The 70,286-nt window shown below is 53.9% G+C and overlaps 1 protein-coding gene across 1 annotated transcript; it reads left to right on the top strand.

Annotated features, from left to right (window-relative positions):
- The first annotated feature begins 12,854 nt into the window (after window positions 1–12,854).
- On the top strand, window positions 12,855–54,388 carry TRIM62 (tripartite motif containing 62). The gene is made up of 5 exons (XM_039508632.1): window positions 12,855–13,960; window positions 33,208–33,303; window positions 47,929–48,185; window positions 49,466–49,581; window positions 53,119–54,388. The coding sequence occupies exons 1-5, from the start codon at window positions 13,553–13,555 to the stop codon at window positions 53,667–53,669; spliced, it is 1,428 nt and encodes a 475-aa protein (XP_039364566.1). The 5' UTR covers window positions 12,855–13,552; the 3' UTR covers window positions 53,670–54,388.
- The last annotated feature ends 15,898 nt before the right edge of the window (window positions 54,389–70,286 follow it).

The following is a 70,286-nucleotide window of genomic DNA, read 5'->3' as shown; positions in this document are numbered from 1 at the left end:
CTTTGCCTTCGTGGGGGTCACGTTTTCAAACTCTTCTGTGCAACCAGGCGGGCTAGAAACTTACTTTTTAAAGAAACGAAAGCTGAGATCCTCATACCTACACCTAACTGCAGGAGTGGGATTCCCAGCAAAACACCAAGTATTGCAAGACGTGTGACAAAATCACAACACTGGGTTACATGGAAATGTTTGAAAATGTTTTGTTTCCTGATTTTTCCTCAAGAATAAAACTGAAAAATTGCCGGCATTTGGGGTCTCTGCCTTTCCTTGGTTTTCTCTTTTTCAGTGGCAAAGCTGAAAAAGGGGGGGAAAGAGGGAGAGAAAGGGGAAGAAAACAACGCACACAGATACAAAACAAAAAATAAAACAAAATGGAAAAATAACAATTTTTAGTGGTCATATTTTTGTCGGCAAATTGGAAAATTTTGAAAAATCCCCCCAAAAGTGTTTCCTTTCAGCAAAAGGCCATTGAGAAAGAATTTGGAATGAAAAAGTTCAACTGACTCCACCACAGGCCCAAATCTTGTGTCCCAGGGAGAATCTCAAAGCCTCTTTGACGCTGTCTGTGCTGGGGCTAGAAGTTCTGTTTCCAGATCAGGTAGAAATACCTGCTTGAGCTAGTGCACTTCTGGCGCAGGAGGCCAGCCAGGCTAACCAGCCTTAGGGTGAGCTGATGTCCCATTTTAAAGGGACAGTCATGTTTTCTGGGACTTTTTCTTATATAGGCGCCTATTACCCTCTACCCCGTCCCGTTTTTTCACAGTTGCTATCTGGTCACCCTAGCCAGCCTGAGTATGTACCAAGGGTTGCGGATGGGATTGGGTTTCATGGAAGCAGAGATATATTGTACCCAGGGCCGGTGCAACCATTTAGGCGACCTAGGCGGTCACCTAGGGCACTAGGATTTGTGGGGCGGCATTTTCTTTGGCAGTGACTGCGGCAGTCGGATCTTCAACCGCCCTGGTCGCCACTGGCATTTAGGCGGAGGGAGCTGGGGCAGGGGGGCGCGGGGAGGGCCGCCTGCAGCAAGTAAGGGGGGGTGGCATGCAGGGGAACTCCCCGCCCCAGCTCACCCCTGCCCCACCTCCTCCCCGAGCCACCGTGGCTGTTTCACTTCTCCCGCCTCCCAGGCTTGCGGTGCCTAAGCTGATTGGCGCTGCAAGCCTGGGAGGCGGGAGAAGTGAAGCAGCGACGGCGTGCTCGGGGTGGAGGCGGAGTAGGGGTGAGCTGAGGCGTGGAGGGGTGCCTCAGCGTGGGGAGCTGCAGCAGGGGGGGCGCTTCAGGGCGGAGCAGGGGAGCTTGCCGTGGGAGGGGTGCCTCAGAGCGGGGGCTCGGGGACGGGGGAGGATGCAAGGTAGAAGTTTCGCCTAGGGCACGAAACATCCTTGCACCAGCCCTGATTGTACCAGGCTTCAGTGAGATCCCAGCGCCAGGCCCTCAGAGCGAGTTGTCGGGGCGGAAGCTGGGCTGGTGGGTTGAGACTCTGAGAGAAGAAATCTGCAGCCTTTCTGAATCCATTTTCTAAAAGAAGAATTGCAGCTGATATTGACACAGGGATATTTTCTTCCCAACCTCTTTTGATCCGCAGATGAAAGGCCCTCTGTGCACAATATGATGATTTGTTTTTCTCTGCATCATGTGCAAACGCTGCTTCATAATTGTAGGGTGGCTGGCAGGCACTGGCCTGGGCACACTGTCTTGTTATTGCGGGGACCTCCCTAATTAATATAGAGCTGCACAGGCTTGTTTGTTATTGTAGGGTTGCTGATGAGCGCTGGGCCATACACACAGGTTTGTTATTGTAGGGTTGCTGATGAGCGCTGGGCCGTACACACTGGTTTGTTATTGTAGGGTTGCTGATGAGCGCTGGGCCGTACACACACGTTTGTTATTGTAGGGTTGCTGATGAGCGCTGGGCTGTACACACAGGTTTGTTATTGTAGGGTTGCACACAGTGACAAAAGGGCTGCTGACTGATTTTTTTAAAAGCAGAAAAGAGCACAGAAATATTTGCTTTGATAAAAAACCACAATATGAAGAACAGCCTGAAACTTGCGAATTTTGGATCAGACAGCGGAGGGGGGCGGAGGGGGAGGGATTTTGAACTAATCCCCACCCCTAGCACTCCTCCAGCACCCACATGACTAGTGAGAAGTGATACGTGCTCCGGGAGCTGCCACTCACCCAGCCAGCAGCCTGTGCAGCGCAGATATATGACACCCCACCTTCAATATGAGCAAATTCCATCTTTCTGATACGATGGCTCAAGCGCTCATTGCCAAACTAAACACACGGGAGGTTGGCTGCTGGCCAGGGCTGTGAGGGCCCCACAAAGAGCCCCAGGGGGAGTTTCTGTGCAGTGCTGTATGGCTCTGCCAGGAATGTGCTGCTCCCTGGCCTCACAATGCTGCCTCACAGCTCGCTGGGGCAGCTCCAGCGCCATGTTTGCAGTCCAGGCTGTATGGCACTGCGGGTTCTGCAGGGTGGCCTAAGCCCAGAGGAGCGCACCCCATTCTCCCTGCCCCGAATGCCCTGGGGCAGCAGCAGCAGGTGCCCAGCTACGAAACCCTCGGACTGAATCCCAAGGAGAATCCAAAACAGAGTCCACCTCATCCAGCATCCTGCCTGCGAGCAACCAGCACCTCTCAGACCAAGGTGCGAGAAACCCCTTAGTGGAGCACTAAGGAATAACCTGCCCATAGGTTTCAGCCTAATCCAGTTAGGGTGAATCACGGCCCCAGCTGAGAGCAATTTTAGCCCTTCTAAGAATGTATATTTCCTATCTATGGGGAGTTCTCATTAGCCTTTTAAATGTCCACTCCCTATTTTAACCCTGCTGAGCTCCTCACCTATCTATGGTGTGGAGGATGGTGTGGACTGCACCCTTAGCAAGTTTGCAGAAGACACTAAACTGGGAGGAGTGGTTGATACGCTGGAGGGTAGGGATAGGATACAAAGGGACCTAGACAAATTAGAGGATTGGGCCAAAAGAAATATGATGAGGTTCAACAAGGACAAGTGCAGAGTCCTGCACTTAGGACGGAAGAATCCCATGCACTGCTACAGACTAGGGACCGAATGGCTGGGCAGCAGTTCTGCAGAAAGGTACCTAGGGGTTACGGTGGACGAAAAGCTGAATATGAGTCAACAGTGTGCCCTTGTTGCCAAGAAGGCTAATGGCATTTGGGGTTGTATAAGTAGGGGCATTTCCAGCAGATCAAGGGATGTGATCATTCCCCTCCACTCAGCACTGGTGAGGCCTCATTTGGAGTACTGTGTCCAGTTTTGGGCCCCACACTACAAGAAGGATGTGGATAAATTGGAGAGAGTCCAGCAGAGGGCAACAAAAATGATTAGGGGGCTGGAGCACATGACTTATGAGGAGAGGCTGAGGGAACTGGGATTGTTTAGCCTGCAGAAGAGAAGAACGAGGGGGGATTTGATAGCTGCTTTCAACTACCTGAAAGGGGGTTCCAAAGAGGATGGATCTAGACTGTTCTCAGTGGTAGAAGATGACAGAACAAGGAGCAATGGTCTCAAGTTGCAGAGGGGGAGGTTTAGGTTGGACATTAGGAAAAACTTTTTCACTAGGAGGGTGGTGAAGCACTGGAATGGGTTCCCTAGGGAGGTGGTGGAATCTCCATCCTTAGAGGTTTTTAAGGTCAGGCTTGACAAAGCCCTGGCTGGGATGATTTAGTTGGGTTTGGTCCTGCTTTGAGCAGGGGGTTGGACTAGATACCTCCTGAGGTCCCTTCCAACCCTGAGATTCTATCATAGGTATTTCCTGGCTTTGATAACTTCCCAATCTTTAGTGTATTTATCCTCACAACAGTTATGGAGGGGCTATTCTCCCCATGGGAAAATGAGACTCACAGAAGCTAAACTAACACGTCTAAGGTCACACAGGAAGTCTATAGGGAGCAGAGAATTGAAGCCAGGTCTCCCAAGTGGCTGGGCTACTGCCCTGATCATCCTCCCTCTCTCCAAGATATCTTCTGGCAGCGAGTTCCACAGGTTAAGTATGTAGTTTGTAAAACAATGATTCCTTTTTCTGTGTTCATTGCCAATGTGTTGGTTTTGTATTATGAGAAACGGTAAATGAGAGAATCTGGGCCATTCAATATCTCCCTGCTTATTCATCTTCTCTCTAAACTAAACAGTCCCAATCTTTGTGTAGAAGTCTCACTAGGCCTCTAACCATTTTCAGTGCCCATCTCTGAACCTGCTCTAGCTTGCTGAGAAGGGGTCTGCACACACTGTGCCTAGCGGATGTATAGAATGGCATTATAACATTTGCTGTGTTATTCTCTATCCCACTCTTTTGGCATCCCAATATCATGTTTCCATTTCTGACTGTCGCTGTGCAAAGGATCTGAAAACATTTTACAAACATTTGCCCAACATTTTCGGACGCAGCCCTGAAATTACGGGTGCCTCAGTTCTGGAGGGATCACGCTGAGACACCCCAATAATGAGGCATCCAAACCTCAATGGCCACTTTTGAAAATGTTGGTCTAGATCTGTAGGGATGACTTCACCCACCACTGGAATGCAGCCACCTCTGGGATGCTGCAGCTGTTTAACAGCGTAGAGCAATGTTACATAACAGTTTAGGACAAGTGAAGGAGAATATCATATCTTCTTGAAATACAGGGGAATTTAAGGATACTGAATGTAATGAACTGCACTGGAATTTGCCCTGGATGTGTATACTAACAATTTGGCAGAACTTGCCACAGCATCTAAATGGCTGGGTTTATGAACCATTCTATAACAGGGTTATATACAATATACAAATTACAGAGTTGCCGAAGGAGAGAGATTAAGAGACAAAGGAGAAAACAGATTTGAAAGGTGATGAGGAGTGGTTAAGAGGAAACGCTGCAGACAGGCTGTTCCAAGAGGGTGACTCTTGCACCAGTAGTGACTGTACTGGGGAGAGCCCTTCTCAAATGTGCTTTTCAATCTGACAGTTGAAAGCTACATCAGATAGTTTGGGTTTCAAAATGGGAAGGAGCTGATGTTCTTACTCCACATAGTGACTGCTCCTGGGGCTGGGGCATAAGCAGGGTGGCTTTGTCTGCACTAGGAAAAGTGGTTGAGTTTAGGTTTGGTTTGTCTTAGCTAACACAAGCTAGCTCAGCCCAGGTGACAACTCAGCCTGCTAAAATGTATCTACCCTACATCTTGTGGCAGAGCTCTGACCTTGCTCCCGTGGGTCCTGCGCTTCTAGGCGGTTTATGCTTAGCCTCAGTGGCTCACTGTGACCCTCCACGTAGCCCTTCTCTCTCTAGGGCCAGGGTTACAGTCTACTGAGCCCTTTTCATCATAGGCTGCAAGGAGGTTGGTGAGAGAACTCCCACAGTCTCTGTTCAGCCTCCTGTCCTGACAGGGACCTGACTTCCCCTTCCAGGAGATGGTCCTGTAGTGGTGGGTTGGGGGGAACCCGGGCCCACCCTCTACTCCAGGTTCCAGCCCAGGGACCCTAATGGTAGCAGTTGTTGGCAGCCAACCTCTCACTGCCAGAGTTGCTACATTTCCCTGGGCCACTTCCCCACAGCTCTCCTGCTTCTCCCTTACCTTAGGCTCTTTTAACGATGGTTTGAGGGTGTCTTCAGTAACCAGCGCTTCAGCCGCACTTCCTCTCCTCTGGCTTCCCGGCTCCCCTCTGCCTGACTGGAGTGAGCCCTTTGTATAGTAACAGCAGGGCCTTAATTAGAGTCAGGTGGTCACATTAACTGAATGGCCTCACCTGACTCTTTACAGGTTAATTAGAGTCAGGTGTTCTCATTAGCCTGGAGCAGCCCCTGCTCTGGTCAGTCAGGGAACAGAAAACTGTTAATCCAGTGGCCAGTATATCTGCCTTCAGCTATTCTGCTGTACCCAACTGGCCTGAGTCTATCACAATCTACACTAGGAAGGAAAAGTGCTCGAGTTTAGATCAAGGTTAGCTAGGTCATGTTAGCTGTCCCAAACTAAACTCAACCCCTTTTCCTAGTGAAGATAAGGCCTGTGAATACCCAGGCTCCAAAGGTCTCTATTATTATCATCATTGCTCCTCTATCCAGCAGCTGATGGGAGGGACCTTGCAGGTTAGCTACCCAGTAGCGGAGAAATTGCTGACATGGAGTCTAGGTATATTCGAAGGGTTTATCTGTACAGGGATGCTCAGGAAAATTAATCCAAATTAACTAAAGGTGTGAATTAAAAGTGGATTAGCTGAACTGTATTAACCCCCTGTGTGGACATTCTCATTCATAATTAAAATGGCCTTAATTCAGTTTGTGAATTAAACTAACCTGAATTAAGGCCACATTAATTCTGAGAGTGTCCACACAGGCATATAAAGAGCCCTCTCCCCTGTGACTAGGTAAAGGAAGGGCAGAGCAGAGGTGGGTTCATGCTCCATGAGGCTCAATAACCTAGTTTTGAGGCTCCAGAAAAGTCAGGCTCCCTAAAGAGGTTTATGCCTTCCCAGACTTTCACTCTGTGGGCTCCCCCTCCAGCTGGAGGACTCTTGTATTCCTCCCAGATCTGAGTCCTTCCTCTTTAGAGCCAGAGGGAAATTGTTGTCTAAAACTTTTTTCAGACAAAAATGCAGATTCAGGTAAACAGAAATATTTTGTGATTTCAGATCAGGTTTGGCAAATTGTTTCGGTCGGGGGAAAAAACTAAAAAAAAATTCTGAAAAAGTCAAAACATTTGGTTCTGACGTTTTCGTTAGAATGCGTTGACTTTTCAATTCAAAATGTCTTTTTGTTTAGAAATTACCTTGGAATTTAACTTTTTTTAATGTAAAAAATGAAAAAGCTCAACACTGAAAGGAAACAAAACATTTTGTCTGACTCAAAATTAATTTTTTCCCCAATTTTTCAATTCACCAAAAATTTCAAAACCAATTGTTTCCAGTTTGTCACAAAACTATTTTGTTGTTGTTTTGGAATGGCCAGTGAACCGACCCATCTGTTACTCACACAGAGCTCTTCATCTCCCTCCCAAGTGGCTCAGCCCAGCCAAGGTGGAGTCTGTCCAACCAGCAGCAACCTTCTGTGCCCTGCACTGCCAGTTGCTGTGCCCCAAGGCTGCAACCAGGCTCCCTCTGATCACTGGGCCCAGATCCCATTGACCCTACGCCGCGGATGGTGGGAAGGGTTAGAGAAGGCAAAGGTGGGGAAGGTGGATATGCACCTGGGGGGATGAAGAAAGGAGGCAGCCAACCTATCCAGTTGCTTATGTAGCTTGGGGCAGGGACTGTGCCCTCCTGGATGTTTGATGCCAGGCTGAGCATGATGCTAGTGCTCAACAAATATTGATAATCACAATCAGCTCTGACTGCCTGTGAGCAGTGGCCATCACCCTGGGCTCCAACAGCCTTGGGGAATTTCCACGCCTCCCAGTGTGCAGTCTCAAGAACTATTGGCACCAGGGCAGTATTTTCGTGCTGGTGACCTGATACCATCACTGGACTCTGAGCAGCAGCAGGGTAATTGTAGGACCAGTTGGTCTTGGAGGAGCAATCAAGGGGAGTATGTGAGAGAGAAGCATATCATGGGCCTGGAGCAATGAGCTTGTTTCCTTTGCCTCCCCGGGATCAGCTCTGAAATGGCTTTGCCCCGCAGCAATCCCCTCAACTCAGTGCTGCTCATCTAGCCTGGGCAATAAAACTCATCACCTACAGGGACTGAATGCATGACCTGGGGATCTAGTGCCGGAGCTCAAGGACAAGGGCCCTGGAGGCAGCAGCAGCCTCTGTGAACATGGGGTACGTCAGGCACATGTGGGTTGCTGCACAGTTGCTCATAGGAAGTGCTCCAGGTGTGGGGGCAGCACAGAGTGTGCCCAATCAGCACACGGGCATCGCTGCCAGTAGAAGGTGCTTACCCAGTGGGTAGTGCTAGGGCAAGCCAGGGTGGGAGACGGCAGGGAAGAACTGGGAAAGGGAGGGGAGGAGGGAATGCTGTGGAAAGGGATGGGTGGGCAGAGAGTGAGGGAGATGGACCAACAGCCCCTTCCATCTGAACACCTCATTTTGCAGATGTGAAGGAATTTAGTCTCACAGCCTGAGAGGTGAGGGGTTGTCTACAAGTCTTTGGGGCCAGAAATCCCTTGGCAGCCCCGGTAGCAGTGTGACGGACTGTCCTCTCATGAAAGCCGTGTCACGGAAGGCTGAGATGAAGCAGGCCTGTCACGACCTGATCTGATTTAAAGGTGGACGTAAAGAAACCATCCTTCTCATCCATCCAGCTGAGCCCTAAACCTGCTCTGGGCTAGTCCCTGCACCAGTAACTCCCATAGTGCAGAAAGCGAGAGCCAGCCTTTGGATTCTCACTTGACTCCGCGCTTCCCCAAGCTCCTGTGGGTGCTGTGGACACAACAATCAGGTCCAATCAGGGAGTCTGAGCCAGACAGCTTCTGATTTACCTCTCACAAGCTATCATCACTCAGCTCCACTCACTGTCATGGTTTCCATCAATGTCGTTATCCTCACTGGAGCTTGAAAGGCCTGTGATTGATGTTTCCCCCGAAGGGGAGGCCAGCTGGGCTCCAGCTCTCTAGGGAGCTGCTGAAGGAGACGGGGGCCTGCCAGCATTCAGAAAGGGCACAGCCTTCCCAGCTGTGAACTCAGTGGCTTTCCTCCCAGAGGACCAGCCTCTCTCATTCACACAGCTGCACTCTCAGCAGCTCTTCTCACGTCTCTGGCTCAGAAGTCACAGCTCCCTTTCAGACTTTGTGTCCCTGGTGCCGTCCGTGGGGAAACAATGTCTTAGGATGTGCTGCAGACTTCCCATCCTCCGCACACAGGCTACATGCTGAGCATCCTCATCTGGAGTCCGAGACGCATCCAGTGCCTGTTAGCTGATTCTGGTCTGATTACACTGTCACTAGGCTTGGATATTGGTAATACGCTGTTTGGATTTGGATTTCCAGCCTTATAATTACTCAGCGTTTGTTGTTGTAATAAGAATGTGGCATCTGTCAAGTAAGGAACAACAGTCTCTTTGTGGATGCAAATCGATGTGAGATTTCAAGCTGCAAAGTGAGGGGATAGGTGAGGGGGGCTGGAAGAGGGGCCAGACAGATGTGAGGGAGGAAGATAAATAGACAGATAATTAGATTCACAACGGCACTATACATATACTGTACAAAGTAATAGCTAGACCAGGACAAAGAGGTGAGGCTGAAATACCCGAGTCAGATTAGATAGATAGTGGGCTGTATAGGGACAGATAGACCGATGTGAGGGGCTTGAAATAAAGCATGTGGTAGAGAAGCAAAGATACAATGTGGGAAATGATTTCACGGGATCGGGATAAAACAAAGGACAACACTGTATTTTTTAATCAAGTATAACATTAAATACTGCCCCCTCCTACCCACTGAAATGTCCCTCCGTTACGGCTCTAAATCCAGCTTCAGGCTGTGGTCTCATGCTCTGTAGTATCACCAGACACACACGCTGTGTGGTGTACAGACTGGGCTCTAGTCGTTAAAGCGGGGAACTAGAAGTCAGGACTCCTGGGTTCTGCTCCCAGTTGTGGGAAGGACTGTGATCTAGGTTCATGCCCTGGTTCCACCACTGCTATTGGGCAAGTCATCTCAGTAGCTGAGTAGCCCTGCTGATGAAATTGGGACAATGACAGTTATCTTGGGAGACTGGGGGAGGCTTTAAACTAAAGCTTAGAAGGACAATTTAAAAATCACTCCTTGGTCTGAAAATGTATTCGCTGTTACAAGTAACATATAAGGTGACAAACTACCAGAGAGGAGATTGGTCTTTTCCAAAGCAACTGATTGATTTAGGAGCACAAACCCCATTGTCAGTGGGACATATACTGTTGATTGTAATGGGAATTAGGAGCCTAAATACCTTTACGGATCTGCCCTTAGTGCTTTCATGCAGGGGCGGCTCCAGGCGTCAGCACGCCAAGCGCGTGCCTGGGGCGGCAAGCCACGGGGGGCACTCTGCCGGTCACCGCAACGGGGCAGGCAGGCTGCCTCCGACGGTTTGCCTGCGGAGGGTCCGCTGGTCCCGTGGCTTCGGTGGACCTCCCGCATGCGTGCCGCCGAGTCCACGGGACTGGGGACCTCCCGCATGCATGCCGCCGAATCCACGGGACCGGGGACCTCCCGCAGGCAAGCCGCCGAATCCACGGGACCGGGGATCTCCTGCAGGCAAGCCGCCGAATCCACGGGACCGGGGACCTCCCGCAGGCAAGCCGCCGAGTCCACGGGACCGGGGACCTCCCGCAGGCAAGCCGCCGAGTCCACGGGACCGGGGACCTCCCGCAGGCAAGCCGCCGAATCCACGGGACCGGGGACCTCCCGCAGGCAAGCCGCCGAGTCCACGGGACCGGGAATCTCCCGCAGGCAAGCCGCCGAATCCACGGGACAGGGGACCTCCCGCAGGCAAGCCACCGAATCCACAGGACAGGGGACCTCCCGCACGTGTGCCGCCGAATCCACGGGACCGGGGACCTCCCACAGGCAAGCCGCCGAGTCCACGGGACCGGGGACCTCCCGCAGGCAAGCCGCCGAGTCCACGGGACCGGGGACCTCCCGCAGGCAAGCCGCCGAGTCCACGGGACCGGGGACCTCCCGCAGGCAAGCCGCCGAGTCCACGGGACCGGGGACCTCCCGCAGGCAAGCCGCCGAGTCCATGGGACCGGGGCCCTCCCGCAGGCAAGCCGCCGAGTCCACGGGACCGGGGACCTCCCGCACGCGTGCCGCCGAATCCACGGGACCGGGGACCTCCTGCAGGCAAGCCGCCGAATCCACGGGACCGGGGACCTCCCGCACGCGTGCCGCCGAAGGCTTGGGGCGGCAAAATACCTAGAGCCGCCCCTGCTTTCAGGACCCCACCAGTGTTTGAGCCAAGGCAGTTTGCTGCTTTCCCTGTTTATGGGGACCTCAGGCCCAGTGACAGGCCGGGACAGCAGGTACAAATGCCTACTCTCTAGTTGCAGGGATGTTGACCTTTGCTGGAGCAAATCATTTACAGCAGAAGCTTCAGCCCTAAGGGATTTCCAGCCCCGCCAGGGGGAAACCCCTGTGTTCCCCATCCTCCCTGGAAAAGCAACCCCTCCGAGCTGCTGCAGGATGCATGCGGCACTCTCCCCCCTCCCCTCAGGAGCCCGAGGAGTTTGGGGTATGGGAGGAGGGAGAGGAGCAGCCCTGCCTTCCCTAGAGAGGGGGGTGAAGAGCCCTGGAGCTGCCCTCACCCAGGTGTGGGAAGAGGGAGAGGAGGAACCCACGGTGGCTACTGCCCTAGACCTGGAGGAGGGCTCAAGAGCCCCACAGTTGCAGGTGGGGCAGAGCTGGGAATGGGACTGGGAGTGTGATGTAACTGGGACCTGACTGTCCTCACGTCCAATGGGGGAAGGGGGGCTGGCAGAGCTGTAACTGCCCCAGCACTGTGTGTGGGGGGGGCAGCAGAGCTGTAACTGCCCCAGCACTGTGTGTGGGGGGGCAGCAGAGCTGTAACTGCCCCAGCACTGTGTGTGTGGGGGGCGGCAGAGCTGTAACTGTCCCAGCTCTGTGTGTGGGGCTGGCAGAGCTGTAACTGCCCCAGCTCTGTGTGTGGGGGGGGCTGGCAGAGCTGTAACTGCCCCAGCACTGTGTGTGGGGGGAGGGGGGGCTGGCAGAGCTGTAACTTCCCCAGCACTGTGTGGGGGGGGGGGGCGGCTGGCAGAGCTGTAACTGCCCCAGCACTGTGTGTGTGTGGGGGGGGCGGCTGGCAGAGCTGTAACTGCCCCAGCACTGTGTGTGTGTGGGGGGGGCGGCTGGCAGAGCTGTAACTGCCCCAGCACTGTGTGTGGGGGGCGGCAGAGCTGTAACTGCCCCAGCTCTGTGTGTGGGGGCTGGCAGAGTTGTAACTGCCCCAGCACTGTGTGTGGGGAGGGGGCTGGCAGAGCTGTAACTGCCCCAGCACTGTGTGGGGGGGCTGGCAGAGCTGTAACTGCCCCAGCACTGTGTGTGGGGCGGCAGAGCTGTAACTGCCCCAGCTCTGTGTGGGGTGGGGGCTGGCAGAGCTGTAACTGCCCCAGCACTGTGTGTGTGGGGGGCTGGCAGAGCCGTAACTGCCCCAGCACTGTGGGAGGGCTGGCAGAGCTGTAACTCTGTGTGTGGTGGGGGGGGGGGGTTGGGGAGTGTGGAAAAAAACAATCATCGTATTAAAACCCCCCTATGATTGGGGGCTCTGAGACATGAGTTTTGAACTTTTAGGGTTGGCAGCAGGGCGGCTGCGCCCACCCAGCCCCAGGCAGCGGCAGGGTCTCAGGCCGGGGAAGCCCCTGAAACGGGGAACTAGAGCTGGACTCGGTCCTTCCCTGGGGGGGCGGGGTCCTTAGGTCAGACTGTGGTTTGGGTCCGATTTGGACCCAGGCCCCGAAGTTCTAAATTCTCCGGGGGGAGGGGCGGAGCCCCAGCTGCAGGGCAGCACCCAGCGCCCTGCCCCGCGGGCTGCCAGGACCCGGGGGGGAACCGGCCTGATTTCTGCGAGTCTGGGCGGAATGGAACCAGCCCCAAGACTTCGCCAAATCAGCAAATTCCAACCCAACATTTTCCTCTTGGACCCCCCCCCCCCCCAGCTCTCGAGGGAGTCCGGACGCGTGTGGGTTGTGCTGAGCTTGGGGGCTGCGGGGCACATGTAGGGGACACCGACCCGCGCTGGGCACAGCCTGCCCCTCCTCCCGAGCTGCGTGCTGCGGCCGGGGGTAACTCCGCGCTCCCGGGGGCTGCGCACTGCAGGCTTCCCAGGGCGGGGGCGCAGCAGGCGCCACACACGTGCAGGGGGGCGGCGGCTGCTTCACGTGTTGTTCTGCGGCCAGTGCCTCTTGCGGGCTCCGCGTATCGGGCTCGGCTGCAGCCCGCTCCCAGCCCTACCGAGCCCGCCGCAGCATGTCAGCGGGAGGAGCGGCCCCAGCCCGCCCCCGGCTCCCGGGATCCCTGCGCCCTTAGCCCCCGCCCAGCCGCTGCGCAGCGCGAGGAGGAAATTCCCTGGCCGCCGCCGCCGAGCGGGGAGAGCAGGTGCGGGGGACACGGCGCGGAGCCCTGCGGTCTCCCTTTGTCCTGGCAGCTGGGCTGCGCGGGCGGGGCGAGATACCCCCCCCCCCACCCCCTGCTCCTGCCAGCGAGCCGGGCCGGGCTTGTTCCGTGCTAGCTGCTGCCGGCGCTGCTCCGCTGCTTCCCGAGCTGGAGCCGTGGGAGAGTCCGGAGGCCGCTGCGCCCAGGGACACGGCGGGCCCGAGCCCCCAGGCAGCGCCCCCAGCTCGGATCGGCCCCCGGGGGCAGCTCGCCAAGGCGGGTGTGGACACGAAGTGCCGGTGGCCGGCTGGCTCCGCGGAAGCCGGGACACAGGGGCTGGGCGTGTGCGCGCTGCGGGGGCGGCTCCGCTCCCCGAGCCGGGGCCAGCAGCACCGAGGTGCCGCGGCTGAAGCCCGCCGGGGGAGGCGCGAGGAGCCAGGGCCGGGGGCAGAGCCGCCCCCTGCGGCTTCCCGGCTTTAGGGCCCCGCGGGGCAGCCCCGCTTGGAGAGGGGCCCGGCCCTGGGGCGCCATGGCCTGCAGCCTGAAAGACGAGCTGCTCTGCTCCATCTGCCTGAGCATCTACCAGGACCCGGTGAGCTTCGGCTGCGAGCACTACTTCTGCCGGAAATGCATCACGGAGCACTGGGTCCGGCAGGAGCAGCAGGGCGCCCGCGACTGCCCCGAGTGCCGCCGCACCTTCGCCGAGCCCACGCTGGCGCCGAGCCTCAAGCTCGCCAACATCGTGGAGCGCTACGCGGCCTTCCCGCTGGACGCCATCCTGAGCGCGCGGCGCAGCCCCGCGCCCTGCAAGGACCACGAGAAGGTGAAGCTCTTCTGCCTCACGGACCGCGCCGTGGTCTGCTTCTTCTGCGACGAGCCCGCCGTGCACGAGCAGCACCAGGTCACCAACGTGGACGACGCCTTCGAGGAGCTGCAGGTGGGCGCTGCCCCCGGCCGAGCCGCCCGGCCCTGGGGGCGGGTGCTGGGGGCGCAGTGCTGCCGGGCCGGGCCGGGCCGGGCCGAGCCTCGACCCTTCTGGCCCTGGCAGGGCTAGAGACAACGAGGAGTCCGGCGGCACTTCAAAGACTAACAGGTTCATTTGGTCTTTGAAGGGCCAGCGGACTCCCGGTTGTTTGTGTGGCCACCGACGAGCAGGGCTCCCCCTCTGATACTCCAGTTGTGAATGTAAAAAACCCGCTTGTGCCCAGGGCCGGCTCCAGTCCCCAGCCCGCCAAGCGCGTGCTTGGGGTGACACGCCGCGGGGGGCGCTCTGCCGGCGCCGGGAGGGCAGCAGGTGGCTCCGGCGGACCTCCCGCAGACGTGCCTGTGGAGGGTCCGCTGGTCCCACGGCTCCGGCGGACCTCCCGCAGACGTGCCTGTGGAGGGTCCGCTGGTCCCGCGGCTTCGGTGGAGCATCCGCAGGCATGTCGCCGGGAGGTCCACCGGAGCTGCGGGACTGGCGACCGGCAGAGCGCCCCCTGCAGCGTGCTGCCCTGCTTGGGGTGGCGAAATGGCTAGCGCCACCTCTGCTTGTGCCCTGGCACCTCTTTCATTACACACTGAGCGCTGCCAAAGAGGTGCCTGTGAGCTAAAACCCTGCGCTCAGCCTGGCTGCCTAGCTGCTGCTCTGCACTCCCAGTCCCCTTGCAGGGCAGTGCCTGCCCCCAGCCTGGCTCTGGACCCCTCCAGAGCCCTCAGCCTGCTTGGCTCAGGCAGGAGCTGTCTCCTGGGGCAGCTGACAAGAGCCCCTGCCCTGTGCCAGGGGAGGGAGCGCTGTGTGGCAGGACCAGCTCTATGCTGGGCTCCTCCTGGAGAGAGCTTCTGCTGAGGGCACAGATGGTGCCACACGCCCCCCTTCTGTCCCTTCCCCGGTGGGGGCTGCCTCGTCTCATCCTACCCTCCCCTTGTTTCATTAACCACAATTCTTGTTATCGGGGTTTCTAACTGGAGCCAGCCCCCAGGAGGACCTGTTTCCCCAGGCAGGGCCTGCTGTGCTCCAGCTGCTTCACAAGGAGGGGTGGTGAACCCCTCATTTAACAAAAGGAGCAGCCAGCTCCTTTCTGAGATATATTTAGCAGGGATCATGCCCCGAAACAACCCTTAGCAAACTGGGCCGCCTCTTGACTCCCATCCCCCCCCCCCCTTTCTCTTCTCCCCCCCCCCCCCCCATCCTGCCTGCTTTGCTGCACTGTGCATCCGTCTGAGCATGTATCTCGGCATCTCAGCTCCCTTGGGTACCATCCAGTGAGTCAAACGGTACTTGACTTGAGTAACATTGTAAGTGAAATGGACTGGCCGTATACTAGCTCCCAGGATCCTGTGGTCCACAGAACTACAAATACCCACTAGGAAGATGCCAAAGACCAAATGGTGCAGAAAGACCGATAGCCCTGTGGAATGAATCCACTTCCTCTGCTGGGGAGTGATATGGCGTTCCTTCTATCCTGAGTGCTGCTGAAAGGGGTGACAAGGTAAACAGCTTTCTCTCCAGTCTGCAGTGTACCATGCCTTGGGGGTGAGCAACAGAGGTTGAGATTTAAGATAGGGATGATTGAATGCCATGCTTCAGGGCATTCAATGATCACTTTGCAGGGGTCAGGAAGGAACTGTGTCCCTCCTGTTCAGCAATGCACAATTGGCCTGGGACATCTTGGGGCTTTTCTTTCCCCTTCCTCTCGGAGCCTCAGGTGTCAGGATACAGGACATGATGGACCTCCTCTGTGTGACACCTTGCTGCGGAGGTTTATTTGGGTAGATGTGAGTGGTCTGCGTTTACATCTCTCTCTGCTCTCAGTGACAAAGCTTGCTTGCCTCCAGGGAAAGAGATGAGCTGAGCTTCCCAAACTTGAGACATCTGTGAGCCTATCTTCTGCATTTCCAGTGGGTCACGTAGCCAGGCACAGTGCAGTGGATGATTTACAACGCACACTCTGTCAGTATCATTGGAGGTGTCGTGTTGGGCAGGAAGCTGGAGAGCACATATTTGTTTTAATCTTTGGGTTAATAATCTAGAAAGAGGCCTCAGTCTCCTGCTGCTTAGTACCCTTTGGGATTTTTAAAGCCAATGTCCTCTTCTGTATGAATTGGACTTTAACCAGGGGAGCTGTTTTTTATGGCTATGAAGTGAAACTGGCTAAGATCTCTGCCAGAGACCACTGACTCATCACTTCCCAGTTGATAGCAGCACTTATTGCCTTATTAAGGATCCATCTGGCTGGGATCAGGGCAGCATGCAGCCTGAGATCTCAGTGATAGGGCGCAGTTATTACCCTCCCCCTCCAGAGTGGGATCGGCGCTGGCTTTAGGATCTTTGGGTCCCTGAACTACTGTTGGGGAAGGGGCTAGGGATGGTAGTGTGCTGGTGAAGAAAAAAGGGGTAGCCTGTGAATTGCCCAAAAAATCACAGGTCCTGAAAGAGTTGTGTGTGCTTTGGATTGTCCTAGGATGCCTGTGGGGTGGGAGATGTATCTATAAGGGGGGGTTTAGGAGGGGTTCTCCAGTGGGAACAGCTGATTATTTGGGAGTGGCCAAAGCACCCCTAGCATGAAGTTCCTGGGCTCATTCATGATTCAAAATTGTTCCCAAGTCCTCCTGCAAATTATTCTCGCCCTATGGGTGGTTCGCCCCACTGAGTTTGGTTAGCAGTAGAAGTCACATGGTATTGTTCCTGCTTCCTGATTGGGTGATTTATGTAACTAACCAGCAACTGCCATGGATTTTGAAATCATTTCAGAGATCAAATTTGAAAATTCCCCTAGTGCTGGTTCTGCTTTGCACTGAGGGACCCCAGACTGAAAAGTCTCTTAGGAAGACGGACATTGCCAGGCCAAATCAGAACAGAGACCTATCTAGCCTGGTATCCTGGCTCTGACATGACCAGCACCAATTGCTTCAGAGGAAGGTGCTAAGAGACTTCAGTTATGGAGTAATCTGCCCACAAGGAACGTTTATACCTAATCACTGTCAGTCTGTGGTTGGCTGATGCATGGAGCAGGAGGATTTATAGCCCTCATCCATATAAACCTCTCATCCTTTTTGTTTAGGTCTCCTAATAAGTTCTTGAACTATGTGATATCTTGTGGTAGTGAGTTCCACAGGTTAATAGTGCACTGTGTAGAGAAATATTTGTTAGGAACCGTTTTAGGTTCTTCTGCCATCCAGTTTTATGAGCTGCCACCCTGTTCTTCGAAAGGGTGACTGGAGCTCCTCTTTCCAGGGAATTGAATGCGAGAGGATCACAAGGTGTTCACTCTGGCATTGGTGTACGCTGCTTTGCACTGCGCACTCTGCTCAGCCAGTGACAGGCAGGTCGGCCTGATTTCAAAAGATGTGTATTTTGCAAACATAAGTAGCTTCTGTCACTCAGTCAATCTCTAATGAGCTGGTCATCATGGCAACAACTCCATGACTGGTGACTGTGACCTGACCTCAGGCTCTATCTTGCTGCATTTGAAAGCTGTTGGTATTTGGTAGCAGGTCTGGAGTTAGGGCTTTTGGTTGGGAAGGGGGGGTCCTCTGGGAGACTGTGGGAATCCGAGGTTGATTGGGGGCTGATTGGAGCTGGGAGGGGTTTGCCAGTCTTGCTGATCCTCTCCGAATCCGGTTGCCTTACTCTTTGCTAGGTCAGGAATCTTGTGCCATCCCAGCACATGATGGTAGCTGTGCCTGGTTGAGCAGCTTCTTCCACTGCCTACAGTAGATTGAGCGGTTGCTTTGCATGGCTAGCAACGGCGACTGCTCCTGCTTGGAGAATCCAGATGGGGCTCCGGCCGTGTCTCCTCTTGCCATAGTGGTGCGTTGGCACTAGTCACATTAGCTGTGAAATGGCTGCGGTGCTCGGCTGCTCAGAGCTCATATCGTATTTTAGGATTTTATCCTGCCATTCATCCAGATAATATCTGGACACCTTCAGTGCAAAATCAGTAGCAATAGTGAAGTCCCTAGTAGAGGTCTCTGGCACGTCTCCATTTTCAGGACCCAGACTCTGGCTGGGGTAGGTTTTTCTTTTTTTGCTGGTAGGGGCTTGTAGAGGGGATGCCGTGCTGTGTGTGTCATTCTTGTGGTGGAAAGGGCTTCTCAGAAAGGAAAGTTTTGCAGCGTTTCCTAAAGATGGCCCGATTCAGGATTTCCCCCATTCTGCTTGGAAGATTGCTTTGTCCCCTGCCCAGTCCTACGTGCTTTGTCCTGGGCTTAGCGCTTCACGTTGTCCCTGAAAAGCACAGCTGTTACAGTAGTTCATGGATCAGAATTCAGTCACTGATGTAGCTGGGGGTAGGGCTATACATTGCTTTTAAAATTCGGAACAAGGTGTTAAATTGGCATTGAAAGCGACTGGGAGCCAGTGGAGACACTGGCCCACGGTGTGCAGCTGTGTTCTGTTCCAGCAGGGGTCACTGACGGCCCCAAGAGGAAGCTGCATGTGTCTGTAGCAGCAGCTGTTGCAGAAGAGCCTTTGGAGTAAAGCTGGTAGCAGAGCTGCCCACCTCTCTGCTTCGCGTGTATCTGCCTCCAGACTCACTCGAGTGCCCCCCAGTGTGTACACCCGCGCTGCCCACCCAGTGCGAGATGCAGCACTGCCATTGGCTAGTGACCCCCTGATGCAGTAGCTCACATCTAGCGTATGTGCTGCAAGGCCAGGTAGCAGAGTTAGTCTTTGTTACTTGCATCGCATGGGAATTGTGCATGGCACGATGTGAATGCAGTCATGCCAGGGCCCTGCCCCAAAGAGCTTGCTGGTGCCATATAGACAGTGAAGGGTGGCAACAGTGAGATCAGGGCTCTAACAGTGGGATCTAATGAGAGATTTAATTGGGAAGAGGGAGGCTGCTAAGGGATCTATATGGTATTTGCAGGAGGAAATGATCATTTTTCCATCAGAAATTGTCCCCTTCTTTCACCCAGGTGGTCCAGGTACAGTCAGGGGAAAGCGTTTCATTCTCCTTGTGTAGCAGAGAGCGCGGTGCCATCACCTGGGGGGGAGGATGTCCTCTGCCTGGCCCCAGAAGCAGCTCCTCGGCCGCCCTGCTCGGCAGCCTGCTGCTCCTCTGATTGCTGTGAGCTTGAGCTGAAAGGCTCTCGTTCCTTTTCAATAAGGGCCCTTCCTGTGTCTGCATAGGACTGTACAGACCGGTGCATCTCAACCTGTGACTCATGCCTGTAGGTTCAGTATGTGGAGGGCTGGGAGTGGGCTGGGGCTGCTGGAATAAGAAGGTTGGCTATAGGTCAGGAGGGCCCAGCCTAGGGCTGCACTGGTACCTTCCCCAGAGACATGCGTAGTGCCACCGACTGCAGCCAGTCTCCCTTGTGGTGGTGGTATAGTCCCAGAGGCCTCCCAGCCTGCAGTGTGGCTTGGCTGCTTGGGTCAAGGTGGGTTTGATTTAGTTGGGTTTGGTCCTGCTTTGAGCAGGGGGTTGGACTAGATACCTCCTGAGGTCCCTTCCAACCCTGAGATTCTATGATTCTATGAAGGTGGATTGTCGCATGCTGACATCCACTGAACTTCGGGCCTGCCAGCTGCGTTGGCCGTGGCCCGTCTGCAGGCAACCTGGGAGATGTAGCCATCTGATGGGATTAGGCAGGTGGCCTCTATCTCTGCCCAGTTGTCTTCCTGAAGCCCCCTCTTAGGCTGCTGAGCAGAGTTCACCTTGGGGAGCTGCAGCTCTGCCCCTCGGTCCCAGGTTTACTCACCCCCTGCAGCACTTACATCTCAGCCATTGCAGCAGGGTGCTAGAGGATAACCCAGAGGGAAATGCGTTTGCATGCAGAGTGTGATCAGGAGCCCGGGTTGGGGAACGCCAGCTGCAGAGCGTGACCCTGCGAGCAGGTTGCCCAGCCTGCCAGGCCGGGCCTGGGGGTGGGGAGGAGCCAGAGTGGGGTTGGCACTGGCTGTTGGAACACAGGCGGGGAATTTCTCTCTCTCTCTCGACGTGGGGATTAGGGATGGCTTAGTGCCTCTGCTGAGCGCCAGCGGCCAGCTCCCCAGCCTTGCTGTCGGGTAATAATCTGCCTGACAATTAGCAGAATCCCGCAGAGGCCAGCGCTAAAGGGAGGTGGCTACGGCCTGTGCTCTGCTACCAATGGGGCACGTTAACGGAGGGGTGCTTCCTTTGTTTGGGGGGAGAGGGGGTGTCAGTGTGCTGGGAATAGCTCCCTGTCCCTTGAGGGGGGGTCTGTGCTTTAGCCTGGCACAGTGCAGAATCAGCCTAATAGTGCCCTCCTGGGGGCTGTCCTAGCCCGTGTTTGGGGCCTCATCTGCCCTGGCTTGGAAGCTGAGCCCCCCATTCCTGGCTCTGCTGTGGCTCCTTTGTAGCCACTCAGCTGCTGTCAGGGGGCCACAGAGCCGGCTTAACCCGCCTCCAGGGACTAGCCCCAGCCCAGGGGAGGTATTGAGCTGGCATACCTGGCTCTTCCGCAACCCCCATCATGCAGCTGCTCACCGGAGTCCTGCTGGCTGCTCTGCCTTACGGAGCAACCCATTGGGGGCTGTGGAAGCTGTTATGAATTAGAGCAAGGCTTGGGGCTGCTCTGACCTACACCACAGCCCCCGCCCCCCTCAGCCCCTTCTCCCTAACCTCTAGGAGGTGCAGCACTGAACCTCGACTGGCAATGAGCCCCACTCTGGTCCCACCGAAACCCAGGCGCGTGCTGCCATTGCCTGCCTGGGAAGCAGATCCCTGCCTAGCGCTCTTTAAACCTCGCTTGTCTCTGCAGCGCTGACCGGCCTTGGAGACCAGCACGGCGAAACCGCATTCAGTGCAGGCCAGGCCTGTGGTTAGCTTGGCTCTGGGCTGGAGGCTGGCTGGGAGCATGAGGCCTGAAAGCACTTTGCCTGGAGAGTTTAATGCTGTGAAGGGGAGCTGAGCCAGAGGCCTAGCAAACTCAGCACTGTGTGAGTGCCCAGCAGTGGGCAGTCACTGATGGAGTCGCAGAGACCAGCGCTCAGGAACTCTTGGGCTTATCGTCTTCACTCAAATGCAGAGACTCATGGTGGGAGCTGGGTGAGGCTCTGGCCCGACTGAATTAACCAGGATGAGTGGGAGTCTTGAAAGTGGCCAGTGAGAAGTGTCCCTGCAGCAGCTGGGGCCTGCCGCTTCCTCCATAGAGACCCTTGTCTCGCAGCAGCAGGAGCGATCCCTCCCCTGCAGCGCCCCGTCCCACCGCCACCGATCCCCTGGGTGCTGCTGGGGGGAATGAGCATCCTTCAGGTGCGGTGGCTTTGTGCGAGAGCAGTGCTGCTGGCACAGCAACAAGCTGTCTGCTTCCTGGCTCTCAGCTGACATGGTACCTGCAGGAAGACAGGATGATGTGTCATTAGCAGATGGCTGGGGGGTCCTGATTGCCCACCCCAGCAAACCCCCTTCTGCTGGGCCAGATTCAGCCTCCTCCCCTTTGCCCCGGGGAGGGTTGGTGGGGCTCACTAATCAGCTGCCTCTCACTGATCTGCTGTGGAGGCAGAGCACTCCCTGCACAGCCCTCACTGAGCTGCCAGGAGGATCAGACGTTGATTGGCCTCGCTCCGCAGCTGGTGTTAACGGGGATGCTGGCATGTGTCGGCAGCGCTTGAGGCAGGGAGATGGAGTGTGGCGCCAGAACAAAAGGGCTTGTTGCTCCTGCACGCCTTGATGGGAACACAACAGCGAGCAGCGCGAACACGCACGGGGGAGGTGGTGCCAGGAGCCTGTTGCTTGCTCAGCGAGATTCAGCCCCGTGGCAAGTGACCGCACTGCTGCCAGCACCATAGAATCATAGAATCTCAGGGTTGGAAGGGACCTCAGGAGGTATCTAGTCCCACCCCCTGCTCAAAGCAGGACCAATCCCCAACTAAATCATCCCAGCCAGGGCTTTGTCAAGCCTGACCTTAAAAACCTCTAAGGAAGGAGATTCCACCACCTCCCTAGGGAACCCATTCCAGTGCTTCACCACCCTCCTAGTGAAAAAGTTTTTCCTAATATCCAACCTAAACCTCCCCCACTGCAACTTGAGACCATTACTCCATGTTCTGTCATCTGGTACCACTGAGAACAGTCTAGATCCATCCTCTTTGTAACCCCCTTCAGGTAGTTGAAAGCAGCTATCAAATCCCCCCTCATTCTTCTCTTCTGCAGACTAAACAATCCCAGTTCCCTCAGCCTCTCCTCATAAGTCATGTGCTCCAGCCCCCTAATCATTTTTGTTGCCCTCCGCTGGACTCTTTCCAATTTTTCCACATCCTTCTTGTAGTGTGGGGCCCAAAACTGGACACAGTACTCCAGATACGGCCTCACCAATGTTGAATAGAGGGGAATGATCACGTCCCTCGATCTGCTGCCAATGCCCCTACTTATATGGCCCAAAATGTCATTAGCCTTCTTGGCAACAAGGGCACACTGTCAACTCATATCTAGCTTCTCATCTACTGTAACCTCTAGGTCCTTTTCTTCAGAACTGCTGCTTAGCCACTTGGTCCCTAGTCTGTAGCAGTGCATGAGATTCTTCTGTCCTAAGTGCAGGACTCTGCACTTGTCCTTGTTGAACCTCATCAGGTTTCTTTTGGCCCAATCCTCTAATTTGTCTAGGTCCCTCTGTATCCTATCCCTACCCTCCAGCGTATCTACCACTCCTCCCAGTTTAGTGTCATCTGCAAACTTGCTAAGGGTGCAGTCCACACCATCCTTCAGATCGTTAATGAAGATATTGAACAAAACTGGCCCCAGGACCGACCCTTGGGGCACTCCACTTGATACCGGCTGCCAACTAGACATGAAGCCGTTGATCACTACCTGTTGAGCCCGACGATCTAGCCGGCTTTCTATCCACCTTATAGTCCATTCATCCAGCCCATACTTCTTTAACTTGCCGTCAAGAATACTGTGGGAGACCGTATCAAAAGCTTTGCTAAAGTCAAGAATAACACGTCCAGTGCTTTCCCCTCATCCACAGAGCCATAGAAGACGATTAGGTTAGTCAGGCATGACTTGCCCTTGGTGAATCCATGCTGACTGTTCCTGATCACTTTCCTCTCCTCTAAGTGCTTCAGAATTGATTCCTTGAGGACCTGCTCCATGATTTTTCCAGGGACTGAGGTGAGGCTGACTGGCCTGTAGTTCCCCGGATCCTCCTCCTCCTCCCTTTTTAAAAGATGGGCACTACATTAGCCTTTTTCCAGTCATCCGGGACCTCCCCGATCACCATAAGTTTTCAAAGATAATGGCCAATGGCTCTGCAATCTCATCGGCCAACTCCTTTAGCACCCTCTGATGCAGCACATCCAGCCCCATGGACTTGTGCTCGTCCAGCTTTTCTAAATAGACCTGAACCACTTCTTTCTCCACAGAGGGCTGGTCACCTCCTCCCCATACCGTGCTGCAGAGTGCAGCTGTTTGGGAGCTGACCATGTTTGTGAAGACAGAGGCAAAAAAAGCATTGAGTACATTAGCTTTTTCTACATCCTGTCACTAGGTTGCCTCCCTCATTCAGTAAGGGGCCCACACTTTCCTTGACTTTCTTCTTGTTGCTAACGAACCTGAAGAAACCCTTCTTGTTACTCTTAACATCTCTTGCTAGCTGCAACTCCAAGTGTGATTTGGCCTTCCTGATTTCACTCCTGCATGCCTGAGCAATATTTTTATACTCCTCCCTGGTCACTTGTCCAATCTTCCACTTCTTGTAAGCTTCTTTTTTGTGTTTTAAGATCAGCAAGGATTTCACTGTTAAGCCAAGCTGGTCGCTTGCCATATTTACTGTTCTTTCTACATATTGGGATGGTTTGTTCCTGCAACCTCAATAAGAATTCTTTGAAATTCAGCCAGCTCTCCTGGACTCCTGTCCCCCTCATGTTATTTTCCTAGGGCATCCTGCCCATCAGTTCCCTGAGGGAGTCAAAGTCTGCTTTTCTGAAGTCCAGGGTTTGTATTCTGCTGCTCTCTTTTCTTCCTTGTGTCAGGATCCTGAACTCGACCATCTCATAGAATCTCAGGTTTGGAAGGGACCTCAGGAGGTCATCTAGTCCAACCCCCATGGTCACTGCCTCCCAGGTTCCCATCCACTTTTGCTTCCCCTACTAATTGTTCCTGGTTTGTGAGCAGTAGGTCAAGAAGAGCTCTGCCCCTAGTTGGTTCCTCCAGCACTTTCAAAAAACTTCCTGGATTGTCTGTGCACCGCTGTATTGCTCTCCCAGCAGATATCAGGGTGATTGAAGTCTCCCATGAGAACCAGGGCCTGCGATCTAGTAACTTCTGCTAGTTGCCGGAAGAAAGCCTCGTCCACCTCATCCTCCTGGTCTGGTGGTCTATAGCAGACTCCCACCAGGACATCACCCTTGTTGCTCACACTTCTGAACCTAATCCAGAGACTCTCAGGTTTTTCTGCAGTTTCATACCGGAGCTCTGGGCAGTCATACTGCTCTCTTACATACAACGCAACTCCCCCACCTTTCCCGCCCTGCCTGTCCTTCCTGAACAGTTTATATCCATCCATGGCAGTACTCCAATCGTGAGTTATCCCACCAAGTCTCTGTTATTCCAATTACATCATAATTCCCTGACTGTGCCAGGACTTCTAGTTCTCCCTGCTTGTTCCCCAGGCTTCTTGCATTTGTGTATAGGCACTTAAGATAACTCGCTGATTGTCCTGCTTTCTCGGTCTGAAACAGGAGTCCTCCCCTCTTGCAGTCTCCTGCTTGTGCTTCCTCCCGGTATCCCACTTCCCCACTTACCTCGGGGCTTTGGTCTCCTTCCCCCGGTGAACCTAGTTTAAAGCCCTCCAGCTTTGGTCATGTACAGGTGATGGAGAGCCTGCCGCAGCACTGGCTCCCCGGAGCAGGCGGGCAGAGCTACGGGGGCCAGGCAGTGAGAGAGAGGAGAGGCCTCCCTCATTAGCCAGGAACAGTGATCCCAGCTCCTGGCTTTTCCATTGCACCCCTCAGTCCCCTGCCTTCTCCAGAAACCAGGCCCAGCAGAACACTTCATGCGTCCCTTGTCTCTTTCACCCTGAATTCCTGTATAGACCCTCCACAGAGGAATCGCGTCATGTGCTGCCTAACAGCAGCTACTTCTGTGGTGAAGCGCTGCAGCCGTACCCAGCAGCACTGCCCAGCAGGTCCAGACTGGCAAATACTGGGTCTAGCTGGGGGCACCAGGGGATGTCAGGGAGGCAAGTACTAATCCTGGGTTATTGGGCCAGCTGTTGCCAGGCGGGAAGTGCCGTAGAATCTGTTCTGAGGACAGGTACTCAGAGCCTGTTTTGTGTCCTACCCTAAAGCCTGCATTTCCCTACCTGCCGTCGCATTAGCTCAGCGTCAACCCAGAAGAGAGCGATAGCTACTGAAGGTGCACGGGGAGACTTTGGCAAACCAGTAAAGTGCTTGAAACCACAATGGCTTATTGTTAAAGGTGGCCTAGTCAGCAAGCTGTAAATTGGCCATTCAGCAATCTCAGCTTGACCAAGGCAGGAGGGGAGGGAGTTTTGGGTGCCATGTCTTGACCCCGCGTCCTTCCTGATAAGAATTGTGTTGAAGTTGCTGATACATTTTAGAACAGCAGGATGTGCCCCAGGAATGTCTATTGGGGTCTCAAGGCTGAAAATGCTGGAAAAACCCACACCGGGTTAATCAATAATCAGAAGGAGCCTCTTGCTTGCCCATTGGAACGGCTTGCTTAACAACATAAGAATATAAGAAAGGCCATACCGGGTCAGACCAAAGGTCCATCTAGCCCAGTATCTGTCTACCGACAGTGGCCAATGCCAGGTGCCCCTGAGGGAGTGAACCTAACAGGCAATGATCAAGTGATCTCTCTCCTGCCATCCATCTCCATCCTCTGACGAACAGAGGCTAGGGACACCATTCTTACCCATCCTGGCTAATAGCCATTTATGGACTTAGCCACCATGAATTTATCCAGTCCCCTTTTAAACATTGTTATAGTCCTAGCCTTCACAACCTCCTCAGGTAAGGAGTTCCACAAGTTGACTGCGCTGCGTGAAGAAGAACTTCCTTTTATTTGTTTTAAACCTGCTGCCTATTAATTTCATTTGGTGACCCCTAGTTCTTGTATTATGGGAATAAGTAAATAACTTTTCCTTATCCACTTTCTCAACATCACTCATGATTTTATATACCTCTATCATATCCCCCCTTAGTCTTCTCTTTTCCAAACTGAAGAGTCCTAGCCTCTTTAATCTTTCCTCATATGGGACCCTCTCTAAACCCCTAATCATTTTAGTTGCTCTTTTCTGAACCTTTTCTAGTGCTAGAATATCTTTTTTGAGGTGAGGAGACCACATCTGTACACAGTATTCGAGATGTGGGCGTACCATGGATTTATATAAGGGCAATAACATATTCTCCGTCTTGTTCTCTATCCCCTTTTTAATGATTCCTAACATCCTGTTTGCTTTTTTGACCGCCTCTGCACACTGCGTGGACATCTTCAGAGAACTATCCACGATAACTCCAAGATCTTTTTCCTGACTCGTTGTAGCTCAATTAGCCCCCATCATGTTGTATGTATAGTTGGGGTTATTTTTTCCAATGTGCATTACTTTACATTTATCCACATTAAATTTCATTTGCCATTTTGTTGCCCAATCACTTAGTTTTGTGAGATCTTTTTGAAGTTCTTCACAATCTGCTTTGGTCTTAACTATCTTGAGTAGTTTAGTATCATCTGCAAACTTTGCCACCTCACTGTTTACCCCTTTCTCCAGATCATTTATGAATAAATTGAATAGGATTGGTCCTAGGACTGACCCTTGGGGAACACCACTAGTTACCCCTCTCCATTCTGAGAATTTACCATTAATTCCTACCCTTTGTTCCCTGTCCTTTAACCAGTTCTCAATCCATGAAAGGACCTTTCCTTTTATCCCATGACAGCTTAATTTACGTAAGAGCCTTTGGTGAGGGACCTTGTCAAAGGCTTTCTGGAAATCTAAGTACACTATGTCCACCGGATCCCCCTTGTCCACATGTTTGTTGACCCCTTCAAAGAACTCTAATAGATTAGTAAGACACGATTTCCCTTTACAGAAACCATGTTGACTATTGCTCAACAGTTTATGTTTTTCTATGTGTCTGACAATTTTATTCTTTACTATTGTTTCAACTAATTTGCCCGGTACCGACGTTAGACTTACCGGTCTATAATTGCCGGGATCACCCCTAGAGCCCTTTTTAAATATTGGCGTTACGTTAGCTAACTTCCAGTCATTGGGTACCGAAGCCGATTTAAAGGACAGGTTACATTTGACTTCCGCAACTTCACATTTGAGTTCTTTCAGAACTCTTGGGTGAATGCCATCTGGTCCCGGTGACTTGTTAATGTTGAGTTTATCAATTAATTCCAAAACCTCCTCTAGTGACATGTCAATCTGTGACAGTTCCTCAGATTTGTCACCTACAAAAGCCAGCTCAGGTTTGGGAATCTCCCTAACATCCTCAGCCGTGAAGACTGAAGCAAAGAATCCATTTAGTTTCTCCGCAATGACTTTATCATCTTTAAGCGCTCCTTTTGTATTATCATCATCAAGGGGCCCCACTGGTTGTTTAGCAGGCTTCCTGCTTCTGATGTATTTTAAAAACATTTTGTTTTTACCTTTGGAGTTTTTGGCTAACCGTTCTTCAAACTCCTCTTTGGCTTTTCTTATTACACTCTTGCACTTAAGTTGGCAGTGTTTGTGCTCCTTTCTATTTGCCTCACTAGGATTTGACTTCCACTTTTTAAAGGAAGTCTTTTTATCTCTCACTGCTTCTTTTACATGGTTGTTAAGCCACGGTGGCTCTTTTTTAGTTCTTTTACTGTTTTTCTTAATTTGGGGTATACATTGAAGTTGGGCCTCTATTATGGTGTCTTTAAAAAGGGCCCACGCAACTTGCAGGGATTTCACTTTAGTCACTGTACCTTTTAACTTTTGTCTAACTAACCCCCTCATTTTTGTATAGTTCCCCCTTTTGAAATTAAAGGCCACAGTGTTGGGCAGTTGAGGTGTTCTTCCCACCACAGGGATGTTGAATGCTATTGTATTATGGTCACTACTTCCAAGCGGTCCTGCTATAGTTACCTCTTGGACCAGCTCCTGCGCTCCACTCAGGATTAAATCTAGAGTCGCCTCTCCCCTTGTGGGTTCCCGTACCAGCTGCTCCATGAAGCAGTCATTTAAAGTATCGAGAAATTTTATCTCTGCATTTCGTCCTGAAGTGAAATGTTCCCAGTCAATATGGAGATAATTGAAATCCCCCACTATTATTGGGTTCTTAATTTTGATAGCATCTCTAATTTCCCTTAGCATTTCATCATCACTATTACTGTCCTGGTCAGGTGGTCGATAATAGATCCCTAATGTTATATTTTTACTAGAGCATGAAATTTCTATCCATAGAGACACTCTGGAACCTGTGGATTCGCTTAAGATTTTTACTTCATTTGAATCTACACTTTCTTTAACATATAGTGCCACTCCTCCCCCTGCACGGCCTGTTCTGTCCTTCTGATATATTTTGTACCCCGGAATGATTGCATCCCATTGGTTGCTCTCAGTCCACCAGGTTTCTGTGATGCCTATTATATCTATATCCTCCTTTATCACAAGGCACTCTAGTTCACCCATCTTATTATTTAGACTTCTGGCATTTGTGTACAAGCACTTTAAAAACTTGTCCCTGTTTATTTGTCTGCCATTTTCTGATGTGTCAGATTCTATTTTATGTGATTGTTTATCATCTGATCCGGCCCTTACATTATACTTTTCAGTCCTCTGCTCCTGACTATAACCTGGAGATTCTCTATCATCAGACTCTCCCCTAAGAGAAGTCTGTGTCCGATCCACATGCTCCTCTGCAGCAGTCGGCTTTCCCCCATCTCCTAGTTTAAAAACTGCTCTACAACCTTTTTAATGTTTAGTGCCAGAAGTCTGGTTCCACTTTGGTTTAGGTGGAGCCCATCTCTCCTGTATAGGCTCCTCCCATCCCAGAAGTTTCCCCAGTTCCTAATGAACGTGAACCCCTCCTCTCTACACCATCGTCTCATCCACGCATTGAGACTCTGAAGCTCTGCCTGCCTCCCTGGCCCTGCGTGTGGAACTGGGAGCATTTCTGAGAATGCCACCATAGAGGTCCTGGAGTTCAGTCTCTTCCCTAGCAGCCTAAATTTGGCTTCCAGGACATCTCTCCTACCCTTCCCTATGTCATTGGTACCTACATCTACCACGACCACCGGCTCCTCCCCAGCACTACACATAAGTCTATCTAGATGCCTCGAGAGATCCGCAACCTTCGCACCAGGCAGGCAAGTCACCTGTTTTCTTTAAGGGACATGTCATTCTGTTACTAATGTATAAATAAGGGGGAAAAGCTTGAGGTAATGGGACTAGTTTGGGGACTCTTTGGGATTGGTCTCTCCCTCTGGGTGCATCTTCTGTTCCCCACCGGCAGACGGGCTGCCACTGTGCCACTCGAGAGCCACACTCCGCTTCGGTAATTATCGAGGGTTGGGGGGTGTTACTAACCTGTTGTGGACGTGTGTAAGTGCTTGAGACTAGTAAAGTTTAGCTTTAAGTGAAAGCACTCTGGTGCCGTCCCGTTTGTGCCAGCCATCTATCGGTCGGACGGCCGTGTCTCCCCTGCTTTATTTCCTGACACCTCCTCCCACACAGTAAAAGTTACCAAGAGCTTTGGGTTGCAAGAACCCCGGGTAACAAGGGCAGCACCTCGGGTTTGTTCCAGAGCACTGATGAAGGCTGTGACCTTATCTAGCTTATGGAGCTAGTGCACAGGCTAAGACAGCATGGCTACAAGCCATCTATGTTGCTTTTCCTTCTGGCTGAAATCGCCTTCTCTGGTCACTGCCTGGACATGGCCTCCTGCCTCTGTTTGCAATTCCCTCTTGGCTCCCTTGTTTTTTAGAGGCTGTTCCGGGGCTGGCAAATCTCTTGCCAGGATAAAGGAGGCTCTTCTTTGCAGTGTACCAGGGCAGAGGTGCCCAGGAATGGCTCTGAGCCTGTCACAGTATCTCTGGCTAGTCCCAGGCAGTGATGGGGCGGCCCTATGGGGAGGCAGAGAGCTTTTGTCTCTTCCTGTAACATGAGTCCTGCAGAATTGCACTGAGCCTGTTGCTAAGTAGTAGTACTGCTTCAAGGGCAATGTTCTAGTAATTGCACTTTTCACTCCAGCTCTCAGAGCACTGTACAGAGGAGGTGAGGATCATTTTGGATGGAGAAACTGAGGCACACCGCAGCAAAGTGACTTGCCCAAGGTCACCCAGAAGGCCAGTGGCAGAGCTGGGAGTAGAACTCAGCTCTCATGGGTGTCCGATCAGTGCCCTGGCCATTAGGCCTAACTGCTTCTAAATAGTTCTGTTGTATTGTAGCTGTATTGTTTAATAATTAACTTTCATCATCTCCCCCTTTCTCTGTTAGTTTAGTTCTCTCCTTCTGCTGCACATCTTGGTTTGAAGGCTTCCTCCCTTCCCTTCATTGCACCCTCCCCCTCTGGTCTCTCTTTACGTGAGGATAATGCTTCCCTCTTCTCCTGTTGTTTTCACAAACCGTGGCTGTGCTACAGTCAGGTGCTACAGTCCTTGGCAGGGATCAAATCGGTGACCTCAAGCCCCTTCCCCCGGAGCTAACAAGCAACTCTGGCAGCTGCAAGTAGCACGCTGTCAGTCACAGAGAGCAGCCCAAGCGGGAGACGTGCTCTAACAGTTAAGCCAGGGTGGTGCATTATTGCCCAGACAGATGATGCTGTGGTGTGCAGAGCCCACTGGAGACCGAGGTTCCTGCACGTAGGGCCATGGTATGAAACGTTGTGGTTTCCTTTCAGCTTTGCTCCCGAGACGCCCGAATCCACAGGGTTGAGCTTCTGGAAACCCTGTTCCCGGCTCTGGAGTTCGTCTCCCTGCCCGCACGGCCACACCTCGGTATCACAGCGTGAGCTGCGGGGATTAAGGCAGGCTGGTGCTTGCAAGGCAGGCGTAGGGATTCCTGCAGCCCCAAACCCTCACTGTGTGTGCTTCAGCCCAAGTCCCATCCTCAGCTGTCCCGGCACACGTTCCGCTCAGCAGCGGCTCCGGTCACAGCCGGACACGGGATCTTCCCAACCCACCCTGGCTGCCCGCTGGGGCTGTGAGGATCCCCTTTCCTGTGGGAGTTTTGCTAATGGCCCAGCTGCCCTTTGGCTGCTGTCCTGGAGCCCCAAAGTGTCCTCTGACCTGGCCATGGGAAGTCTGAGAGGTTGAGGCCAGGTCTGTGTACACCCAGGTGATACTGCCCCACGTCTCGGAGCAGGGAGGCGAAATCCATCAATGCCTGTGCAGCACTTTGAGCTCCCCAGAGGAAGGGCATTGGGAAAGGGCGAAGTGTTGTTGTGAGATCTTTGCTACAACCTTGGTTTCCCCCTGCAGCTCCAGGGAGATGCGCAAAAGCTGGGAAATCAGAGGCCAGTACGTTCGGTAGAGCGGGCCTGATTCTAGGGATCGCTGCCTGGCTCTGCAGACCTGCCAGCATTAGGAGAGTGCTGGGCTCCACGGGCGCAGTGTCCCATGCTGCGCTGGCTGGCGGCACCTTGCCATGGTCTGCCATGGCCAGACACTTCAGTTCTGGGGCCGTCTGAGCATCGGGGGTGGATAACCCGGAAAGTATTTAGCAGGCTCCTTTTCCAGGGCATAGAGTTGTTTTTACTGACTGTAAGTGTTCTGATGGGAGCATGTGTGCTGGGCGTGGGGGGGATGTTGATGGGTTGTGTATTTGTGGGGGTGGGGTGTTTGTGGGGGGGTCTGTGTGGGAGGATATAGGGGGTATTGGGGTGGCTGCTCCTGGCGCCTGCACTTGTCTCTGTTCTGAACATGGCCCCTACTGTGCCATCACGCTCCGGTTCCCCCGGCTCTGGCCAGACCCCCCGTTAGGTGCTACAGAGTGGGCATGAGTGACTGTGGCAGAGAGCACAGAGCTGAATCCCTCCTGCACTGAACGGGGACCACACGCATCCCAGCACTGACTGCCAGGCTGGAGGCCTGGCCCACAAGCGCCTGAGCAGCAGGCGGGGCCTCCCAGGGTGGAGCAGCCCTCTCCTGGCTCTGATTGTGCTGTGAGGAGAGGGGCTAATGCCTCACTATCAGCGCTAGCCCTTTGGCACTGAGCACATCCGTTGGCTCCTCCGAAATCAAAAGCTATAGTGGCTGAAATGGGTCAGATCCAGCCCGGGGGGTTCCCTTCCATCCTCACTGTCCCCAGGAGTGGTCTCTCCTGTGCATGGCGCTGCCTGCCAGGGGGCAGCGGGAGGTGCCCTGGCACCTGGGCTTGGCATGCCATGTCCTGCGCCGATGCCTGGTGAGGGGGTCGGCTATGTGGCAGCCAGCGAGGGGCGCTTGGCATGGCTGCTTCGCCCTGAGTGCAGGATGGGTGGCTGCTCCTCCATCACGCTCTGGCTGAGATTTTCATCGCTGCCGTGGGGATCTGGACACACCATTCCCAGGGCCCACGGGCTGCTCTGAACGTCACAGCCTGTCCAGCACTGGTGAGCCGACTGTGCACAGGGTGGGGGGGTGACAGACAGACTGGATTGTGGGTGCCAGCATCACACCCCCAGCAATGGAGGCGTTTCCTTGCTCCCCCATGCGTTCTCTCTGGCTCCCCCATTGACAGATCCCCCCATCTAAAAACCTCTGCCCAGACACCGAGTCACTCAGATGGGGTGGGTGTCCATCACGACAGGTTGGTCACCTGTGAGCCTGGAAGTCGGAGCTTGTGGGGAGTGAGGGGCTGGGCTAGGAGAGAAGCCAGCTGTGAGCACAGTAAGGCAGTGTGAACGCTGGGCTGGCTGCCCAGGGCTTGTGGGTTCTAGCCTTGGCTCTGATGTGGCCTTGGGCAAACTGCTTCCTCTCTGTAGGAGGGGGCTCGTGATCCCTACTCAGCCCCAGGGGCGGTGGGGCAGAAGGCTGGCAAGCCTGGGCTGAGATCTAGCTGGGCAAAAGTCCCTCTGATTTATTAGAATGCTCTGGATCCAGATCAGCACCTGAACAGTCTCCGTATTCCTTACTGCCTTGAAAGGTGCTCTGGGCAATGGCACACGAGGTCGCCTCTCTCCTGAGTGGCTCTGGGTCCTCTGTTTAGGTGCTGCATTGTAGCTCAGAGAACCTGCCCCGCCCGGATCAATGAGACTGGATGGCTCTGGCCTTGCCTGACTGCTCTGTGTCTGTCTCCTGCCTTGTGTTTCAGAGAGAACTGAAGGAGCAGCTCCAGGCGCTGCAGGACAGCGAGCGCGGCCACGCTGATGCCCTGCACCTGCTCAGACGCCAGCTAGCCGAGACCAAGGTAACTGTGACTCCAGTGCAGAGCCCGCACCGGATGGAGGGTGGCTCATGACTGCCCAGCTGTGGCCTGTGGAGATGAAGGTCCCAGTGAGCTTGGGTGTCTCAGACTGGGAGGAGCTGCTGTCTGTGGATGGGGCGAAAGACCTTTCACAGCCTCATTCTCCCTCAGCCCCCACCATCTCCAGTCCCCGTCGGCCTCCAGACCTGGAGGCTCTGGGGTGTACTCCCAGGAACTGCAGACTAGAGGATCTAGGGCCAGATCATCAAAGGTATTCAGATGCCAAACTCCTACTGAAGTCAATTGGAGGTTGGTGCCTAAATACCTTTACCTGGTCCCTAGAGACAGAGCAGACCTGTTAGGTCCCATCTGCTGGCCAACACAGGGCTGTGCCTATTGGACCATTTTCTCGTGCTACGCCCGCCTTGTTCCCAGTGTCCTAGCGGTAGGACCTTCCCTTGGGCCGGTGACGCCACAGCCCAACTGGCCATGACAAATCTAGAAAGCCACCTACTGTGGTTGGGCATCACTGCCCCAGGCTGCCGGGCCCTGATGTGTGCCGGGCCCGGGGGGCGGCTCAGGAGTGCAGCCAGAGGCCTTGCATCATGTGCGGAGGCAGCAGATGTTTACTCTTCACTGGCCTGCGGCCCTTGGACTCCCGGTGACGTCTGTGCCTCGCAGTCCAGAGGAAAGTGCCCCCCCTTTGAGCGCCTCTTGTGTATGACAGGAGAGCCTAGAGGCCCTGCTGAGATCAAGGCCCCCTGGGGCTAGGGGCGGCCCCCAAAACCTCAGGCCAGCGCCACAAAGCCAGTTCAGGCCCTACTGTTACCTGCAATCGGTGGCAGTGAGGAGCCTAAATGCCACTGTGGCTCTGACTTGCAGTGTAAGCAGGTGAGGCAGGCGGGAGCAGGGCGGTGCTATGACCTCGTGTACAGATGGGTAGTCAAGGTCCTGAGAGATTAATGGCAGAGGATCATGTGCCCCCACCCAGCAGCTCCTCTTGTTCTCTGCAGCGGGGAGGAGGCTGCATTTGTCTCAACATCAGCTGCTGGAGGCTTTGTACTTGTGACTTGCCCAAGGTCACGCCAGGAGCCTGTGGCACAGCCAGGAATTCAGCCCAGCACTGAGCCTCAGGATCACCCTTCCACGGGGTGGGAGAGCCCAGCCTTGGAACTCCTCCCCGGCAGCTGCTGGGCTTCCTTGCGGGGGCTGTTTATGTGAGAGACGCCTGCCATTTCCCCCCAGTGCTTTTATGAAGTCGTATTTCAGATGACAGCCAGGTCCGTTTCCCTCCGCTGCAATGGCTTATCCATCACTCTGCTTTTTTGTAATGATCTGTTTTTATTTGGCTCTTTATTCTTCCTGCTTGCTTTAGTGGTTATTGGAAAGGTGACTTTTATTCCTGGAGAGGCTGCCATTTCTTTCAGTGGCAGCTTAATTTTCTCTCTCAGGCAGCTGGTGATAGAGGCAAAGTGGATGGTTTTTAAGGGGGCGGGGGCAGGGGGAGGGGCCCTTTTATTTCAGCGGAGAGCTTTTTATTTAAGGTAGATGCACCCCAGGGGCATTTTTGTGGAACAGGAGCTGGTGGGTTTAAAGCAAGTGTTTCCGTTCAGGGGAGTGGCTGCTTTGAAGTGGTTTGCCCTTCTCTGAAAAGGGCTCTCTAGCCTTGCCTGCAAGTTTGAGTCTGATCTCAGTGTGAGTCAGCCCTTCCCAGACCCACTGCAGGGTGAGGTCCCTCCAGCACTGCACCTGCCTGACCAGTTTGGCTGGAACACTGCTGGAGGGCACGGTGCATTAGCCCAGGCACTGCACCTATTTTCCAGTGCGTCCCACCCCACTGTTGCTGACCCCACTAACTAGCAGAGGAAAAATCTGTCTGGGGATTGGTCCTGTGTTGAGCAGGGGGTTGGACTAGACACCTCCTGAGGTCCCTTCCAACCCTGAGATTCTATGATTCTATGCTCAATTATTATTAAAAGAGGGACTGGTATTGCCACAAAGAATCATGAGATTGGCTTAAAAATCATGAGATGAAACAAAAATAATGTTGGGTTCACTTTATTTATGTGGTGGTTTCTGAGCTTCTAGGAAGCATTTAGGTCACGTTTTCATGCTTTTTTTCCCACGACCACTGGGACCGGAAACTTACTTTATTTTTAATGGAGACAGGTTTCAGAGTGGTAGCCAGGTTAGTCTGTATCAGCAAAAGCAACGAGGAGTCCTTGTGGCACCTTAGAGACTAACACATTTATTTGGGCACAAGCTTTCATGGGCTAAAACCCACTTCATCAGATGCATGGAGTGGAAAATACAGGAGCAGGTATAAATACAGGAAAGGATGGGGGTTGCTTTACCAAGTGTGAGGTCAGTCTAACAAGATAAATCAATTAACAGCAGGATACCAAGGGAGGCAAAATAACTTCTGAAGTGGTACGAGAGTGGCCCATTACAGGCAGTTGGCAAGAAGGTGTGAGTAACAGTAGGGAGAATTAATTCCAGTTCTGCAGCTTCACGTTGGAGTCTGTTTTTGAAGGGTTTTTTTGGTTGAAGAATTGCCACTTTTAGGTCTCTTATTGCAAACTGGATACCATCAAATTAAGCCTGAATAAAGACTGGGAGTGGTTGGATCATTACAAAACCTAAACTTAATTCCCCAATACTAATTTCTCCCTACTGTTCCTCACACCTTCTTTTCAACTGGGCCACTCTCGTACCACTTCAGAAGTTATTTTGCCTCCTTTGGTATCCTGCTGTTAATTGATTTATCTCGTTAGACTGACCTCACACTTGGTAAAGCAACCCCCATCCTTTCATGTATTTATACCTGCTCCTGTATTTTTCACCTCATGCATCCGATGAAGTGGGTTCTAGCCCACAAAAGCTTATGCCTAAATAAATTTGTTAGTCTCTAAGGTGCCACAAGGACTCCTGGTTTTTTTTTAATTTTTAATGAAAGCCAAGATTCTTGTATAATAACGTGACTCCAGAAGCTGGGGCTTTAAGCAAAATACTAAATATTGTGAGAGGCACAAGGTGAGTGAGATGCTATCTTTTGTTGGACCAGCTTCTATTGGTGAGAGAGACCAGCTTTCGTCCAATAAAAGATATTTCCTCAACCACCTTGTCTCTAATATCTTGGGACTGACAAGACTACAAGACAGCATACAGTTCCCCATTCCCGGCCAATGGGAGCTGTGAGGGGCGGTGCCTGCAGGTGAGGGCAGCGCACTTTGCCCTCTGCCGCCCACCCCTCCAGGGGCTGCAGGGATGTGGTGTCAGCTGCTTCCGGGAGCAGGAACCCTGCCTTAGCCCCACTGCACCACAGGGCTGGCAATCCCGTGGGCCAGATCCAGCCCACGGGCCGTAGTTTGCCCACCCCTGGGCTAGTGGAATATGAGACTGAGATGAGGCTGAGAGTATGTTTATGCTGCAGTCAGAGGTGTGACTGCAGCATATGTAGACAAACCCCAGCTAGCTTTGAGCCCGGTAGCTCCAGAAATAATAGCAGTGAAGCTGCATCAGCAGGGACTAGCCACTCAGAGAGACACCCAGGGTCCTGGGCAGCCTTGTTCAGTCCATGCTGCCGCTGCGTCACTGCTGTTGCTATTCACGCTGGCTAGGTCACAGTTAGCTGGGCTCATGCTGCAGTCACACCTCTGCCTGCAGTGTAGACATACCGTGGAAGCACAGATCAGAACTCTCAGCCCAGGGCAGGGAGGCTAAGGTCGCTTTGTCACCTTTATGCCATCCCAGTTCTTGGCTGATCCATGATCCTGGCCCAGGCTGCCTGTGAGCAGAATCTCCACTGTGCTGCAGCCTTGCCATGCCGCGCTCCTGCCCCCAGCACACCCCTGCAGCAGGGCTTCCGTGGGGGTCCTCAGAGGGCTGCCTTGGTGCTATCTTCTGCGGTGCCTGCTGTAGGGGCATCTTCCCCCAGCTGGGTCTGGCGCTTTTAGAGTGGGGGTGATAATCTCACACTACGTCATTAGTGGTGAAACCACTTCTCAGGCTGGATCAGTTTGGGTTTGGCCTCTTTCGAATGCCATGTTTAACTGGCTGCTTTTTCTTGCAGTTTGTGAATGAATTTAGTGTTCATGAAAGTGAGAGATTGGCAGCTGAACCCAGGCATCCTGTGCCCCTGCCCACCCCCAGCTCTGCCAGGGCACCTTGATCCTGACCTGCACATCCTACTGCTATTTCTGTACTGGGCCTCTCACACACAGCTCTGCCGGTACAATTTCCTTCTGACCCACACCCCACTCTGCCCTGCAGTTCCAGTCCTGGGGCTCCACTGCTTTTCCACAACTCCTCAGTCCTTAGCTACAATCCCCTGCTATTCCAGCCCTGGGGTCTCTGCTCACACAGCTCTGCTGATGCCCCTCGCTTCTGCTCCCCTTGTTCTAGTTCTGGACCTCTCCTCTCCAGAGACTGGCACGAATTGTGGGGGGCTTTGGGGATGTGGATTCCCTAGAGCCTAAGGTGAATCCCCAAAACTCTCCTCACACATGAACTTAAAAGGACTGAACCCACCTCTCCATGGTTGCAGTCCTGGTGCATTGGGATAAAGTGCTACCTAAACTCTCGGAATTATGTTCCACCAGCCAGGCTCCTTGTAACTCGCCTGGAGCAAGGTGCCATGTTAACTTCCCAGGACATTTGTTTTTTAAAACAAATAAAATGTAATGACTGTTAATTACCTTTAAATGATGGGAGGCCCCGGGAACTGGAATTGTTGCTGAGACAAGACAGCTTAATGTGCCATGACGTTTTCTTTATACAAAGGCCTGCACCAAAGAGAAAATTAAAAGGGAATGTGTGATTTAAATCAGATCATTCACAATATTAGGCCATCAAATATTCCATTTCAGATATTCAGTTTCCTTTACTTAAAATTAGCCTGTCATGATAAAAAAAAAATCATATTTAAAAACATGATTTTTGCAGGGCTGCCCTGAAATGCCTCAGATTGTGGAAGTGGAAAGGACCGTAAACCTTGGATTTACCGTTTCACTGCTTGTACAATCTATCCTTCACATTTTGTACTGCAAGGAGACCTGTCAATTTCACTTTGTTTCTAGTCAGTTTCATTTCCTGTTTCTGATCTTGTTTCCTTCCCTACATTCCAGGACAGTTTGGTATTGCCAGACCCCTGCATCCTAAAATCATGAGCCAGGCCCTAAAAATGCATGATAGACTTACAATTCATGAAATTAAATAAACTATTAATAAATATTTATTATAAAATTGTAAACAATAAATAACACTGAGGTACTTTTTCTTTCGCTTTCTGAACCTTTAGGGGTCCCCCTTTTTAAGCTTTTCTAATAAACCAGAAGGACTAGTAACTTAGGGCTTGATCCACAAAGGTACTTAGCCACCTAAGTCCAGTTTCTAGGTGCCCCTCTGGGATCACAGAACTCCCACTGGCTACCACCTAACTCTGTAGGTGCCTAAACTCACCTACATTTCTGCAGCAAAAGTTCCTTAGGTGCTCCGTGTTTCTGCCTCTGACCAGGGACACTGCTGCTGGCATCTGGGGGCTGATCTTCCATCCTAGCCCCAGAGAGCTTCATGAACTGGAGGAAGATAGTTATCAGAGGGGTAGCCGTGTTAGTCTGGGTCTGTAAAAAGTGACAGAGTCCTGTGGCACCTTATAGACTAACAGACGTACTGGAGCATGAGCTTTCGTGGGTGAATACCCACTTCATCAGACCCATGGGGGAAGATAGCCATTCGGCCACCTAACTCATCTGAGGGGCATGCTCTGGTGGGCATGCTCTGATAGGCATGTTCAGAGGCCACCTAACTCCTGAAAGGTGGTGGAAGATGTCCCTTTAACCCAGTGGCTAGGGCAGTCACCTGGGATGTGGGAGACCCCCAGTTCAAGTCTCCCCTATGTCTGAGGAGGAGAATGGATTTGAACAGAGATCTGATCCCTTCCAAGTGCATGTGCAGACTATAAAGTGAGAGATAGGTATAGTTAGGAGGAGACAGGTAATAGTTATGAGGGATTCGATCATTAGAAACATAGAGAGCTGGGTTTGCGATGACCGGGAGCCCCGCATGGTGACTTGCCTGCCTGGTGTGAAGGTTGCAGATGTCTCAAGACATCTAGATAGGCTTGTGTGTAATGCTGGGGAGGAGCCGGTGGGCGTGGTACGTGTAGGTACCAGTGACATAGGAAAGGATAGGAGAGAGGTCCTGGAGGCCAAATTTAGGCTGCTAGGTAAGAGATTGAAGTCCAGGACCTCCATGGTAGCATTCTCTGAGATGCTCCCAGTTCCATGCGCAGGGCCAGTTAGGCAGAACTGCATGGTCCCAATGCATGGATGAGATGATGGTATAGAGAGGAGGGGTTTAGATTTATTAGGAACTGGGAAAACTTTTGCGAAAGGGGAGGGAAGAAGGGGGAACCTGTATAGGAAGGATGGGCTCCACCTAAACCAAAATGGAACCAGATTGTTGGCACTTAACATTAAAAAGGTCGTAGAGCAGTTTTTAAACTAAGGGCTGGGGGAAAGCTGACAGGTGCGGAAGAACACGTGATTCAGACAGAAACATCCCTTAGGGGAGGGGGATTTTCTATGTCCTAGTAAGGAGGAGAGGATGGAAGGTAAAATACAGGTAGGATCTGATGAGAAACAGTCAAATGAAAGAGAGTCTCATTCAATTACATCATGTAATGGCAGACAGCTGAAAAGTTTCAATTTTTTTAAGTGTTTTATACCAATGCTAGAAGTCTAAATCATAAGATGGGTGAACTAGAGTGCCTCGTATTAAATGAGGATGTTGATATAATAGGCACCACAGAAACTTGGTGGAATGAGGATAATCACTAATGACACAGTAATACCAGGGCACAAAATATATTGGAAGGATAGAACAGGTGGTGCTGATGGGGGAGTGGCACTATGTGTGAAAGAAAGCATAGAATCAAATGAAGTAAAAATCTTAAATGAACCAAACTGTGCCATAGGATCTCTATAGATAGCAATTCCTTGCACTGGATGATTGAGATGCTAAAGGAGCACTCAAAGACAATAAGGCCATTTCGGAGAAACTAAATGAATTCTTTGCATTGGTCTTCACAGCTGAGGATGTGAGGGAGATTCCCAAACCTGAGCCATTCTGTTTAGGTCACAAATCTGAGGAACTGTCCTAGATTGAGGTGTCATTAGAGGCAGTTTTGGAACAAATTGATAAACTAAACAGTAATAAGTCACTAGGACCAGATGGGATTCACCCAAGAGTTCTGAAGGAACTCAGATGTGAAATTGCAGAACTGCTAACTATTGTCTGTAACCTATCATTTAAATCAGCTTCTGTACCAAATGAGTGGAGGATAGCTAATGTGATGCTAATTTTAAAAAAGGACTCTAGAGGTGATCCTGGCAATTACAGGCCGGTAAACCTGACTTCAGTACTGGGCAAACTGATTGAAACTGTAGTAAAGAACAAAATTGTCACACACATAGGTGAATATAATTTGTTAAGGAAGACAACATATTTTTTGTAAAGGGAAATCATGCCTCACCTATCTACTAGAATTCTTTGAGGGGGTCAACAAGCATGTTGTGAAGAGGGATCTAGTGTGCTTAGATTTTAAGAAAGCCTTTGACAGGGTCCCTCACCAAAGACTCCTAGGCGAAGGAAGCTGTCATGGGGTAAGAGGGAAGGTCCTCTCATGGATTGGTAACTGGTTTAAAGATAGGAAACAAAGAATGGAGAGAGGTAAATAGTGGTGCCCCCCAGGGTCTGTACTGGGCCCAGTCCTATTCAACATATTCATAAATGATCTGGAAAAAGGGGTAACAGGTGGCAAAATTTGCAGATGATACAAAACTTCTCAAGATAGTTAAGTCCCAGGCAGACTGTGAAGAGCTACAAAGGATCTCTCAAAACTGGGTGACTGGGCAACAAAATGACAGATGAAATTCAATGTTGATAAATGCAAAGTAATGCACATTGGAAAACATAATCACATCTATACATATAAAATGATGGGGTCTAAATTACCACTCAAGAAAGAGATCTTAGAGTCATTGTGATAGTTCTCTAAAAACATCCACTCAGTGTGCAGCTGCAGTCAAAAAAGTGAACAGAATGTTGGGATTCTGTAAGAAGGGATAGATAATAAGACAGAAAATATGATATTGCCTCTATATAAATCCACGGTACGTCCACATCTTGAATCCTGTGTGCAGATGTGGTCGTCCCTTCTCAAAAAAGATAGATTGGAATTGGAAAAGGTTCAGAAAGGGGCAACAAAAATGATTAGGGGTATGGGATGGCTGCAATATGAGGAGAGATTAATAAGACTGGGACTTTTCATCTTGGAAAAGAAATGACTAAGGGGGGATATGATAGAGGTCTATAAAATCATGACTCGGGTGGAGAAAGTAAATAAGGAAGTGTTATTACTCCTCATAATACAAGAACTAGGGGTCACCAAATGAAATTACTAGGCAGCAGGTTTAAAACAAACAAGAGGAAGTATTTTTTTCACACAACGCACAGTCAACCTGTGGAACTCCTTGCCAGAGGATGTTGTGAAGGCCAAGACTATAACAGGATTCAAAAAAGAACTAGATAAGTTCATGGAGGACAGGTCCATCAATGGCTATTAGCCAGGATGAGCAGGGATGGTGTCCTTAGCCTCTGTTTGCTAGAAGCTGGGAACGGGCAGTGGGATGGATCTCTTGATGATTCCCTGTTCTCTTCATTCCCTCTGGGGCACCTGGTATTGGCCACTGTTGGAAGACAGAATACTAGGCTAGATGGACCTTTGATCTGACCCAGTCTGGCTGTTCTGTTCTTAAAGTGATTTTATGACAGAGTCCCACAGGACACTCTGTTAAGTAAACTAGGGAATTGTGGCCTAGATGAGATTACTATAAGGTGGATGCACAGCTGGTTGAAAGAACATACTCAAAGAGTAGTTATCGAGGGTTTGCTATTAAACTAGGGGGAGGGGCACAGATAGTGGGCTCCTGCAAGGGTCAGTCGTTAGTCTGCAATATTGGTGTTATGCAATATTTTCATTAATGAATTGGATAATGGAGCAGAGAGTATGCTTATAAAATTTGCAGATGACACCAAGCTGTTGGGCCTGGCCCCGCGCCATCCCAGAAGCAGCTGGCACCATGTCCCTGGGGGGCGGGCGGGGGCGGCAGAGGGCACCACCCCCCACAGCTCCCATTGGCCGGGAATGGGGAACGTGCCCATACAATATTTGTATGCTGTCTTGTTGTAGCCTTGTTGGTCCCAAGGTGCAAGCTCTGTGGAGGACAGGATTCAAATTCAAAATGACCTTGACAAAGTGGTGAGTTGGTCTGAAATCAACAAGATGAAATTTAATAAAGATAAGTGCAAAGTACTGCACTTAGGAAAGAAAAATCAAATGTACAACTATAAAATGGGGAATCCCTGGCAAGGTGGTTGTACGGCTGGAAGGGATTTGGGCGTTAGAGTGGATCACAAATTGAATGCGAGTCAGCAGTGTGATGCTGTTGTGAAAAGGCTGATTCGTTGTGGGGTGTATTTACAGGAGTGTCGCATGTAAGACATGGGAGGTAATTGTTCCACTCCACTCAGCACTGGTGAGGCATCAGCTGGAGAACTGTGTCCAGTTCTGGGCGCTGCCCGTCAGGAAAGATGTGGAGAAATTGGAGGGAGTCCAGAGGAGAGCAATGAAAATGAGAAATGGTTTAGAAAACCTGACCTGTGAGGAAAAGTTAAAAAAAGAACTGGGGTCGTTGAGTCTTGAGGAAAGATGACGGAGGGGGGACCTGATAAGTCACCAAATCTGTTAAGGGCTTTTCTAAAGAGGACGGGGTTCAATGGCCACCCCAAGTAGGACAAAAAGTGATGATCTTAATCTGCAGCAAAGGAGGTTCAGGTTGGATATTAGGAGAATCTTTCTCAGTATAATGGTAGTTAAACGCTGGAACAGGCTTCCAAGGGGGGTTGTGGAATCCCTGTCACTGGAGGTTTCTAAGAGCAGGTTGGATAAACCCATGTCAGGGATGGTCTGGATTTACTTGGTCCCGCCTCAGCATAGGTTGCTGGACTAGATGACTTCTCAAGGTCCCTTCCAGCCAGACATTTCTATGATGCTCACGCTTTTTCTGGCCCAAATAATATTAAATTATTCAATTAAACTGGAACGACTTCAGCAGGAGCAATTGAGGGAGACGAGCCCCTAGCCCTCATTAAAAGGTGGCAGATCCCTCTTCAGATCTCTTCTCCCTGAGGGGGGCCATGAGCCAGGCATCTCCCACAGCCTGAGTGAGCACCTGAACCACTGGGCTAAAGCCTGCAGGGTGAGCCTCTCCCCCTCTGTCTGTCTTGGGTGAGCTGGGCGGCCCCTGAACACGCCTGCCTGGGAGTTAGACAGAGGAAGGACTATCTTGCCCCAGGTTGTGGATCACATTCTAGGGCACCTGGCTCTCCCTGATCACTGTATAGGGAGCCTAAGCAGCAGATCCAGCCTTCCTTACTTCCTCTAAATGGAAGCTGAGAGTCTCAGTCACATGATTCCAGGAGCAGGGGCTTTAAGAAAACCTGCACCTATCACTGGACTTGCAATAAAATTACAAGAGTTGGCCATGCTGAAAAAGCCATTTGTTTTCATCGAAATTAAGACTAAAACAAAACCTTATTCCTAGTCAGAACTATGTTTCCTAAAAGCCCTTTTCTATTACATTGAAATGTAGGGCCTGAATTAACAGGGACAGTCTCAACTTAAAAAACATCCTCTGCCTGAAAATGTGCTCACAAGTCCCACGTTCGGCCCATCCTGTCTCAAAACTCCTTTGCTGAGATGCTTCCAAGAGCTTGGTAGTGGTTAGGCAACTAGGACCACAGCCCAGTGTGCTGGCCAGGCTCGTCTTATCCATCTGTCGTCCCGTGTCAGACTTGGACTGTGAGCAGGGCCGTCCTTACCCATACGCAAAGTACACAGCTGTGTGGTGCTCCAGCAGCCACCCGATCCCCGGGCCACCCTGTTCTGCCCCATCCCCAAAGCCCCTGCCCCTGCTCCACCCCAGCCCCGCCCCCACTCCACCCCTTCCCCAAAGCCCCTGCCCTTGCTCCACCCCAGCCCCGCCCCCACTCCACCCCTTCCCCAAAGCCCCTGCCCCTGCTCCACCCCAGCCCCGCCCCCACTCCACCCCTTCCCCAAAGCCCCTGCTCCACCCCAGCCCCCGCCCCACTCCACCCCTTCCCCAAAGCCCTGCCCTGCTCCACCCCAGCCCCGCCCCACTCCACCCCTTCCCCAAAGCCCCTGCCCCTGCTCCACCCCAGCCCCCACTCCACCCCTTCCCCAAAGCCCCTGCCCCTGCTCCAGCCCTGCCCCCACTCCACCCCTTCCCCATAGCCCCTGCCCCTGCTCCACCCCAGCCCCTCCCCAACTCCACCCCTTCCCCAAAGCCCCTGCTCCACCCCAGCCCCGCCCCACTCCACCCCTTCCCCAAAGCCCCTGCCCTGCTCCACCCCAGCCCCGCCCCACTCCACCCCTTCCCCAAAGCCCCTGCCCCTGCTCCACCCCAGCCCCGCCCCACTCCACCCTTCCCCAAAGCCCCTGCCCCTGCTCCACCCCAGCCCTGCCCCACTCCACCCCTTCCCCAAAGCCCCTGCCCTGCTCCACCCCAGCCCCGCCCCATTCCTTCCCCAAAGCCCCTGCCCCTGCTCCACCCCAGCCCCGCCCCACTCCACTCCTTCCCCAAAGCCCCTGCCCCTGCTCCACCCCAGCCCCGCCCCACTCCACCCCTTCCCCAAAGCCCCTGCTCCACCCCAGCCCCACTCCACCCCTTCCCCAGAGCCCCTGCCCCTGCTCCACCCCAGCCCCGCCCCACTCCACCCCTTCCCCAAAGCCCCTGCCCCTGCTCCACCCCAGCCCCGCCCCACTCCACCCCTTCCCCAAAGCCCCTGCCCCTGCTCCAGCCCCGCCCCCACTCCACCCCAGCCCTGCCCCTGAGCTACATTCTGGGGGAGTGCAGAAGGGGCAGGGCCGGCTCTAGGCACCAGCAAACCAAGCACGTGCTTGGGGCGGCACAAGGGGGACGGGAGGCAGGCCGAGGCTGCTCTCAGGAGTGGGGAGTGGAGTGTGGTGAAGGGGAGAAAGCTGAGATTTAATGGCAGCGAAGGGGAAGTTAAATATTCTTACTGTTCTTTCCACAGGCAAGCAGCTGAGGGGGAGGGGGAAGGTCAGCGGTGCTGGGTGCTGTAGGGAGCTGTGGGGCAAGGCGAGGTGCCAGGGGCTGCTGTCCTGGCTCTGTCACTGACCCCAGGTGACCAGCTCCCTGGCTGTAATACTGACCGGCCTCGCGGGTGCAGTGGCAGTGCCTGTGCCTGGCAGAGCAGAGAGCAGGGCTGGCTGCTATAGTGAGGGAGTAATGGCCAGAGCAGGGAGGTGTGTGGGGAGCCCAGGGCTGGAATAGTTCTGGGGACACAGGTCTGGAGAAGGGGTCTCAGCAAACCTGTAGAGATGATTCATAGATTCCACGGCCAGGGGATCACTGTGAGAGTCGAGTCTGAGCTCCTGGGCAGCTCCTGGAGCAGAGCTTTCAGAAACCAGCCAGTCTGCAGTGCACTTCTCTAGTTCAGAAAGATAGAGATGAGCCCTGAAAGTAGAGTGGAAGGGCTGCATGTGTGGAGAAGGGGCACAGGCAGAGCTGGGTGTGGGGAGCCCAGGGCCGGGCAGGACGTGGGTGAGGAATGGGGGGCACCGGCAGAGCTGGGTGTGGGGAGCTCAGGGCCGGGCGGGCGGTGGGTGAGGAATGGGGGGCACCGGCAGAGCTGGGTGTGGGGAGCCCCGGGCGGGGCGGGGGGTGGGGGAGAAATGGGGGGCACCGGCAGAGCTGGGTGCGGGGAGCCCTGAGCGGGGCGGGCCGTGGGTGAGGAATGGGGGGCACCGGCAGAGCTGGGTGTGGGGAGCTCAGGGCCGGGCGGGCCGTGGGTGAGGAATGGGGGGCACCGGCAGAGCTGGGTGTGGGGAGCTCAGGGCCGGGCGGGCGGTGGGTGAGGAATGGGGGGCACCGGCAGAGCTGGGTGTGGGGAGCCCAGGGCCGGGCGGGACGTGGGTGAGGAATGGGGGGCACCGGCAGAGCTGGGTGTGGGGAGCTCAGGGCAGGGCGGGCCGTGGGGGAGGAATCGGGGGCACCGGCAGAGCTGGGTGTGGGGTGCCCAGGCCGGGCGGGCGGTGGGGAGGAATGGGGGCACCGGCAGAGCTGGGTGCGGGGAGCCCAGGGCCGGGCGGGCCAGGGGGGAGGAATGGGGGGCACCGGCAGAGCTGGGTGTGGGGAGCCCAGGGCCGGGCGGGCGGTGGGTGAGGAATGGGGGGCACCGGCAGAGCTGGGTGTGGGGAGCCCAGGGCCGGGCGGGCCGTGGGGGAGGAATGGGGGGCACCGGCAGAGCTGGGTGTGGGGAGCCCAGGGCCGGGCGGGCCGTGGGTGAGGAATGGGGGGCACCGGCAGAGCTGAGTGGGAGGAGCTCAGGGCCGGGGCGGGCGGTGGGTGAGGAATGGGGGGCACCGGCAGAGCTGGGTGTGGGGAGCTCAGGGTCAGGCGGGCCGTGGGGGAGGACTGGGGGGCACCGGCAGAGCTGGGTGTGGGGAGCCCAGGGCCGGGCGGGCCGTGGGTGAGGAATGGGGGACACCGGCAGAGCTGGGTGCGGGGAGCCCAGGGCCGGGCGGGACGTGGGTGAGGAATGGGGGCACCGGCAGAGCTGGGTGTGGGAGCCCAGGGCCGGGCGGGCCGTGGGTGAGGAATGGGGGGCACCGGCAGAGCTGGGTGTGGGGAGCCCTGGGCCGGGCGGGCGGTGGGGAGGAATGGGGGCACCGGCAGAGCTGGGTGTGGGGAGCTCAGGGCCGGGCGGGCGGTGGGTGAGGAATGGGGGGCACCGGCAGAGCTGGGTGTGGGGAGCCCAGGGCCGGGCGGGCGGTGGGTGAGGAATGGGGGGCACCGGCAGAGCTGGGTGTGGGGAGCCCAGGGCCGGGCGGGTGGTGGGTGAGGAATGGGGGGCACCGGCAGAGCTGAGTGCGGGGAGCTCAGGGCCGGGCGGGCCATGGGTGAGGAATGGGGGGCACCGGCAGAGCTGGGTGTGGGGAGCCCAGGGCTGGGCGGGCGGTGGGTGAGGAAAGGGGGGCACCGGCAGAGCTGGGTGTGGGGAGCTCAGGGCCGGGCGGGCGGTGGGTGAGGAATGGGGGGCACCGGCAGAGCTGGGTGTGCGGAGCTCAGGGCCGGGCGGGCCGTGGGTGAGGAATGGGGGGCACCGGCAGAGCTGGGTGTGCGGAGCCCAGGGCCAGGCGGGCGGTGGGTGAGGAATGGGGGGCACCGGCAGAGCTGGGTGTGGGGAGCCCAGGGCCGGGCGGGCGGTGGGTGAGGAATGGGGGGCACCGGCAGAGCTGGGTGCGGGGAGCCCAGGGCCAGGCGGGCGGTGGGTGAGGAATGGGGGGCACCGGCAGAGCAGGGTGTGGGGAGCAAGGCTGTGGGTCGAGCCGGCGCACTGGCAGAGCTGAGGGCAAAGCTAGCCTTGCTGGGAATCCTGCCGCTAACCAGCGTACGGGTGGAGCTGTCGGGGAAGTAATGAGGGTGGTGTGTGACTCCTCTGCTTGTCTGTCCTGTGCAGTCCTCTGCCAAGAGCCTGCGGGCCACCATCGGGGAGGCCTTTGAGCGGCTGCACCGGCTCCTGCGCGAGCGCCAGAAGGCCATGCTGGAGGAGCTGGAGGCTGACACCGCCAGGACTCTGACTGACATCGAGCAGAAGATCCAGCGCTACAGCCAGCAGCTGCGCAAAGTGCAGGAGGGCAGCCAGATCCTGCAGGAGCGGCTGGCTGAGGTGGACAGGCACGCCTTCCTGGCAGGCATCGCCTCGCTCTCGGAGAGGTACGGGGGGGGCGTCGCCTTGCTCTCAGAGGGGTATGGGGCACGCCTTGCTCTCAGAGGGGTGCGGGGCGCGCCTTGCTCTCGGAGAAGTACTGGGGGCATTGCCTGGCTCTCGGAGGGGTATGGAGGGCATCGCCTGGCTCTGGAGAAGTACTGGGGGGACATTGCCTGGCTCTTGGAGGGGTACAGCGGGGAATTGCCTGGCTCTTGGAGAAGTACTGGGGGTCGCCTGGCCCTCGGCGGGGTACGTGGGGGGCGTCGCCTGGCTCTTGGAGATGTATGGGGGTCATTACCTGGCTCTCAGAGGGGTACAGCACCTGGCTCTCAGAGGGGTACAGCGGGGAATCGCCTGGCTCTTGGAGAAGTACTGGGGCGTCGCCTGGCTCTCGGAGGGGTATGGGGGGCATTACTTGGCTCTAGGAGGGATACGGGGGGGTCACCTGGCTCTCGGAGGGGTACGGGGGGGGCGTCTCCTGGCTCTCGGCGGGGTATGGGGCATTACTTGGCTCTCGGAGGGGTACGGGGCGCCTGGCTCCCTGGCTCTCGGAGGGGTATGGGGGGCATTACTTGGCTCTCGGAGGGATACGGGGGGGTCACCTGGCTCTCGGAGGGGTACGGGGGGGGCGTCTCCTGGCTCTCGGAGGGGTAGGGGGGGCATTACGTGGCTCTTGGAGGGATACGGGGGGGTCACCTGGCTCTCGGAGGGGTACGGGGGGGGCGTCTCCTGGCTCTCGGAGGGGTATGGGGGGCATTACTTGGCTCTTGGAGGGGTATGGGGGGGTCGCCTGGCTCTCGGAGGGGTGCACGTTGTCTTTGCAGCCCAGCACTGCCTCAGTCCATCTCCCTGGACAATGGCTCTTCCCTCTTCAGCCACCCAGCCTGGCCTGGCCCAGCCCAGTGCAGGGCAAAGCCCTTCCTGTTCTTGCTCCCTCCCATCCATTCCTAGTCCCTGTCCATCCTGAAGGCCTGCTTAGCCCCACGCCCACCGAAGGGTTTAGCAGGTGAGGACAGGACCTTCCTAGTCCAGAGCATCTCCCCATAGCCACCCTGGCAGCAACGGGGCCGCACTCAGCGCTCCCATGGTGCACGCACCCCAGGGCCCACATGGCTGTGATCTGAGAGGCAGTGCCCTACTCCGTGACCCCCGCTGCCTCTAGCCCAGGCCCTCACTCAATTGACCCCGTACCCCTGTAACCTCTCCCCTTCCTCCCCAGCAAAGCCCATATTGCGGTAGGGGAACTGCAGGGGCTCCGTGCTAACCAGCTTGACTCTCCAACCAGGCTCAAGGGAAAGATCCATGAAACGAACCTCACCTATGAAGACTTTCCTACCTCCAAATACATGGGCCCCCTGCAGTACACGATCTGGAAATCGCTCTTCCAGGACATCCATCCGGGTAAGGTTCCCCAGCCCAGGCAGAGCGGCCTGCGCCCTCTAACCTATTATAGGCCTTCCCTGGCATAATGTGACAGCCGGGGCCTCTGGCGTGATTATCAGAAGTGCTGAGCACCCACAAGTCTGCTGGCCTGGGGGCGGCGACGCTCAGCCTCCCTGCAAATCCTGCCGTGCGCAGAGAGTCACCTTAGCTAGGTAGATACAGCCTGTTGGGCCCGGCCTTTGTCTGCAGTTTAATCCCTCCCAGCACAGACGGCCCCGGCGGCCTCCTCAGGGCATTGTGGTCTGACGCCGGCAGGAATTCCCTGCATGTAGGGCCAGATTCTGAACTGGGAGTCGCAGGGCTGCAGGACTCGGCACACGTGCCGGGGGCGAGCAGCAGCAGGCTGTATGTGCACCGGTGCCTGGGATCCAGCGCCCGGCATGTCTGTGATGCGCCTCTGTCAAAGGGGCCCCGGTTGTGTGGTTTGCTGTTTCTCCTGTTCTCAGGCTCTGCAGGAGTGCTGGGGGCTTCCCCTTTAGAGATCTGCAAGGGGCAGACCTGGGAGGGGACAGAACTCTTTGCCTCCAGGTCACTGGTTCAAACCCCCCGGCCGGTAGTTGCATGTGGGTGCTCCGTGACCCATGCAAAATCCGCATGGGCAGAAGGCTGAGCGCCAAGGCAGCAAAGCACCCATTGACGGCAGTGGGGGTGAGAGTGCCTTGGGGAGAACACCCTGTGTCTGGGGGCCCTGAGATCCTGCAGGGATGGGGACCACAGTCTCTGGTGCTGCAATCCGCCCCTTGCAAAGCAGCCACGCCCTGAGTGAGCCACGACTGACTTCCCCTCTACCAGCCAGGTTCAAAGGCATTCGTGGGGAATCAGTGCTGGCCTAGGGGAGCCCCTGAGAGCTCTCCACTCCCACCCACTCCCCTGGGGGTCGTGGGACCTCGGTTCCTCCAGGCCCAGCTCGGAATCTGCTGCACCAGGGCTTAGCTCACAGCAAGGGGCCCATCGCTCGGTCAAACGGGAACAGCCTCCCCCACTGGGACCTTCCTGCCAGGCACATGGCCTCATTAAAGGAAAGCAGCAGCTGTAGGTGTGATGACATGGGGTTCCCTGCTGTGGCTGTGCAGCATGGGGGAGGTCTCCTGCTCCACTCCCTTTCTCCCCCTGCCCCTTTCAGTCTGTTCTCTCCCTCCCTCCGCCCTGCTGCTGCTGCTCCCCCAGCCAGGGCCATGCAGGTCCTAGTGGGCAGGCCAGACACCAGCTCCTGTTCCTGGGAGAAGGGAGAACTCATCAGGCTGAGCAAGGCCCTCCCTGCAGGGCTTCTCCACTGCTGTGGTAACTGGAGCATGGGGGCCTGCAGTGCAAGGATACGGCCGCAGCTGGAGCTGGAGCTGGAGCTGGCCTGGAGACCAGCGGGGGAGGCAGGGCCCTGGGGGCAGGCTGGGAGTGGGAGGGTTAATCCAGGGAGGAGGGGGTTAATTCCATTTCTAGCTGGCTTTCTTGCCACTGAGCTCTGATGTTTATTCATTAGCCGATCTGTCCCCTGGGACGTGGAGCTGTTCTGCTGAGACAGGGACCTGCACGATAGCTTGCTCCAGGCCTGCTGGCCTTTCTGCTCTTGCTTATTCAGGCCTCACCCTCTGTCCCTCCTGGGCATAAGGTCTGTCGAGTGCAATTGCACTTGGCTGGATGTGGCTAAGCCTGCTCTGTGCCAGCTCTGCCATTGTTCTCTGCACGCTGCTCAGCAGCAGCCCCGCTCCCTCAGGCTCCGTGGGGACTAGCTCCTTTGGTGGGTGGCAAAGAGCCAGGTTCCAAGTGGTGCCCACCCATTGGGACTGTGGGTTTCCCTTTTAGACCAAGTTTTCTCCCCTGCCCCTCCCCCATCCACAAAATAAGTCAGATTGGCCTCAGAATTGGTAGGTTAGACCCGGGGCCACGGTCAACTTTGTCTTGGACAAAGGCTTCCTGAATTCCGACTGACGCATCCCACACCGTTCCAAAAGCACGCGGGAGGGGGTGGAATTTACCACTCTGCAGCAAAACCAAGAGAGAGGAGATGGATGAAATCACCCTGCCCGGCTCCCCTTGCTGGGCTCAAGTGCCTGGCACCAGCCTTTCGCTAATGAATGTGAAGTTACCAATGGTGTTAATTGATATCTCTAGGCAGCATCAGCTCTGCCGAGCCCAGCACGGGGCAACAGTGAGCACTGGGGACCTGAGCTTCCATGGGGGAGACTGTGGGCCTTTCCCCACAGGAACCCCCTGACTGGGGGAGCTGGGCAATGGTGGGAAAAGAGAACTGCTTGTCCAAAGCTTGCGAGGGAGCCAGAGTCTCTATGGATCCTGGGGCCCCAGGAAGGTGCCCCATGCATGTGCTGCCCCAGCCAGCCTGGAGCTGGCCTTGGACCCCTGCCCCGTGGTTCCAAGCAGCGTGGGGCTCCTCTGCCAAACCCCAGGAGGTCTGTTAGATGGAGCCGGCAGGGAGCTCTGGTGCTTCCCTCCAGCCACCCCACCTTCTCCTGCAGCACCTCTGAGCTGCTCTCCAGTGCTCTACTCCCCTTTGCAGCAAGATTCCTGCCCCCTCGGGCCTCCTGGCTCAGGAGCGGCTCTAGGAATTGCACCGCCCCAAGCAGGGCGGCACGCCGCGGGGGGCGCTCTGGCGGTTGCCGGTCCCGCGGCTCCGGTGGACCTCCCGCAGGCACGCTCCACCGGAGCCGTGGGACCAGCGGACCCTCCACAGGCATGTCTGCGGGAGGTCCACCGGAGCCGCCTGCCGCCCTCCCACGGCACGCCGCCCCAAGCACGCGCTTGGCGTGCTGGGGTCTGGAGCCGGCCCTGTCCTGGCTCCACTCTCCCCTATTTCCCCTGTATCCATAGACCCACCCTCATCAAAGATTCCTTGAGGCCGGGTGCAGGCAGTTGCTGTCACTCTCTGTAGCTCGCTGCGGGAATCCCACTACAGACACCAAGGAAGCTGCTGCTTGTGCTGGGGCATCACACGTTGAGGCTACATCTGCACTGGTGCTGGGGTGTCATTTCCAGACGTACTCACACTAGCTTTGATCGAGCTAGCACGCTGCAAAGAACGCTGCAGCCACAGCTGCACAGGCGGGGGAGGGTTAGCCACCCTGCATCTGCACCTAGGGTCTCAGGGAGGTTGTACATGGGGCAGCTGGCCCCTGGTGCCGCCATGGCTACCTGTCTATTTTTAGTGTGCTCACTCAGTCAGAGCTAGCCTGGGGACCTCTCGCGCTGGGAGCCCAGCAGAGCCATGCCCTGCGACACACCTGGGTGTTATCCCACCCCAGATCAGCTCACCCAGGCTGCCCAGCCACCTGACTGACCCCATCACATGTGCCTCAGCACAGCGCCCTCTGGTGTCCCTGTGGATCATTGCTCAGTGCTGTCTGTGTAAGGTGCTTGCAGGCCCCTATTTGAGGGGCATTTACATTCCCTTTGCATAATCGGGTGCTTTGCCTGTAATTGACTCGCCGTGTGGAGGTGTGGCTAGGTTCTGAGCCCCTTCCTGTCCCTCCTTTGCTTTCCCAGTGCCAGCAGCCCTCACGCTGGACCCTGTCACAGCTCACCAGCGCCTCATCCTCTCGGATGACTGCACCATCGTGGCCTACGGCAACTTGCACCCGCAGCCGCTGCAGGATTCACCCAAGCGCTTTGACGTGGAGGTGTCGGTGCTGGGCTCAGAGGCCTTCGGCAGTGGCGTGCACTACTGGGAGGTCATCGTCTCAGAGAAGACCCAGTGGATGATCGGGCTGGCGCATGAGGCTGTCACCCGCAAGGGGAGCATTCAGATCCAGCCCAGCCGCGGCTTTTACTGCATCGTCATGCACGACGGCAACCAGTACAGCGCCTGCACCGAGCCCTGGACCCGGCTCAACGTTAAGAGCAAGCTGGAGAAAGTAGGTGTCTTCTTGGACTATGACAAAGGGCTCCTGATCTTCTACAACGCTGATGACATGTCGTGGTTGTACACCTTCCGGGAGAAGTTCCCAGGCAAGCTCTGCTCGTACTTTAGTCCTGGCCAGAGCCATGCCAATGGCAAGAACGTGCAGCCGCTCCGCATAAACACCGTCCGGATCTAGGAGGGAGCAGGGAAGGGAGCCTGGAGCTGTACTGCCTCCTCCTGGCCGGCAGGCTGAGTCGAGAGTCCCTGCTGAGTCAGTTCCCACCTGCGGGGCATGGGGAGATTGTCAAGCTCCGGGGCTGTGCCGTTCCTAGCTCTGGCCTCCTGGCAGTATACGCGGTTGGGAGGGTGCAGGGCTGGGGCAGGGGGGTTGTGGGGATGGAGGGAGGCTGTGGAACTGTTGGTATATCAGTGTGTGAGGATGCAGCATTCCTGCCTCCCAGTCGGCGTCAGTTTCCAGACTAACCCAAGGATCCAGGCTGAGTGTGGACATACAGCTGGCTAACCATGCCATGATCCCGGCATCGCCATGGCCACTCTGCCAGGATGGATGCAGACTGGACCCTGTGCTGTTGGAGCTTCCTGCTGGCATGGAGCAGAGATCAGGGCACCTTGCAGAGCTGCTGCTGAACTGCTGTGTGGGATCTCAGCTCACCTGTGAACTCCCAGCTGGGTTTGCTCCTGAGGACAGAGCATGAACCATCCTCCACAGGGCTAGTGCCCTGGCAGCATCTGCTCTTAGTATGGGTTACATTGGCATTCAGGGGCCCAAGGGTCATTAATGATCTGGAGGATGGCGGTGACTGCACCCTCAGCAAGTTTGCAGATGACACTAAACTGGGAGGAGTGGTAGATACGCTGGAGGGTAGGGATAGGATACAGAGGGACCTAGACAAATTAGAGGACTGGGCCAAAAGAAACCTGATGAGGTTCAACAAGGACAAGTGCAGAGTCCTGCACTTAGGACGGAAGAATCCCATTCACTGTTACAGACTAGGGACCGAATGGCTGGGCAGCAGTTCTGCAGAAAAGGACCTAGGGGTACAGTGGACAAGAAGCTGGATATGAGTTGACAGTGTGCCCTTGTTGCCAAGAAGGCTAACGGCATTTTGGGTTGTATAAGTAGGGGCATTGCCAGCAGATCGAGGGATGTGATCATTCCCCTCTATTCAGCACTGGTGAGGCCTCATCTGGAGTACTGTGTCCAGTTTTGGGCCCCACACTACAAGAAGGATGTGGAAAAATTGGAGAGAGCCATCGGAGGGCAACAAAAATGATTAGGTAATAATAGGAGATATACCAATCTCCTAGAACTGGAAGGGACCTTGAAAGGTCATCTAGTCCAGCCCCTGCCTTCACTAGCAGGACCAATTTTTTTCCCAGATCCCTAAATGGCCTCCTCAAGGATTGAACTCACAACCCTGGGTTTAGCAGGCCAATGCTCAAACCACTGAGCTATGAGGCTGAGGGAACTGGCATTGTTTAGTCTGCAGAAGAGAAGAATGAGGGGGGATTTGATGACAGAACAAGGAGTAATGGTCTCAAGTTGCAGTGTGGGGCAGCAGGTGCTGGGCCTGTGCTCAGCTCAGGGCGGCTGTCATACAGGCACTGTGAGCGATGTGCTCACACACTACCCTGGGCAATGGCGTTTTGCCAGGCTCTGCTAGCAGTACAGAGGCAGCCAGAAGGCGGCAGCCTTGGCAAGTACCCCTGCTGTGGGTGGGGCCGGGATCGCCTGAGGAGCATTCAGCTCGACAGAGTCTCTGCAGGGAGCTGCCGTCAGTTCTAGCACTTTCACAGGCTTCAGCCCCAAACACGGTGTCCTCCAAAGGCCCGTAACAGGAAGCATGACGGGCTGGGCTCCTCGTTAACAAGCTGGGCACCCAAGCAGGGGGCAGAAGCTGGAGCATGTGACCCAGGTGGCCAACACAAACAGCGACTAGTCAGCGCGATCAGCCCCTGCATGGCCCGGCAGCCGAGTGGGACTGGAAACACTCCAGTGCATATAGTGCGGACCTTGGCCAGGAATCTGGATCGAGTCAACTAACAAAAGGCTGAGGCCCAGACTTTCCTAACAGGGGCTTCTGGTTTGGGGGGCCCCTTGGGCCTGACCTCTACGGGCACTGAGCCAACACCACCAGTGCCAACCAACACTAGCTAGAGCCTCAAAGAATAGGCCAAAAGGGGCTCACAGCAGGCACCCAAAAGCAGCTGCCAGGACTGAAGACGTAGGCCTCACACTGCAGTCAGTGGTAGCACCTAGCACAGCTGGCGCTAAGCCCGTAGCTGGCCCAGGAGCCAGAGCAGCAGGGAGGCTAGCCGGGGGATGTCCTGCCACCGGGAGGCATGGAGCCTGCACATTTGCCTTGGGGCTGTGGCAAGGGGTTGAAGGACAGAGATCTGGACAGAAGTCAAAGCCGGGCCCTGTCTGTGGAGATCCTCGCAGGGCACTGGGGAGTTCCGCACAATGGTGGGGAGCAGGTACAAAGCTGAACATTGAGGTAATTCTCTTGAGGCTGCCTGGGGCCCATCTGGTGCTGGCCTGGCACCCTTACTCCTGACTCAGGTCAAAGACTCTGTGCCTTCAGCAGGAGTGTGTTTGTGACAGGCCCTTGGGACAACCCTGAGGCAGTGAAGTAGACCCAAGGAGGCAGGTGGGGCCCTGCACACCAGGGCTTTGAGGAGGGCAGGAGGCTGATGAGACTTTCCACTCTAGTCACTGATCTCAAAGCACCTGACAACAGAGCAAGAGCATCACAATCTGCAGTTACAGCTGGGGAAGCTCAGGCACAGAGGGGAAGGCACTTGGCCAGGGTCTCAGGCAGCTCTGGGACTGATACCAACAGCCAATTCCTGGGTTTGGGCCCTCCAGCTACCCCAGCCCCAGGCTGGGCTGGGCTAGGTGCCCCAAGGGAGAAGTCCATAGCTGGCAGGGGATGTCATCAAACCCCGACCCCTCCCTGTGCACCAGCACAGGGGCCTTGGACTTGATGTGGCGCCTCTGTGGGCAATAGCGCCACGGTAGTGTCTGGTTGGCAACCAGGAGGCCCATGGGCAATGGGTGCAGAGACCATGTGGAAACATGACGGGTAGAGTGGCAGCCCCACACACGTGCAGCTCCAGCCCAGGGCAGCTGGTGTGTGGTGAATTTCACGGGGCAACAGACGTGCAAAGTGCAGCTTTTGTGAGCACCAAGGAGCCGGTGTCTGCAGGCGTTTGGAGAGACAAAGGGGCTGCTCCCCGCTGGGGTTTCTTGGCTCTGGGGACTCCAGGCTGATCATGCTGCTTTGTAAACGAATGAACTTGGGACATGTCGGGCTCTGGTCTGAGCAAGGGGGAGCGGCCAGCTGTGCTCACTCTGTAAAACGGGCAGCAGCCTGGTACTCGCTGTCTTGGGCACATCTGCTCTGTGCATTGAGGCAGGGCCGCCCGGGGGGGGGGGCAAGTGGGGCAATTTGCCCCAGGCCCCGCAGAGGCCCCCAGGAGAATATAGTATTCTATAGTATTGCGACTTTTTTGGATGGAAGGGGCCCCCGAAATTGCTTTGCCCCAGCCCCCCTGAATCCTCCGGGCGGCCCTGCATTGAGGGGAGAAGGGGTGGACAGGGATTGCTCTGGCTGTATGAAGAGCCCGTCCTCCCCTTCCTAGGATCCAGCTGGGACACATGAGCCACCCCCATAAGGACTCACGAGCCAGAGGACACTCGATGTTGTGACTGGACTCGCACCCCGTGAGCTGGATCACATGCAGTGTCCTTTGCTGCTTGCCCCTTCTGGGGCCATGTCGTGTCAGCCACCAGGCTCCCTGGAGACTTTCTGTTCAGCGAGTGGCCAATGCTGGTTGCTGCTCTGCGGCCTGGCCTGGTGACAGACAGGGGAAGAATGATGCTCCCCCATTTCACCGCTTCCCCTGGAGGTAGCTGATGAGCAACACTTCACCCTACCAGGAGGGCAGAAAGCCCAGCTCCAAGGCACCAGCTGGCCATCCTGGCTACGGACTCCCCCACCTCCTGGAGAGCTACTCCCCCTCTGAGTACACTGCACACAGCCTGGTGGAGGTAGGGGAGCAAAACCCAATGTCACTGGGGACACGTGGTGTCTGCCCCATTCTGGCCCAGTTCTTGCTGGGAAAACAGGTCCAGCTTGCAGACCAGGCTGAGGAGACTGTTTGGAGGGCGTCGCTGAAAATCAGCCGCATCCCACTTTGGGGCCGAATCCTGAAAGCGCCTTCTGTGTGTAGGGAGTCCTAAGGGGTGTAGCCCCATAAGGTGACTCATCTGAGCAGGTTCAGCCCTGTGGCAAGGAAGCTGCTGTTGACATCACTGAGAAATCCCGTGGTATGGACAGGAGCTGCAGGGAGAGAGCTGGTGTGTTGGGGGACAGCGTCCTTCTGTAGCCTGGCAGGAGGGAGTGTCGCAGGGTAGTGCACCCACAGGCTCCGATCCTGCAAGGCAAGCTCAGTGCCTGGCAGGAGTTGCCCTTCCTGGCTCCACCATCCAGTGCCCGCTGCCGCCTGCGTGCTCTGCCAGTGCTGGGGTTTTTCCTTTTTCACAAGCTGGTGGATTCTGTATTTCTTCCTAGTTCTGTGGCATGTGGTCTCCGACTGCTGCAATAAAGGCAATTAAAAAAAAAAAAAAAAAGGAATGGAAACCTCTTTCTGCAATACAGCCGCCCCCAGGGCTCCTGCCTCCCCCCGGCCCCTGTCTCCATGCAGACACCCTGGCGGATTGCATGCAGACACAGACAGCACAAGGACAACAATGCAGCTGGCAGGCAGGCTTCCCTTTGCATGGTATTGTTCTGCCTTCCATTCAGGGATCTCCCATTGGTTCATAACATTCCCACAGCGCCCCCACGAGGTAGCAGGCATTATACACCATCCTTGGGCCCGATTCTGTTCTCGCTGGTGCAATTCTATTGACCTGAGTCAAGTGACCGCTCATGGAGAACTATATAGGAGAGCAGATCAGGTCCTTAATCTATGTGCCCCAGGAATCAGGCCCTACCACGAGATCTCAGCACCACAAGCCCGACTCGGTGGAGTCACACACACTGGATTTAACACCATTATAGCTATGGGTCCTGACCCTCCTCTCAGTTACAAAATATTACTGTTGGCAACTGTAATGGTCCTCTCTTGGGGAGCGTGGCCCAGTGGTCATGGCTGCAACTCCTGACAGTCAAGGGAACTGTGGGAGGGGAGCCCAGGCCCTCCCACTCCACTGAGCTCTGGCCCTTTGGGCTACTGGCAGTCTGGCCACCCTGGGTCTCTTCCTCTCATCCACCCCCGTGGGGTCAGCTTAGGCCCAGGCTTTCCCCTCTTGGGGAAATCCAAACCAAAATGAGTCAGAGGAGGTCGCCCAGGTGGGTCCTCCCTTCCCTCTGGGCAGTGATGTCAGAGCTTTTACGCCTTCCTCTGCTCTGCTCTGCTGGAGCTGCAGGCTGCAGATCTGCTCACCTCCAGCTCTGCCGCCCAAATGAGCGAATTCCTTGTCTTCTAATTCCTCCAGCAGATGGAGCATTTGCTGCTGGGGTGGCTGAGCCCAAAATAATCCCTTAACCCCTTGTTTCCCAGTGTGGGGTTTGTACAGCCCATCACAGCAACAAAGAGCCAGCCAGCCCGTAGGGACAGCCAGACAACCCAAGCTGCATAGGTAAACTGAGGCAATGATGGCCATGTTTGTGACAAGACAGTGACTTGCCCAGGATCTCGGAGCTAATCAGTGACAGGGGCCCCGATTCCCTCTCTGCTGCTGTTTCACTAAGACAATTCCATCCCTGCTAGACGAGGGTGGGGAGAGGAGCTGGATGGAGTCTCCTGGGTATTCTGCATCTTTGGCCTGGCTCCTCCAGCCCTCCAGGATTACAGACAGTGCAGGAGTAGCTAAGCGCCCCCCCCCCCATCTCTGCTGACAAAATGAGCTCTCTTACCAACTCCTCTTCCTAATGGGCGAGCCAGCTCCGTGCCACGCACCAGGACTTTCTTCGGACGGAGCCTTTGCAGTACCATCTGCATTGAACAAAGTCATTTGTCAGCTCAGCGCTGCCACACCCTGGGCCTGCATTCAGAGGCACCAATTGAATTGCAAAGCTGCTGTCAGTGCTGATTCTCAAGCCAGCTCGTGAGGAGCAGACCCTCCTTGTGCACTTGCAAACAAGCAAGGGAGAAAATAGATCCTGGGAAAATAAGGAACAAAGGATTTTCACAGACCAAGTGGAGCCACAAATACAGATTCTGCCCTCAGTTACCAACTGGTGCAAAGCCAAAGGGACTCCACAGTAAATAGTTTCAGCTAAAGTTTTCATTTGGGGGTTTAAAAATGTACATTTGTTGCTTTACAAAAGCCAACATTTTTTGGAAAACTAAAACCCAAAGTTTTTTTTACTGAAAAAAACCTCCTTTGGGGGGGGGGTTGTTTCATTAAGTTTTGACACACAAAAATTAAAAGAAACAGACAAAAGAAATTTCCTGCAAAAGATAATTGGGGATTTTTGACTGGCTCTGAAGGCAGAATCAGGCCCCGAGACCCCAGCCTATGACCAGGGCTGCACTAGAAGCTGTTGCCAGCATAGCAGTGTTGGCTACGGGTAGCAGTGGGCAGGGAACTGTTTTCCTGTCGAGCGTGTCAAAAAAAATATAAGGTCCCATTTCCCATTGGGCTGAATCAGGGCCCTTTCCACATTTCATGCAAATCTAGCCTGGAAGAGTCCAACTGGTGGGTTGGGCACTCAGCGGGGATGTGGGAAGCCCAAGTTTACACACACTCAATTAATTAGTATTTTTTTACAACATATTCCTGTCCAGTTCTCCCTAAGGGGGTGATTTTAATTTTAACAACATTTCTGTACTGGCTGAGGCCCTGCGTTGGCACAGGCGCGCTGACAGAGACGGGTTTTTGCCGGGGCAGCTTAGTTTGCTGGGGGAACCGCTAGCAGAGTTGCTAGCACAGCGCTCTGCGTCTCTGCTAGGAGAATTTGCAGCGCTTCTCTACTGGCAAAGAGTCTCTCGGTACAAGCTGGACCCCGCGGAGAGCCTAATTCGTACTCCTCTAATTAGCCACCTTGAAGAGAGACCACTTGGCCGCCGCCCTGGGCTTACAGGGAGTCGGTGTTGGCAGTGCCTTGTGGCTGCTGCAGGGCTGGACAGAGCAGAGCTGTCAGTCCCGAGAGCCCACAGCCCAAACGCTTTGCAGCAACACTAATGCACAGTGTGGGCCTGATTCTGGTCTCTAGGGTGTAAATCAGGCATGTTTCCAGGGATGGCTCTCCCCCCTCATTCCCCGCTCTCATCCTCAAGCAGGTCCCTGTGGTCAGTGCTTCTGTGCCTGTCAGGCTCATGGTATCAGGGCGGGGTCAGGCGCTGGACTGATGGGTTATCCCCACTGCCAACTCCACCCACATTGAGGAAGGCTGGGCACCTGCCTGGTAGCGCTTGGAGGAAGAGGGCTGCACCCACAGTTCTCTCCCTGTGGGGAGGAGAAAAGAGACCATGATCCAGGGCCACCCAGAGGATACAGGGGGCCTGGGGTCTTTGGCGGTGGGAGGCCCCCGCTTCGGCATTAATTCAGTGGCGGGGGGTCCTTCCGCTCCGGGACCCGCTGCCGAAGTGCCCCGAAGACCCGCGGCGGGGACCCCCCGCCGCCGAATTACTGCCGAAGACCCGGCACTTCGGCGGCAGGTCCCACTTCGGCGGTAATTCGCCGGCTGGGGGTCCTTCTGCCCTGGAAAACTCTCGTGGGGGCCCCTGCGGGGCCTGGGGCAAATTGCCCCACTTGCCCCCCCCCCGGGCGGCCCTGGCATGATCCCCCACCTCTCCATGACAGCACATGGCTTCCAGCAGCTCAGATATTATGGTGGCAATGGGGGCTGAGGCAGCCTGCAGAGAAGAGACCAAGTTTCCTGGACCGTGAGACCGCTCTGCCCCTGAAGTCTCTCCAGTCTGGGCTGTCTCTCACCAGGCCTTGCTCGTGACCAGCAACAGACCCCTCCAGGCGGTGTGATCACTCAGCACAATAGCATGTGAAGACCCCACACCCAGCTCTATTGCATGAATGCTCCCAGAGCCACTCATGAATCACACAGAGAAAGGCCCCAGCCCCCAGCACTGTACCTCAGGCAGATACCATCTTGCACTGCTCAAGATGGGCAGAACAAATTCATTAAATGGTTCACCTCTTCAGCAATGGAAAGTGGACATACATCAGTCTTTGTAAACCTGAGCAGATTTACCACACACTTCATACAAACTCACAGTTAAATAAATGTATTGACTATAAAAGATAGCTTTTAAGTGATAGGCAAAAGGTCAGAGTTAGTCACCAAAAGAAAGAAAATATAAGCACACACTCTAACCTCTCAACCCTATTAGACTGGGCAACATCTAGGCTAAGCAGTTTTTCTCACCCCACTGGATATGGCAGTTCATAGTACACAGATTTCACTCTAAAACCTGGCCAGTCCCCTCAGTTAGAGTCTTCAGTCTTCTTCTGAGTGTCTTTGTTGCTTGCAGCATAGGTGGGGGCAGGAGAAAGGCCCAGCATGTGGCCACTGTGTCTGTTTTATACCCTCAGTCCAGGTGCTTGGAAAACACAAGTCCAGACATGTCTGGGGGCATTGCTGAGTCTCCAATGCAGGTTGAGCAATTCCCTTGGTGGGGCCTCATGCAGGTGAGTCACTGCATTGTAGCTCCCTTGCTGGACAATGGCTGGTGATGGGTTGATTGACACCATCCGGGCATTGGTTACTTTCCTCACTGTTGTCTCCGGGGAGCTAATATCTGGCTGATTCCCCCAACTTACAGCATGTTTCAGTGACAAACCATCAGGAAGTTTAGACTTGAAATTAGACAAAGGTTTCTAACCATCAGAGGAGTGAAGTTCTGGAACAGCCTCCCAAGGGAAGCAGTGGGGGCGAAGGACCTCTCTGGCTTTAAGATTAAGCTCAATAAGTTTATGGAGGGGGTGGTATGATGGGATAGCCTAATTTTGGCAATTAATTCATCTTTGACTACTAGCGATAAATATGCCCAATGGCTTGTGATGGGATGTTAGATGGGGTGGGATCTGAGTTACTACAGAGAATTCTTTCCTGGGTGTCTGGCTGGTGAGTCTTGCCCTCATGCTCAGGGTTTAGCTGATCACCATATTTGGGGTCGAGATGGAATTTTCCTCCAGGGCAGATTGGCAGAAGCCCTGGGGGTTTTTCACATTCCTCTGCAGCGTGGGACACGGGTCACTTGCTAGAAGATTTTCTGCATCTTGAAGTCTTTAAACCACAATTTGAGGACTTCAGTGGCTCAGACACAGGTTTGATACAGGAGTGGGTGGTTGAGATTCTGTGGCCTGTGTTGTGCAGGAGGTCAGACTAGATGATCATAATGGTCCCTTCTGACCTTAAAGTCTATGATTCTATGTAACCCAGTTCTCATAACTTCATATGCATTAATGATATACATCTATGGATAGAGAAATGACTTTCAGCAGATCATAACCTTTCCCCGGATACATACAAAGCATGCCTTGTAAGGTAAGATCACGCTTATATACAAATGAGGAATATGGGGGTTCCCGGATGCTCCCCCAAGGTATAAAGTGTCACAAGAGGGTGTGGAGAGAGTCAGGACTGTGCCCCGTGTGTTCAGGGAAGGCAGCTTGCAGAGCAGGTTGCTCATGCCATCAAGGGGGAATCACAGAACCTGAGCCAGGCTTCCCCAAACCTCTTCCCCTAGGACATGGCCCAAAGCACAGATCACACCTGCAGCAGGGAACAACCCAGCCAGGGCCCCACCTGTGGACCCACGCGCAGGTTTGCAAACTGCTCTGAGGACACCAATCCATGTGGGTAGTTGGGGGAGCTGGGCATGGATGCCCCAGATGCAGGGACCATAATAATGATTCCAATAAAAGAGTCTGTTAAATGGCGCTTGGATAAATGGTGGGTGTAGCAAAACCCAGGGCAAATCCAGCAATTCTTAGCAGCAGTTTGCCATGGGAGGCATCACCACAGTGAGGAGGACTTTGGGGGGCTCCTGCCACAGCTTTGAACTGAGCTTTGGGATGTGGGTTGGTGGGGTGCAGTTCCTGGTGGGCAGGGGTTGGCATTCCCAGCATGGAGGCTGAATTCCAGCTCCTCCAGGAATGGTTCCACTTCCTCCAGCTCAGCTTTGAAGTACAGTGGCATGGGTAGCAGTGGAAAGCTTGCTCTGCCCGGCCTGAACCTGAATCATAGAATCTCAGGGTTGGAAGGGACCTCAGGAGGGATCTAGTCCAACCCCCTGCTCAAAGCAGGACCAAACCCAACTAAATCATCCCAGCCAGGGCTTTGTCAAGCCTGACCTTAAAAACCTCTAAGGAAGGAGATCCCACCACCTCCTTAGGGAACCCAATCCAGTGCTTCATCACCCTCCTAGTGAAATAGTGTTTGCTAATATCCAACCTAAACCTCCCCTAAACCAGGACCAATCCCCAAACACATTTTTGCCCCAGATCCCTAAATGCCCCCCTCAAGGATTGAACTCACAACGCTGGGTTTAGCAATGCTCAAACCACTGAGCTATCCTGGTTCCCTAAATCTTAATTGGCGATATACCTATCTCCTAGGACTGGAAAGGACATCTAGTCCAGCCCCCTGCCTTCACTAGCAGGACCAAGTACTGATTTTGCCCCAGATCCCTAAGTGGCCCCCTTCAAGGATTGAACTCACAATGCTGGGTTTAGCAGGTCACTGAGCTATCCCTTCCTCCACTCTGCTCTGTTTTCAGTCTTCTGGGCTAACACCAAGCTGTCAGGTGGGGCCCAGCACCTGGCCCTGCCAGGCGTCTGCCCAGTGCGGATGGTATTCCCTGCCCCAAAGTGCCATGCGCAGGTAAGGGCTGGCACCTGGCCCTCGGGACACAACCATTTTCTTCAAGTGCTTTGCCATGAGCCACCCTCCAGTGGCCCAGCTGGATTTTGCTCTGTCCAAGTCCATACAACCCTTCCTCATCAGGCCTGCAGCTGCCAGCCGCCTCCCCAACTCCCTTACCCCAGCTGAGCTCTGGGGTGCAGAGCAGACTCTCCCTGAGGCAATGGAGTGGAATAGGGCCACAGCTAGAGGAACCCTGTCTGGCTGCCTCGGTGCTCAGAGGCGCTGAGGCCACTGGGTGGGGTTTGGTGTTAGCTGCAGGAGGGCTGGGGTTTGTTGCGGCAGCTGCTCAGCGAGGGCGGCCGGTCGCTTCCTGCTGTGATGGCTCATGTGCTGAGCACAGTCTCACAGGCCTCTTTTTACTCAGCCAGCTGGACCGCCCCAGAAACATGATGCCTCCTGCCAGCCCTACAGGGACTGGCCCAGCCTGGGGGGAGCTGGCTGGTGGGTGTTCTGCCTCCTGCAGCATCAGCAGGGCAGCTAGGTAAGGTACCGGCCCCGGCCCCGGCCCCAGCCCTGGCCCCAGCGTTTCTGTCTCTGAGGAGAAGGAGGAGGGCCCAGAAGGGATTGTAGAGCCCAGGGCAGTCGATTGTGCTGGACAGCTAGAAAAATCTCCCAATGTCTCGGGAACTGAGCCTGCTGGAGCCGGGCCTGTGATGGGGAATAAACAGAGGCCCTGCCAGAGCATTTTTAGGCCACTTTTGAGGGCACAGCACGCTTCAGCTCCCTTCCGTTTCGTGCTCTCGTAGCAGCCTGGGTAGGGGGCCCATACGTCCCATTTTGGCCAGGACAGTCCCTTTTTTAAGCCCTGGCCCAGCCGTCCCGACTTTTTTTGGCAAAAGTGGGCGTTTTCCCATTTGGAAATACGGTCACCCAAAGCCTGGGGCCTGGCTTTCCCAATGGCACTGCAGGCACGTAGCATCATTCACCAGCCCCACAGTAAAAGGGGCTGGAGTTAATAGCCAGTTACTAGCCAAGCTCTCTAGTATCACCTAGGTCAGGGGTCGGCAACCTTTCAGAAGTGCTGTGCCAAGTCTTCATTTATTCACGCTAATTTAAGGTTTCGCGGGCCGGTAATACATGTTAACGTTCTTAGAAGGTCTCTGTCTATAAGTCTGTAATATAGAACTAAACTGTTGTATGTAAAGTAAATAAGGTTTTTAAAATGTTTAAGAAGCTTCATTTAAAATTAAATTAAAATGCAGAGCCCTCCAGACCGGTGGCCAGGACCCAGGCAGTGTGAGTGCTACTGAAAATCAGGTCGCGTGCCATAGGTTGCCTACCCCTGACCTAGGTGGTGAAATACTGCCACCCACAGGCCAGCAAGGGAAGTGTGAGCTGCATGTTCTCACGCATGGAGGGAATTGACGAATGGTCCCCAAGTCCCCAGGGGACCCTGATTGCTGCTCTAACAAGGGCTGATGCAGCTGCTCAAGGGACAATGAAGCCAGGGTCAAGGCACTAAGTCTGATGGACAGCCAGGAGAGGGTGGGAGCCAGGCTGGCTATGAACTGAAGAATGAAGGGCTGGGCCTGGGGTGGGGACTGGAGATGGTCTGAAGTCCCATCATCTGGCTTGGATTGACTACCTGCCCTATCAGCGGGTAGCGATCGATTTATCGGGGATCGATATTGCGCGTCTCATCTACACGTGCTATATCAATCCCCGAATGCGCTCCTGTCGACTCCGGAACTCCACCGGAGCAAGCAGCGGTAGCGGAGTCGACAGGGGGAGCCGCAGACATCGATCCCGCGCCATGAGGACCTGAGGTAAATCGATCTAAGATACTCCGACTTCAGCTGCGCTATTCACGTAGCTGAAGTTGCATATCTTAGATCGACACCCCCCCACCCCCAGTGTAGACCAGCCCTAAGTAACACAAGTGCCTGAGGAAGAGGAAGGCCTGTCAAATGCAAGATGAGACACAGTGAGAGGTGCCATCTCTCTCTCAGGGTTTTATAGTGTCGCCCAGCACCCTTAGCACTGAGCAAGTGAAAATCCTGCCCTGGAAGACGGGGAGGAGGAAGAAAAGAGATTTTTTCTCAATTTTCAAAACCTGAACTTTTGATTAAAAATTTAGAGGGGGAAAAAAAAAGGGGTTTCAAAAATTTCTTGCATAAAACCACCATTTTCAAAAGGCCCTAGTTTGTATCAGGCTCCTGTGGTGCCCTGGGTGCCCTCTGGTGGCATGTTACCCGGGGTTTGCAGAACCCAAAGCAGTGGTAACTAACTGTTTCTCTCCAGCTGGTGTCAGGAATAAATCAATGGGGGAACAGCACCTCTGTCTGATAAATGATGGATAGAAACCAAAGTGCTTTCACCTAAAACTACACCCACATGCTGTAGCAGTAGGTTCAGAGTATCTTAAATCTTTATATTTACCAAATTTAAGATGGTTTTGAGGAATCAGCAGCCAGGCTTCTGGGGGGGCCGCCTGCCGTCTAGCCGCTGGGGAACTTAGGTGTCAGATCCTTGCCCAACGAATAGCTCCTTCGGCCTGCTCAAAAGCACATGTTCTAACTAAACTTTTTATACATCTTCTCTAAACAAAGCACATCACTCATAATAGGCTAACAATCTCCCTCGCAACAGCCAATAACAATTCACTATTCTCCTTATCAACACAACATTTCTAATCATAACAGTACTAAACCTTACATGTCAGAGGCACTAAAACCAAGGCCAGCTGTCCAAACATTCCTTCTGTTTTCACGGAACCATAACTCCCTGGCCCAACCTCCCAGTCTGATGGGCAGTGCTGCAAACGTGCAGCTGCATGGCCTTGCCTCTCAGGGGCCTAAAACTAGTTCTAGCCATGCAATGTTTGGGTTTCATCTGGCAGTGGTTGAACATACTGTGAGGGGTTCCCCAGGGTGCAACCTGGAACTGGGGTACTGCTGAGCCCTTGGGCTCCCTCTCACACTGTGATGCTGTGACAAACTGCAGACCTTTCCAGGTACTGCACTTGCACAGACAGGGACACACCCAGCTGAGTTACATGAATGCTTCTCCCAGCCACGCATGGACGAACAGTAGCGAGGCTCCAGCCCATTCCCCCAGCTCCCCAGCCTAGGACTCCAGAACTGTATCGCCTTGCCCGGGTCAGAAGCCTGAGCACTGTAAATGTATTACCTAGTCCGCCATTCCCTCAATGTGGAGAGGACAATGCACCAGCTTTTGTTGCTGAGCAGATTCCCCAATCACTTCAAGCAAAACCCACGGTTTAAGGTAAAATATAAAACAGATTTATTAACTACAGCCAGAGAGATTTTAAGTGATTATAAGTAATAATCGCACAGATCAAAGTTGGTTACCTAAGAAATAAAAGTAAAATCTCAATCTGAATTCTATAACTAGACAGGATTTGAATCAAGCAGTGTCTCACCCTGATGCTGTAGCTCCTTCATACACAGGCTGGGATTCCTCTTTTCAGCCTGGGACCACCTCCCCCCTTCAAAGTCTTTGTTCTCCAGACGTGTTTTCAGGTGTTGAGTTGTGAGGGGAGTGAGGACAAGCAACAATATCACTTGCCCCTTTTATAGCTTCTTCCAGTTTGCTGGAAAGTTCCTTTGCTATGACATGAGTCAAGCAGTCTCCATTGTCTATGTGCTATCTCTGAGAGGTCTCCATTGTATATAGTTTCCGGGGTAGTCCTTGTGAGTATGTAGTCCCCTTAATGGGCCATCATCAGTGTCTGCCTGCCCCATTGTTGTACCTGAAAAGCTGGTTGTGGGTGTTCCCAACCTTACAACATATTTCAGTATCACACACATAGCAAAACGTCATAACTTCCCATAAAATGACAGCATATACAATCCAACAGATCAAGACTTTTAAAATAATACCTCACAAGGTATACTTTGTACAAAACAAATCATAATCATATCACCATGGTAAATATGGGGTGCCAGGGTGTTGCTTTGTTGCAGGCTGACTGCAGTACTGTCAAATTCTGGAGTACATGCAGGAATGTCAAATGTGGGGGCTACAGCAGAACCCTGCATGGTCCATTCCTTTGTCTTTCACCAAAGGCTACCTGGCCCACTCCCAGAGGGAGCTGTGCTTTGACTTTAAGATCTATAATCAGACATTCTTAAATAACATTCTTCTGACAGAGATAATTCAACCAATAATCATCATGCCTCATCAGTTAATTTGCATGCCTCAATTCTATTGGTTAAAGTAATAATAGAGGCCCAACTGAAATGTATATCCCAAATTTAAAAAAACACAGTAAAAGAGCTAAAAAGTAGCCACCGTGGCTTAACAACCATGTAAAAGAAGCAATGAGAGATAAAAAGGCAGCTTTTAAAAAGTGGAAGTCAAATCCTAGTGACGTAAATAGAAAGGAGCATAAACACTGCCAAATTAAGTGTAAAAATGTAATAAGAAAAGCCAAAAAGGAGTTTGAAGAACAGCTAGCCAAAAACTCCAAAGGTAATAACAAAATGTTTTTTAAGTACATCAGAAGCAGGAAGCCTGCTAAACAACCAGTGGGGCCCCTGGACGATCTAGATACAAAAGGAGCGCTTAAAGATGATAAAGTCATTGCGGAGAAACTAAATGAATTCTTTGCTTCAGTCTTCACGGCTGAGGAATCGTCACAGATTGAAATGTCACTAGAGGAGGTTTTGGAGTTAATTGATAAACTTAACAGTAACAAATCACCGGGACCAGATGGCATTCGCCCAAGAGTTCTAAAAGAACTCAAATGTGAAATTACGGAACTATGGTTTGTAACCTGTCCTTTAAATCGGCTTCTGTACCCAACGATTGGAAGATAGCTAATGTAAAGCCAATATTTTAAAAGGGCTCTAGAGGTGATCCCCGCAATTACAGACCGGTAAGTCTAACGTCGGTACCAGGCAAATTGGTTGAAACAATTGTAAAAAATAAAATTGTCAGCCACATAGAAGAACATAAATTGTTAGGCAAAAGTCAACATGGTTTCTGTAAAGGGAAATCGTGTCTTACTAACCTATTAGAGTTCTTTGAAGGGGTGAACTAACATGTGGACAAGGGGGATCCAGTGGACATAGTGTACTTAGATTTCCAGAAAGCCTTTGACAAGGTCCCTCACCAAAGGCTGTTACGTAAATTAAGTTGGAACTGTTTACAAGACAGGGAACAAAGGGTAGGAATAAATGCTAAATTTTCAGAATGGAGAGGGGTAACTAGTGGTGTTCCCCAAGGGTCAGTCCTAGGACCAATCCTATTCAACTTATTCATAAATGATCTGGAGAAAGGGGTAAACAGGTGGCAAAGTTTGCAGATGATACTAAACTGCTCAAGATAGTTAAGACCAAAGCAGGCTGTGAAGAACTTCAAAAAGATCTCACAAAACTAAGTGATTGGGCAACAAAATGGCAAATTAAATTTAATGTGGATAAATGTAAAGTAATGCACATTGGAAAAAAATACCCCAACTATACATACAATATGATGGGGGCTAATTTAGCTACAACTAATCAGGAAAAAGATCTTGGAGTCAACATGGATAGTTCTCTGAAGATGTCCACGCAGTATGCAGAGGCAGTCAAAAAAGCAAACAGGATGTTAGGAATCATTACAAAAGGGATAGAAAATAAGATGGAGAATATATTATTGCCCTTATATAAATCCATGGTACGCCCACATCTTGAATACTGCATACAGATGTGGTTTCCTCATCTCAAAAAAGATATTCTAGCACTAGAAAAGGTTCAGAGAAGGGCAACTAAAATGATTAGGGGTTTGGAATGGGTCCCATCTGAGGAGAGATTAAAGAGGCTGGGACTTTTCATCTTGGAAAAGAGAAGACTAAGGGGGGATATGACAGAGGTATATAAAGGTGACTCAGACTTGAAATATGACTCAGGATTTGCCAGCTTCACTTGCATAACAGAGCACAGTGT

Source organism: Mauremys reevesii, linkage group 21, assembly GCF_016161935.1.
Source record: "Mauremys reevesii isolate NIE-2019 linkage group 21, ASM1616193v1, whole genome shotgun sequence".
Lineage (NCBI taxonomy): Eukaryota > Metazoa > Chordata > Testudines > Geoemydidae > Mauremys > Mauremys reevesii.
Note: the sequence above shows the minus strand (reverse complement) of the source record. Positions and strands in the feature narration are given on the sequence as shown.

Coding starts and splice junctions, on each gene's coding strand:
- TRIM62 (XM_039508632.1), top strand. CDS start 13,553: ATGGCCTGCAGCCTGAAAGACGAGCTGCTCTGCTCCATCTGCCTGAGC. Junction 33,304..47,928: donor GCCAGCTAGCCGAGACCAAG/GTAACTGTGACT, acceptor TGTCCTGTGCAG/TCCTCTGCCAAGAGCCTGCG. Junction 49,582..53,118: donor CTTCCAGGACATCCATCCGG/GTAAGGTTCCCC, acceptor TTGCTTTCCCAG/TGCCAGCAGCCCTCACGCTG.